Here is a 72,089-nt window from a genome sequence, read left to right on the forward strand (position 1 = left end):
CCCTTAGAGAAAAAAACAGCCCATATTAGCCAATCAGAGGTTCATCGCTTCATGGTCGATGCATCATTAAAAAAAACATAAGGGAGGCCAGATCAAATCTGGCTTCCAACCAATCACAAACTGTGATGAACAATACCCACACTAATGCAGCTGTCCCACCAGGCGCCAGCAAGCCCACACAGCAAGTATAGCCATCAAGCTAGCCAGAGAATGAATGGTGACAGGGACCTTGAGTTTCTTGTAAAAAATGACTTCACAAAACTTCCTTTTGAAGTTCAACTACAAGTCAAAAGGGACGGTAGGCCAACTCCAAAGTTCAATCTAACTAAGTGTAGAGCTAATGGAAAAGCTCGCTCTTTTTGTGAAGCTAACTATGCCAGAAACTAGTGGCTAACGGGAAGTGCCAAGCTTAACCGACTTTTCTGCTGGCCATGTCTCCTATTTGACCGGTCTACCGGCTCCCTGAACAACCCCTGGAGCACTTAACCTCTTTTTTTTTCACTGAAATGAAGGAGAAGTCGGTAGAATAAAGGTACTGTAACAGTAGGCTGATTTGTTTACATGAAAATAACAGTTAAAACACCGAATGTAATTTGTTGTTCACACTGGCTTCCTCGGTAATTTTGGTCACAGGCCGCCACTGATTGTGTGATTGGAAAAATTTCCTCAGTAAATAAATGACTAGCTAGAAAAGTTCTCAGAGAGCACAGTACCACACCAAGGCTGTTCATTCCCTCATGTGGCATTATCGGAAGTGCAGCATTTGTTTATTAGTTGTTGATGATCAGAAATCACAGCAACGTAGAATGTGGTCATTTAATATAGATGTACCCACAAATGAAATGACCTTGCACTGCGCGCAGGTGTGTGTTATGCATGGGTACGTTATGTATCGTTAGCGAATCGCGTGACCTAAATATGTAGCAGGCAGCGGGAATCGATGAGATTCAGAAACACCCCCACAAATGAATCAATTGTTTCTTGTATCATTCCCGATGGATAAGTCCGAAGCGGTCGATTGGTAGTAGGATCACAATCGTGATCGTCAGCAGGCAGCTGACGTAGTTTTCACTTGATGTCATAGTTACAGTGATGCCATGCTGTTATCTCAGAATGAGTCCAAAAATCTTTAACAAATCAGTGGATCCAGACTATGAGCCGCATCACTGCCAAAATCTAATCAATTGGTCCTTGTGTCATTTCTGACCTTCCCTGAAAATTTCATCCAAATCCAAAACAAATTTGTTTAATTCTTTTCGGACTTCACAGCATCACTCCTGACAATGGTGTTTATGTCCACCATAGGAACGTAAGCCCAATATTCTTTTTTAGCTCCATTTTTGGTCTCCTCCATCTCCAAGAAAATAAAATATGGCTATTTAAACATTATATGTGCTGCTATATTCAGCAGCTAATCTCTAGCTGTGTCAATCTTATGTGTGCTGCTGAGACAGTAGTTTTTATCTGAAAATAACTGTATTGCAACCAAAAACAATGTTTTTAAAGCAATAGAACTGAAGCAAAATGACAAACTTGTAGAGTGGGTACATATACATAACCATTTATTTACTGCTCGCTATGAAGGAAAATAATAAAAGAACAAGAACGCACCAAAAATCCTGTTACTGGGTTGTGAAATGAACTGCTGGAACTTAACAAGGGAGAAAAAATATCACAGTTTGAGTGACATCCGTCAACCTCCCCCACTGTCATCTGCTATGGATCATGGTCTTACATGAGGTCGTAACCGTCCCAGTGAATCGGACATGGGGGGAGAAAATCAGTCGAGGTCTTGCTGTAAAGGCTGACACATGGTAACGTTTGAAAATATGTCCTAGGGTGACGAGGTCGTGGAGAATTTTCCATTCCGCAAATGAGTTACTTTTTCCCTCTCCTCCCGCTGGACTGCACAGCTTCCTTTTCTCTGTGATGACTTACAGTTCAACCAAGCAGTGTTACTTATATCTGCACCTTTTTCCCCAATTTCTGGCTTGGCTGTCGGAGTACGAAATGACAGGAGTGTGGGAATAAATCTTGAGGGACCCTGCTTTACCTTACACTGTCTCTCTTGTAGTCAAGAAGGATGAAGCACTAATCCCTTTACCTTTCGCTGCATAGTCGAGCCTAAACGCCGCAACCCAGGACGCATCTGCAGATGTTGAGGATTTCACCTTCTAACTTTCCAAGCAATAGGCTTCCCTTGGCGTTTACGTAATGTCAGAACTGTATCCAAGTGCTCTTTGGCACAGCCTCCGTGGGCTGTTTTCCAAGCAAATCATCATTAGATCGCACAAAGTCACCCTGAGCACATACAAAAGCCATATGTCTGACTGAGAGAGATTTACAGTGTGTGTAAAAGCAGGACTATTCTTACCGATTCTTTTCACCTCTCCTCTCTCTCTTTTTATTGCCTTTTTCATTCAGTCTGTCTCCCTCTCACACAAGCACACATTCAGGCAGATTTATACACTTGGGCTTACTTCGGTTTATTTTCAGGGGGGTCGCGGTAGCTGGCGACATACAGAGGGTCGACTCATCCACATGCCATTTTCTCATATGGACGACCCTTGATGGGGGTTTTGACAGCTGATATACAAGACTATATCATCAACTCATCCAATCCATCTCTTCACATACAGCTGGCAGAATAACATCTGGATTACAATTTTCTGCCATAAATCAGGCATAAAATTACAATGATGACCATTAAAAATTCCAACTGCCTGTCTAATATGCTGCTGGGTCTTTACATTCCAGCAAAGCAGCTCTGCCCCATCCTGGCATGGAGTGTACAAGATGTCTGCAGCTGCCCTGTGGTACCAGGAACAATACTGGAAGGTACTATTAGGAGCTTCTGCTGATTAGACTTCTTTCATGTCACCGGTTCATGGTTTGCATCTCCTTGGATCAATGTCAGAGGGGCCAGCACCACCCCACAAGCCTTGAGATGCTCCAACCCGTCATGAGATAATTCACTTAATCTGCCCACATAATTATCACATTTAGGCTCTTTGTTGTACAATCAACCAATATCCAACCTGTCTAAGTAAGTAAAATGATTCCGTGTCATGTTGTTGACTTAGTTCTAATTTACCACTCGCCGAGGCCCAAATTAATTTGTGCTCTTGGGTTCTCTTGGCTGAACCCTGCAACAATGGTGGTCGTAGTTAATGGGATGATTTAGGATTCTATGAAATATATAAGTTTGGGGTCACTGAGAAATGTCCTTATTTTAGAAAGAATTTTTTTTCAGTGAACAGAACACTAAATAAATCAGAAATACAGTCTAGACATTGTTAATGTGATAAATGACTATTCTAGCTGGAATTTTCCAATTTTTAATGGAATATCTACATAGGGGTACCGAGGTCCATTTCCAGATACCATCACTCCAGTAAACTCATAGCTGTTTTATATAACATTACCATCAAGGACAGTTTGGAATTCAGCCCTGTATTGGCTGCCAGAATCAGGAAGTGCTATTTTTAGACTCATTCAGTAGCTTTGTTTGTTCTAATGAGAGAATGCTGAGATCTTGTGTTTCAAACAGCTTAGACTGATTACAGTACAATTACTGGTAGAACTAATATGGTCCAATCATCAAAAATAAAGAATCCACAACACAAGAATATATGAGAAGGATCTATTTGGTTGATTTTCCTCCACTTCCTCCATTAAAACTACCACTCTTCCCAATATAAATTCTCTGTTGCCTGAATTTTCCAGCTCCAGCGTGTTTCTCTGGGTTTTTATGGATCGGCTCTCAGGCTGTAAGTACTTTTTGCAATTGAAGCAAATGCCTGCGGTCCATGACCCTCTCATCACGAAGCAAACATCACGGAAGGAATTCTTAATTCTGAAGATGAAACGCGGAGACCTCAGCATAACTAATCGTGTTTTGATTAAAAAATTCATGTAATGACTCTCAAACAAAAGCTATTATGTTTAATCAAGCAGCGTTAAGACTCCAATGGTGGGTTCTCTCTGCCATTCACTGCACTGAGGAAATGAAAGGCCAGAAAAAAAAAGCAAAAAACTTCAATTATCACTAAATACTTTGCAAATGTGCAAAGTTAAAAAAAAAGAGAGAGAGAGAGAGAAAAGACAGACTTTTGTAATGTTTTTTCTCTTTCATTTAACAATACAGGTAAATATGAATAAATTTACTAAATAAAACAAAGTCAAATGTAAAATGACATTTAAAATGTGTAACTATGAATAACCATAAATTTAAAATTATTCTATTGTTTTTTAACATAACAAGACCGTTGAAATACGTTCGCAAATTAGTTAAAAACTTGCTTTTTAATTATTACACGAAACTGTTTCTATTCAAGTGAGATACATTGCCATTGAAATGTTTGGGGTCACTTAGAAATGTCCTTATTTTTTGAAAGAAAAGCTGATATTTTTCAATGAAGATAACACTAAATTAATCAGAAAGCGTGGTAAATGACAATTTTAGCTGCAAACGTCTGATTTTTTTTGGAATATCTACATAGGGGTACTGAGGGCCATTTCCAGCAACCATCACTCCTGTGTTCTAATGCTACATTGTGTTAGCTAATGGTGTTGAAAGGCTCATTGATGATTAGAAAACCCTTGTGGAGTTATGTTGGCACATGAATGAAAGTGTGAGTTTTCATGGAAAACGTGAATTTGTCTGGGTGACCCCAAACTTTTGAACCGTACAGTACAGTCAAGAACAAAAATTGACATACATTTGTGAAGATCACTGGCAGCAAAACAGCCCCAGAGTATAATACTGCCACCACCATGCTTGATGGTAGGTTTGGTGTTCTCGGGGATAAAGTCCTCTCCTTCTCTCCTCCAAATATACTTATATATAGTGCAGGTTTGTGAGCAATTATGTATGTATTTGTTAAACACTGGTGAGAAAAAATAGCAAACTGTACCAACAGTAGACACTTTATCAATAAAGTGCTCCATATTTAGTCTTTTTCTAAAATCAAGCACAATTAATGGTGATTAACAGAGAAAGATGTATTAATTGTGTAATTTTGCATGTATTTGTTAAATGCAAAATATCTTGTATAATTACAGAAGTTTTCACAATAAAAAAAATGTTGAATGAATGTGTTTTCATCAGGGCGACAACTTTTTTTGTGGATGTTTCCTTTAAATTTCTTATGAATGCACAGCTATTCAAAAAAAGTAGAAAAATACAGTTTGCAGTTGCAAAGTGTCTAAATATAATAATAAATATAAGGAATTAGATTTGTACAAAAGCCTCTATGCAAGTCACTGATGTATTTCCAAGTTTCCACTTTGTTAAAAAATAACTGGAAAGAAAGGCCAACAGGCTGGAGAGTATAAAAATCCTGATTTACAGAAACCCAGCTCTCATCAACGGACCATCTGAGTGATTTACAGTAAATACCGCAGTAACACGGCTACAGAAACCATTAAATATGTGATATCAGTCCATCACTGCTGATGTCTGGCAGGGATGAGACACGCTGAGGGCCCCTTACTCCTTTTAATGTCACATTACCTTCCACCGCTCATTTGAAGCTCTATTGAAAGTCAATCAAATATGGTGGAAACGGACAGCCTCATCAATCCTGGGAATAATCCATCAAGCTGCTTGGTTATCCTCAGCCTCTTTCTTCTTTTTGGGCAATAACCCAAGGGAGCGAGGAGGAGTTCCAAGAACTGCACTGCTGGAAAGTGGAATAATATTGTTTGTATTGGAACCGATGGACGTAAACCGTTTCACTTTTGGTTTATTGACTGCTCATTTGGAAACTGTCCAATTTTACCTTGAATGGTGTCGCTGTGTTCAGAATCGCTGAGGGATGTCATACCTTCTGCGGAGTGTTTCCACACCTATTTGATCTCTTCCTCACCACTTAGCAGGTGATGAGGATCGATCCGCTGATTCCCAACTCTAACAAATCGAAGTGGACTCAGTCTGCCAATCAATTTACTCTCATGATCTGCTTCAGGGGGCTCGAAATGGACTGAGACAGCGTTTCAGCAAGCTGATGTTACAACCTTCATTTAATCTAATTAGTGTGGGTTTTATTTGTGCAGCTCTGGCTCTTAGTTCTATCACTTATGACAACAGAATGCTCTGAAAAGTAGTAATGGAAATCTAAGAACACAGTGACCTCAATAAAAATTGGGACAATCGGACAAAACTCCAACAAATTTAAAGCCAGAAATAGTTTTCCTGTGCAGTGAGGGATTATTACTGGCACTTGATGATGTGGATACAAGTAGCTGAAATAGGTTTCATCCATAGGGTGGATGGGTTCAGCATTAGAGATAGGGTGAGGAACTCAGAGCTTGGAGTAGAGTCACTGCTACTTTCCATCAAAGGGAGGAGCTGAGGTGGTTCGGTCATCTGATTACGTTGCCTCCTAGACGTCTTCTTTTGGAGGTTTTCTGGGTACATCCAACTGAGAGGAGACTTCGGGATAGACAAAGAACTTACTCGAAGGACTACATATCTTATCTGGCCTGGGAACCATTTTGAATCCCCCATGAGGAATTGGGAAATGGAAAACCCTGCTTAGCCGAGCTGGCACCATGACCCCAACTCAAGGGGAAAAAATGGATGGATAGACCTCAGGAAGCTCACTTGTCCTTTTTATGTTCAGATGAAGTATACTCACACGCAAAAGAAACGCAAGTTCCTTTTACCCAATGAAAAATTAAATTTGGTTTCCCAAAACAAAAATGCATTTGGTACTTTGTGGTGCACGGTGTGTTCTTAACATTTTCTGTTGCGTTTTGTAAGGTTGGTGTGAAAACCCAAAACGGAAAACGAATCGTCATAATACACCAATGCATTGATGATGTGGACATGATTCACACTTTGCATGTGCAATTGAATATGCACGATTTATCGACACCTTCAGTGGGCATAAATTTCATTCAAGATCGTAGGCATTTCACTTGCTGTTTAACTATGCCACGCTTAAACCAAATTGAGAGGAACCAAGCCATCGGACGTCTGCAAGCTGGAGAGTCTGTCCGCTTCGGGGAAGGTCATCGGTGCTCTGTGTGGTGTTGTATCGACGCTGGAGACGGTAAATGGTGGTGATGTTGACATTAAAGTGACGGGCAATGTCTCGGACAGACTCTTCAGCTTGCAGACGTCTGATGGCTTGGTTCCTCTCAATTTGGTTTAAGCGTGGCATAGTTAAACAGCAAGTGAAATGCCTATGATTTTGAATGAAATTTATACCCACTGAAGGTGTCGATAAATCGTGCATATTCAATTGCACGTGCAAAGTGTGAATCATGTCCACATCATCAATGCATTGGTGTATTGCGACGATTCGTTTTCCGTTTTCACACCAACCTTACAAAATGCAACAGAAAATGTTAAGAACACACCGTGCACCACAAAGTACCAAATGCATTTTTGTTTTGGGAAACCAAATTTAATTTTTCATTGGGTAAAGGAAACTTGCGTTTCTTTTGCGTGTGAGTATATTTTCAAACTGTTAGCCGTTTTACAGTCTGACTCACTGGATGCAGGATTAGTTGCCATTGGCTGCTCATTACAGGTAGCTTTCTACCTTTCAACTTTTATTGCTGAAATTGCTAAACTGTGTAGCCGTCTTTTGAGAAGCATGCTACCTTATCAACTTTATCATGAGCTACAACTAGCTAGAGTTAATAGATGAACTAGACAGAGATACAAGGAAACTTGGATGAGATAAAAGATAAATATTCATCACAGGCTTGAATGGATGGGGTGTCAAGATAGGTTTGAGAAGGGGAGAGTGAATGATTGAATGCTGAAAAACTCCATTTTAGTTTGTTACTTTGTCAAGTCTTTCTTGTTAATTTTTTGAATTAAATAAACAACTTAATTGCTTTGTGGTCGTTCACACTGTTGTGAAAGGACTTTTGTTTCATAAGCCTTTTGCTTTAACCTTCTTTTTAGCTCTGTTTTTGGGCTCCACCACCTCCTTTAGAAAAATGTCGGACTCTTAAGCTGCTAAATGCTTCACTGTACTGGACTGTCTGATCGGCAGGTAGGTGTTTTTTTCCCCATTGCTTTTTCACTGAAAACAGCTGCTGCTGCTGGAAATGTGGCTGATGAGAGATGAGAACCAAAACACTAAATCTCGGGGCAATAAAATCAAAACAGCTCAAAGAGGCTAAAAATCTCTGTAGAGTTGAGTTGGTGATAATTCCTTGGGCTCTGTCACTAATAGTCACCATTTTCAGATGTTTGATTTATTGGTAGTATAAAAATATTCATTAATGCAGCTTTGAAGGAAAGGTCTCATAATTCCACCTCTTGGAGCTACCTTAGTCTGTCCTTCAGTTGCTCAGCTGAGGATACCATGAAATAGAATAGAAGCTCACGTACATTTGGAATAAAATGTAAGTTTAGCATTTAGTTTCCAGATCTCAATGAAATATTTCTGATAAAATGATCCATGCTACTTTGTCTTTGGACATTTTTCTCAGTATCTACCAATAAAGTGTGTTCTCCTATAGCTCTCCTCCTCTAGTAGTACTCAGACAGAAAAATAGTTTCTGTCTGAGTACTACTAATATTTGCAGTTGAAAACAAAAGTTTACAAAAGATCACGAGTTTCCAATGATCCCTATAACTGTTAACTTTCTAGAATGAAATCATTGGGTCTTTGTAACACACCAAAATAAATCATGCATTAGGATTCTTTCATAGATATGGCAATATCTGCTGGGTCAAAGATAAACATACAGCAATTTGAATGATCAGTTTTGATGATGTAGAAAGCTCATCAAACTTTCTTTGTGGCATGACCTTTTAACTTCCCATGATTACAATTGACTACAGTTGGTGACTCCTCTGAGTCAATTTAAATAGAGCCCATTTGATGCACTCATTAGACTCATCTGCGTTTAGATAAAATGGAAGTTTGATTTAATTAATCTGATTAGTTTTAATATTTACAGTTATGAGCAAAAGTTTACATAAACTTGTAAAGATCATGAGTTTCTGATAATCTCTATAACTCTCACTTTTCTAAGATGAAGTCATCAAAAAAAACATGTCTTTGTAACAAAAAAAATTAATAAAATCATTCTGGTTCTTGGGGCTGCACAGTAGGGTAGTGGTTAGCACTTTTGCCTTACATCAAGAAGATCCCTGGTTCAAATCCCAGCCTGGGATCTTTGCATGTTCTCCCTGTGCATGCGTGGGTTTTCTCCGGGCACTCTGGCTTCCTCCCGCAGTCCAAAAATATGCTGAGGTTAATTGATAACTCTAAATTGAATGTGAGTGTGATTGTTTGTCTGTATATGTAGCCCTGTGACAGACTGGCGACCTGTCCCTGCCTTCACCTGACTCAGCTGGGATAGGCTCCAGCACCCCCCGTGACCCTAGTGAGGATAAAGCGGTGTATAGAGAATGGATGGATTCTGGTTATTTCATAGTTTTATTATAGGTCTTCTGTAAATATGACAAAATCTGCTGGATCAAAGATATACATACAACATCTTGAATAATCAGTTATAGTGATGTAGAAAGCGAATCAAATGTTCTTTGCGGCATGACCTCTTGATTTGTCATGTGGCGAGTAACTACAGCTGCTTACTTCTTTGAGCCAATTTAAATACGGCTCATTTGATGCACTCCTTGGACTCACCTGTATTTAGAATAAAATGGAAGTTTAGCATTCAGCTTCCAGATCTCTATTAAATATTTAAGTTAAAATGAACCATGCCTTACTCCCATGTGGTTTTGGTGCAGGTGTGCTCTAGAGTCACAGTGACACCATGATGGATGGAGGCTCTTGGTCCAGCAGCGGGAGCAAGAAGCCCTCCACTGACCATCCCTCTGCCACTTCTGACCTCCACCACCGTTTTCCTCCAACTTAAACAGTGTCACAAAGCCTAGACTCAGCAGCCGCCAGCCTTTAAACTGCAGCATGTAGGTGACGGAGACTTCCAGAGACGAGGAGGGAAGCTCTGCGGCCAAAGCTAATACCACAGGTAGTGTTTCAAGAGCTGTGCGGAGGAGAAATTCAACGTCAACATAAATGAGCCCGAATTTCCAGCACATGATATCATGCGAGGATATAAATCAGGACTTGATATCAGAAAGATATTCAGCATCCAGTTGCACAGAATGACGCAGATGGAAGGTTTTTTAAACTATCCCTCAGGCGTTCCTCCTATCAACTTCTGTTTTTTATGTCTCTTTCCTTTGAGTCTGTATATGTGTCTGTGCATGTTTTTGTGTTGTTTTTTTTTCCAGTAGGTGTTCACTGCATGTGTGAGTCAGCGGTAATGAGAGGGTTTTCAAGTTTACTTTAGCACCCAGCTGGCTTTTTAACACTCTTACAGTGAAGATGTGGTAGACGCAGCAGTTCAACAACTTTTACACTTGACAGAACAGCTTGTGGATAAATTCAGTGTACATCTTAACTAAATACATTTATGTTCCGCTCTCTGTTTAATCATCGTCTTCAGGTTAAGTTTCCCTAAAACATCTGCCAAACATCAAAATCTAATCAACACATCGATGTAGTCTGTGTTTTGCTCTTTTGTCTTTGTAACCACGGCCTTGTAAACAGGACTGGGTTGCAAAGTGCCACAAAGCCCCTGAACTCCAGAGGCCCTGAAGGCTGCTTGCTTACTGTGTGCCAACAGGTTTGTTTAATTTAATTCAATTTGCAATTTGATTGGGAATTAATGTCGTGAATGCAAAATCAGCGGATGTGACAAAGTGTTTAACAGCTAGCTCTGTCCTACAACGACAGACTGCAGCCCCTGCAGAGACAGCAAACTATAAAGCAGAAATCATGACTGATTAGTTTATCCCTAACAATGCTGCCAGCCTCACAAGATGTAAATAATGCAAGTATGCTCTGCCTTTGGATAATCCTCTGCTGTATCTACCAACTGTTCTGTTATGGCTCTCTTATATCTTGTAGCTTACAGGAATAGATAACTATCTGCCCAAGAACTATTCTTATTTACAGTTGTGAACAAAGTTTATAAAGACCATGTTCATCCCGGTAGTCTTGGGTTTCCATCTCCCCCTATAACTATAACACATGGATTTTGGCTGTGATGAGAAAAACATGTTTGGGGAAGAGAAGGAGAGGACTTTATCCCCAAGAACACTAAACTTATCGTCAAGGATGGTGATGGCAGTATCATGCTCTGGGGCTGTTTTGCTACCCGTGATCTTAACACATTTATTGTAAACTTTTGTTCTTGACTGCATATTGAAGTGATTTACTTTTTTTGTACTTGTCAGTCACTGATTGAGTACTGGATCATGACCATGGTCCACCAAATAATCTGTGATGAATCTAACAAGACCTGCTGGAACCAAAAAAAAAAAAAAAGAGAGGACAGCTAGATTTAGACTGACTTTATTAATCCCTGGATGGAAATTCAGTTGTTACAGCAGCATGGATATAGCCTAGCCGCGCTAGACAACCCACGGCAACGAATTTAATTCTCTGCCAGGGTGGGTCCAGTTACCCTCCACAAGGCTCGAGGCTGGATTCTCCTAAAACTGGCCGGACCAATCACCATGAAGTGTAGAGTCAGAAGGCGGGCGTAACTAAGTGACGACAGAGGCGCGACGATTCTGACAGAAACAACTGGCGCACAATAAACAGTTATCTTTCGACTCAGCTTTGGCCACAGCCCTTAAAGATTTGAAGCTACAATTCAACTTGAAAGATAAACAAAGGATGGCACTTAAGTGTTTCATTGAGAAGAAAGACGTATTGGGACTTATGCCGACGGGATATGGCAAATCCTTAATATACCAGTTGGCTCCGCTGGTTGGGAAGCTAATGGGACTTAGCCACAATCCGCCGGCGCTCTAGGAACGACGTAAGCCTATTCGTTGCGCTGATTGGTTGTATACCTACCCAACTGCTGCAGAGTGATTTGAAAGACAACCTTTTAGCCCGCCTCCCTCCCTGTCGAACGGCCCTAGACCCTTGCGCTTTCAGAACATGGGTCTAGCGTGGCTAGGCTAGCATGGATAGTCAATAAAGGGGCAAACAGTAAGACAACACAAGATATTAGAATGTAAAGTGCTGGTACAATAAAAAGATTAAAAAAATAGAAAAAGTATACTGAAAAAATCTACAGAATATACAAGAGTGATATAGAAATGTGCAAATGAACAGAATGCGCAAAGGACAAAAGTCGGTGCACATGGGTTTACACCTATAATGAATGACGTTTAGGATGGGAAGTGCTGCTAAGATTTGCTAAGCTAGCAATTTCTTGCATGAGTTTAGCTTAAGAGTTGGGTAGCTTTTCTCCTCTCCATCCTGAAAGTACTTAACTGCTGCTGTTTTTGTTCCATTTATCCAGGGAGGGGTCATGGTTGCAACAGGCATTCCAGACATCTCTTTCCCCAGCAACATTTTCTAAAACCTCCTGGGCAATCTAAAGGCATTCCAAGGCCAGAACATGTGTAATCCCTTCAGTGAGTTCTGGACTCCCCCAGGGTCTGTTCGGAGTTGGGTGTGCCCAAAAACTTCCAAAGAAAGGTGCCCAGGAGGTTCTGTAATCAGATGCCCGAACCACCTCAGCTGGCTCCTTTTAACGTAAAGTAACGCTGACCTTTCTATAAACTTCTTCTGGATGTCCCAGCTGAGCCCAGCCATCCTACTGAGGAAACTTTTTTTTACTCGCTTCTGTAAGCATTCTTTTTTTCACTATCCAGAGCTTGTAACCATAGGTAAGGGCTGGAATGTAGATTCTCTTCACCATAAAGGTTCATCTCACACTCTATTTTCCTGTCATTTGTGAACAGGGTCTTAAACTCCTTTGCCTTATGTGGCAACTTGCCTCTAACCCAGAAAAGCAATCCACTGGTTCCCAGGAGAGAACCATGTGCCGGCTGCTTCACACAAACTCAACTTGAATTCACTGATGACACCAGAATTCATAGATGTTGCACTTTCCTTTAAAGCTCTGGATTATATTTATTGCTAATTTAAAAAAGTCTGATTCAAACGGAAACATAATTTTGACCAAATACTGCATTTGGCGTTGTGGGGAAAGAGCAGTATATCCCAGAGACGGCAGCCACTTTTCGGACCCTCACATCTCCCACTTAGCCAAAAAAATATAATCTGAATAATTATATGAGTCTGTGTTACGTTGAACTCCATTTCAGGAATCAGAGTCGGCTGTGACACTTTGGCAGGGAATGGTGAAATCAGTTTGGGCATCTGGGCATCCAACACCTTCAATACATTAATTGGGAATATATATGTATATATTTTTCCCCAGAAAATACTGCAAAATACATGCTTTATTTTGTCTTTTTAATGTTTAATAAAATATAGTTACATGTGCACAAACAATAAATGAACTAATATATAATGGCCATAAATGACAGTAGAAGGTTTGATGATAACTGGATTTTCACAGACTATCTGTGCTTAAATTCTTGCCGAATACACATTCATTCGACATTTTTGTTGTGAAAACCTTTATAATTACATCTATGTAATTGTTTCCGATTTTAGAAATGCATTTACAGTTTTAAACTTGAAATTGACACTGAGTTTAAAGGAAATGCAAATTTATTTATGCAATTTTTTTATGTAAAAAAAACCCGTTGTAGAAAAATATGAATGAATGGTTATTTACAGTTACAGGATAGGTAAATTCACAGCCTCTTTTGTTATTTTATTAGTGTTTCGTGTATTTCAAATAATACAGAGGAAATTGTGAAGGAAAAGTGTGGAAATTACAGATTTTTTTTTGCAGTGTAACATGCCAGTCTATGGAGAAACTCCACATATTGTGCATCCTGTGCAGGTCAATATCAGAATAAGGTCATAATAAGGGCAGAAAGAGAGCTCATCACTCAGCTCAGGGCCTTAAACACTTCAGTTCGTTACATTTCTTCCTCTCATTTTGTGTTACTGTGTACAGTATTTTTCAGTTTCATTATGACTCACTAAGTATATCCCAGCAACACTAACCTAATAATCTTACACTCATAAGCATAAGAATGTGTTTGGCTGCATGCACTACAGTATCATATTCTTAGTCAGGACCCTCTACTGAAGCCTCCTCCATCCTCCTCTGTCTCCTCCAGAAGACTCCTCCTGTTGAGTCTCAGCGTTGCGCGCTGCAGCGACTCTTTCACTCCATTCCTTTCTGGAGCTCCTCAGCGCACACTGGCACTTAGGGGTTAGACCCAAACTTCTTCTTCTTTTTTTTTCTCCTCAGGATTTTGCATTTCAGTCTGTGTTTGTGGTCTGCTTTCTCCGCTTTTTCACAATTTGTAAGAGCAAATTTAAGTCCCATCGTCACTTTTCGTTCTGTTTGTACACCAACTTTGCGGTTTCTTGCTTTATCCCATGTTAAAATGGAATATGAGAAGCTCCCCAGAGAGAGGCTATCAAGGTTTTGAGGTAAGAGTGTGCATTTTTTATAACAATAACTTGAGCTGAAGTTTATAAAATATTTAGAAAGCACTTTGGCTGAAACCCCCATTTTGAGCGCAACGTGCGTAATTTACCGGAGCTCATCCATTCAAGCGGCGATGGAGGCAGAGCCACTCAGGAAACTTGAGCCAAAGTCGGGTCAGCTTTTACAGTAAATGAAATTTACCTCTAACCAATTATATCTGACATCTTAAAACGATTTATTCCTTCTTCCTCTCTCTTTTTTCTTTCGCAGAAGTGTATTTTGATGCGTAAAACGTGGAATCTATGAACTAAATAAGAGGGAGAAGAACGGTATCAGTGTTGGTAACATGCTGCGATTGTAGTTACGTCACAAGCAGCTGCCGTGACTGCAAATGAAGATGGACCCACCGGCCCTGTGCGTCCTCCAGACCCTGCTGGTGCTGACACTGTTGCCTCCCGTCGCTCCGGCCCCCTGCCCCCGTCCCTGCTCCTGCCCTCAGCCCACCGAGCTCCACTGCACCTTCCGCTCCCTCCCCGCCATCCCTGCTGCTGTACCCAGACATGTGGAGCGCATGAACCTGGGGTCAGTCCGTTTTGGGATCCTCACCATTGACTTAATGCAGCTGAAGGGCTTTAATTTTTGGGGTTTAATGTTTTTAATTGCCACTATGGTTTTGGTGTTTCAGGTTCAACAGCATTCATGAGATCACAGACAAAACACTGGCTGGTCTGAGTAAACTGGAGCTGCTGATGGTGCACGGAAATGACATCCACATCCTGCCTGATGGGGCATTCAGAGACCTCACTTCACTTCAGGTACACACTGAGTGAATGTATGAATGAAAATACTGAAAGACGGGTGAAGGTATCTCAGATCTGAGTATGACTTGCAAAGGTAATTTCAGGAGTGATGGTTGCTGGAAATGGGCCTTTGTACCCTTGATATTCCATTAAAAAATCAGCTATTTCCACATTAACAATGTCTAGACTGTACTTCTGAGTCATTTAAGGTCTGATTCTTTTTTGTCTAAGTGAGGACATTTCTGAGTGACCCCAAACTTTTCAACAATAGTTTGGATTTGCATTACATTACATGCAATATCCCTGTGGCATCTCCAGTGTATACATATACCTACAGTACATATTCCAAAAACATGTTCAAGACCTTTATCCCCCTATAGATTTAATTCTGTGTCCTTCAACTTAACAGTTTCTAAGAAAAAAATAGCCCAGTTTTTGTTTTGTTTCTTCCTTGTTTTTGCTCATGCATTCTTTTACTTCACCTTTTTTCATTTTTATAGTTAAAAAAGCTGAAAATAAACCTTAAACCCTGAACTCAATTCTAAAAGGGACAAAATATTCTTCAATTATAATGTGAATGAAATGGGAATCGAAAAAGGAACATTTATAAAGATCCCTGGCCTTGACACAACTTTAATAACTTTAATAACAGCTTTAGCACTGTACTGAATGTAATAGATAAATAGTACACCAAATTACTTGACACAATATTATCCATCAAACTAGGTTTTCACTTGAAACTTTAATGTTTTCTATGTCTTATACATGAGTTTTCCCTTCACTGCTCCTCCATACAAAGTTTGATTTGAATGACATATGGCTGCGTCATTTCATTAAACAGCAATTTTCTGTCACTGAATATTTTTTTGTGTCTCAGGTAAATTGAAGGTCTTAAATTTCAAATGAATGTCTGTGCACCATGAAAAATTAATGTTTAGGCTAAGCGAACAAATAAATGCAACAAATTGCATAGATTTCTTTTCATTTTGAGAACTTCTTCTGAGATTGTGTTGAACCAACAAACTGAACTGAGTTAGGGGAATTTAATTTACCGCCACAATCAAAGGTATTACAGAAAGTTATTAGTTTATTGGTGGCATAAAAACAAGATTTATGGTGAAGAAAAATAAAGTTTCCAAACTAATTTCATGAAGTTACCTCAAACTGAATTCAGTTTCAAAGCGATTAATGCATAAATTTGAGTTTAAATTGCATAGAATATTAAGCTGAGACAATTACCAAAATAAGGGCTGCACAGTGGGGTAGTGGTTAGCACTTTCGCCTTGCAGCAAGAACATCACTGGTTTACGTCCTGGCCTGGGCCTGGGATCTTTCTGCATAGAGTTTGCATGTTCTCCCTGTGCATGTGTGGGTTTTCTCCGGGTACTTCCTCCCGCAGTCCAAAAATATGCTGAGGTTAACTGATTACTCTAAATTGCCCGTAGGTGTGAATGTGTGTGTGATTGTTCGTCTATGTATGGAACCCTGCGACAGACTGGTGACCTCTCCATGGTGTCTCCTGCCTTCCCCTGAGTCAGCTGGGATAGACTCCAGCACCCCCCGCAACCCTAGTGAGGATAAAGCGGTGTATAGAGAATGGATGGATGAATTACCAAAATTATTATCTTATCACAACCCATCAAAATCATGTTTGGAACTTCGAGGTTTATCGAAATCAGTAAATTAAAATATTTGTTTTTCAGCCATGCATGCATCTTAAATTACTTTATAGAGTGTGATTGGGTGTGTTAGGGTTTATCATGTTGTGATTTCTTTTTGTCTCTAATTGGGTTAGATGTTGAAGCTGAGCTACAACAAGCTGAAGGAGATCAACAGACACACCCTCCAGGGTCTGTGGTCTTTGGCCAGGTTACATCTGGATCACAACCGACTGGAGTTCATCCACCCCGACTCCTTCCATGGCCTCACCTCCCTGCGGCTGTTGCAGCTCGAGGGCAACCGGCTTCAGCAGCTGCACCCGGCCACCTTCACCACCTTCACACTCATGGGCCACTTCCACGTCTCCACGCTGAAGCACCTCTACCTGTCAGACAATGGACTGACATCTCTGCCCTCCAGACTGGTGGCCACCATGCCTCAGCTGGAGAACCTGTACCTCCATGGAAACCCGTGGACCTGTGACTGCAACATGAGGTGGCTCCATTACTGGGACAAAACATCTCCAGGTCAGACTATTAAAGTTCATGAACGGACTTCAGACGCTAGAACATTCATAGCAAAGAATTCAAGAATCTTTGGGTTTTAATTGACAACAGTTTCTTCTTTCTTTTGCTCTAGGGGTCTTGAAATGCAAGAAGGACCGAGCCCTTCCTGGTGGCCAGCTGTGTCCTGTGTGCTCTTCTCCCAGACATCTACAGCAAAAAGAAGTCCATGTTTTGGAGAACCTGGTGTGCAGCGGCCCCATCATCAGCTCTCCTCACAGAACAGCACCACCTGAGAGTGTTGAGAGTGAGGTTTTGCCTCGAGAAGACTTCAAGGAACCTTTTGGCAATGTCTCCTTGGCCTTATCTGATGAACATGGAAACCAGGTGGATCTGGAGTGCAGCATCGGTGAGCCAAGAGAGCTTAGCAAGATCAGCTGGGAGCAGGTCAACCAGCTCCATTTGGCCTCCAACATCACATTGTCAGTGGATCTTGACTGTGCTGTTGACAGGGAGAAATATGAGCAACTGTGGAGGCTAATCGCATACTACAGCAGCGTCCCAGCCCACTTACAAAGAGGAATTATGCTTAGTAAAGATCCTCACCCGACCTATGTGTACAGACAGGACTCTGAGAGGGACGCGCTCTACTACACCGGTGTTAAAGTGAACATGATGGCCCAACCAGCGTGGCTGATGCAGACATCTGTAGACATTCAGCTGAACAGACTTCAGTCATCAGCCAAGATGGTAAAACTGATTCTGAGCACAGACTTCTCAGAGACAGTGGAGACAGAGCTGGTGCAGAGGCAGAGGAGGACGTGGGTCATGATCGAGTCAACAAACACGACTCACAAAGTATTGAGTGCTATCCTGGGGAAACCAAGCCAAATGTACTGTAACATGCACAGTTCTGGCCAACCGGTTATACAGTGGATGCTGCCAGGCGGCTCCAAAGTGACGGCACCGTACAGCCGTCCAGACAACAGCATGTCTGTGTCCAGTGACGGAAGGCTGGTTATTAAAGCTGTCCACCACACAGATGCAGGGATTTACTACTGCATCACAAGGGTTCACGGAGACTTTGCTGTCTTGCCCTTCCATCTGACGGTGCAGGAATCCTCCAGTCCTCCCCCAGGGGAGGACACATCAATTGCACCCATTGAGGGATTTGCAGGCAACTCTGTTTCCCTGCCTTGTGTGGCATCTGGCTCCCCTGATGCTGAAATTAACTGGATCCTACCCAACAGTAACACAGTTAGTTTTCAAGCCAACTCTTCCAGAGCTTTGGTCTATTCAAATGGCACGCTACATATCCCACAGACTCAGTTATTAGACAGTGGCTATTATAAATGCATTGCTATTAATCAGCATGGTGTGGATACACTGGCTACTAAAATCACTGTTGTCAGGCGGACAGGGCTCATAAGACCTTTGAGGAGGTTTCCAGCAAGACCTCAATCAGCCTCAGGGGTCAACACACAGATTAAAGTTCCTACAGAGGATACAGAGGAGGCATCAGGGGACATAGAGGTGACTCAGGAAGTTCCTCCAGTGAGCCGCCTGGATCCTGTAAGAAGGAGAATCCCGATAGGTGTGGCTCCTGGCAGGAGGGGCATGCATCCATCCAGGAGCATGTGGCGAAGGCCGCCGGTGCTTCGGAAACCTACAGGATCACATGTTGAGGACAGGAAGGTTGCAGTTGACAACAGAAGGAGGATTAATATGTCAAAAAGCAAAATAGACCCAGAGAAATGGGCTGATATTTTGGCTAAGATTAGAGACAGAAATACTCCGAATACCGTGACACCACTCCCAGTTCAGTACACAACAGAGACTCAAGCGACACAGCAGACAACTCTGTCACAAGAAACTATTGAAGGGTCATCAGATGGTGTGCAGGAAAAAGGAGGGCAGGATTACTATACAACAGCACATGCTCCTATGCAGCATACACAAATCCAAGCTAATAAACATACTACACAAGGGAAAGACACACATGTGACGCCTATGACTTCAATCAGTCAGTACACACACAGCATACACGCCACAACAGAGCCCTACACAACACAGAACACATTCAGTGTACAGCACACAGCCCATGATACAAACTTGGACTTGCACACAAGTTCAAACAGTGTATTTTTCCTCCCACAGACCACATCTGTTCCCCTACACGCTGTCACTTTCTGGCAGGCGAGCCCAAACATTGCAGGCAGCGGCGGTACATTTTCTCTACAAGAGAACCGTAGCACAAAGACAGATGTTGACAGAGACAAAACAGCTGATTGGTCCAAGGCATCGGAGAGTAGTGAGAATGCAGATAGACTGAACTCCGCTGCCAGCTCAAATAATGACAGAGAAACCTTTATGAGGGGAAGTCAAATTATCTCTTCAGTCAACCCAAATGAATCTGTCACAAGCCAAGAAGAAAATGGAAAATATCTTAGTGAGACTACAACAGCATCACAGTTCAATACTCAGTCGAAGGAGACAACAATTAGTGAATTGCAGCCTAAAGATATGCTCACGACAGCATCCCCTGCAACTAGACTTGTGCCCAATACTGTGGGAGGGTCTGACAGGGAATCCCGCCTCCGACAACCCAACTCCAAGAGAAGGAATGGTGGTCGGAAGAGAAGGCCAAACAGAAGGAAACAAAAGCTGAATAAACTTAACCACTTTACTGCCACCACACCTTCAAATGCTCCCCCAACCACAGTGAAGACCACCACCTCCACACAGCAAAAAATACAACCATCAGAAGTTACAAGAGTCGATTTCAGCACCGCTGTTCTGTTCTCTGGCAGCCAAGCAGTGTCGTCAGGCAGTCTGAGTCATAAAGACAGCACAGCCTCCAGGCATGACCATGAGGCAGCCACCAAACCCAACTCACTACCAGCTTCTCCATCCGAAACGAAGGACAGCCATCTACCCGCAGCCAAACCACAACTTGAGAGCACATCAGCGGCACCATCATTTCCAGCAGCCTCTCCAGGAATGGGTCACGGAAAGACAAGTTCTCAAACAGCCCTTTCAGAAAGTGCATCTCCTCCAGAGCGCTTCGACATGCTCACATCCACCGTGCAGCAGAGGTTTGGAGGTCTTCCACCTGTCAAACCAGAAGAGACACATTTTGGATCACAATCTGACAATGCTTTTGGTGGGTTTCACATTATAACACAAGTGCAAACACATGCTGAGGAGCAGCAATCAAGCCATCAATACACACCTACTGAAAAAGATGGAAAGACGCCTTTGAACGAGTCTGGGATAGATTTCTCACCACTGCCATCTCCATCAGCTGCTTCTTTCCCTGAGAACACAATCACGACAACTTCTGCATACACTACAAGTGAATTAATTCTGATTCCAAGCACGTTGGATTATTCTGCGATGGAAAAGATTACAACAAAACCACCTACAATACCTGAAAAGTTGTATCATGACTCCAGTCAAAATGAAACCACAAGCGGTGACTATGAGGTAGAGGTTGATGCTCTTGCCACAGATGCCACAAAAACAACACCTCCCTCTGCTGTGTCATCAAGTCCCGATGTTTTAATGCCACCTCGAGTCTTACCACATGTCACACGACTTGGAACATCTTCGACACAACCCAAAACAAACCTATCACTAAGAGCCACCACCCAGGAGGCTCCCGGGATTATAGTCACCCGCAGTCAAGACCAAGTAAAGCCCACCACCACGTCAGAGCCCAGGCGAACATCCGACCTCCCTCCTACAATCCAGTCACCTGACCACGAACGAACCAGCCAAAGTCTAACTTTCCCAGCTACAGAACTTCCCAGCAGGTATGTAGTTGAGCAGACACCCACCCCTGCCCCAACAGTCTCTACATCGAATCCATCCAGAGACAGATTGCTAACAAGGACTCAGGATGCATCCAGGGAGGACCAGCTACATGGAAGAGAATCTATTCCAAGAGTGAAGCCAAGGATAACCAAGAACAATTTCCAGACTTTCACAGTGAAAGCTGAAACAGATTCTCAGCTTCCCTGTGAGGCACAAGGCGAGCCAACACCCTTCCTGTCATGGACTAAAGTCGCTACTGGTGTGTATGACTCAACCTCATAACTCAGCTTTAGGTACATATAGAAAGTCAGGTACAAAGAATCACATTCAGAATAGAGCTATTTATTAGTTTCTGAGAACCCTGAAATATTTTTGACAGCAGATTAAAACAGCATACAGCTGACACCTGCAGGCTTCCACATCTGTTCTATTTTGGAGAAGCAATACACTACTGTTCAAAAGTTTGGGGTCGCTGAGAAATGTCGTTATTGTTGAAAGAGAAGCAGTTCTTTTCAATGAAGAAAACATTAAATTTATCAGAAATACTTTCTAGTTAATGTGGTAAATGACTATTCTAGTTGGAAACAGCTGATCTTTAATGGATTATCTACTTACAGGCACAGAGGCCCATTTCCAACAACCATCACTTCTGTGTTCTAATGCTACATTGTGTGTTGAAAGGCTACCTGATGATTAGAAAACCCTTGTGCAATTTTGTTGGCACGTGAATAAAAGTGTGAGTCTTCATGGAAAACATGAAATTGTCTGGGCGATCCCAAACTTTTCAACAGCAGCACATAGTATAAATAACTAACATTATGTCAGTACAACTTAAACAGATGTTGGGATGGAAACAGTCATACATAGAATATATCAAATAGTGGATTACCTGCCAAATGTGCAACATACATACACAAGTAATCTTCAAGATCAGTGAAGATGATGAGTACAACTTTTCATTTATTTTTCAGCCTGATTTAGTATTAATTGAAGGGATGACTTGAAGTCTAGTGTATAGCTTATGCAGCTTTAAAAAACATCCACAGTCAGTGAGAAGAACAATAAGAAATACAGACAATTTATTATTGTATGGTACGAAGGGGATAATCTACATAAAGCACTTTAGCATTTGTTATCGCTGTACAAGAGTAGATGATAAATTTAAAACTTGGCAGCAGTCAGAATCCTTCTGCCAGACTGAAGCTTAAAATGGAATTATTTCCAAAAACTCTTTATTATAATAACTGGCAACATTTTTGGACATTTTCTACTTTAAGGGGAAAATACAGTTGTGGAAAATCACAACTGTGCCAGCTGAACTATGGTTAAAGACACACAATTGAAGGCAGGAAAAGCTGATTGTCAGTTTTTTAAAAAAATTATCCCAAATTGAAGGCGTGACAGAGCATTCATTTTGGCACACTGCTTTCTGTAAAGGCACTGGACGTAAATTGTGACCTGTTAAATTGTTTGAATGGAAAATTCCAGCAGAACAATTCTCATATTTAAGCCTCTGAGCCGGAAGCTGTTTTAACTACTGATGTGGAATGTGCCGTGCTGTTAAGAAAATTAACCAAATCCAAGCTTAAATCATGATATTTCACTGAAATTACTTGATTCTATATTCGGCATTTAAAACTAAGCTGTTTGTCAGAGAAGCCATGACTCAGTCTGATGCAACCAGTAGAGAGACTAGTGAGATATTAAACTATATTTGATTAATAAAATAAATGTAGCACTGATCAAAAAGAGCATACAGAGGAGCAAATTGCTGGTTGATACATTCAACACGAGGAAATATCTTTCTGCAGTTAATGTGGAGAGTAATGTAAAAAAAAAAAAATACTCCCTGGTAAATAATTTAAAAAAAAGAATTTTTTCCTTTGCTATGATTCATGTCATTATAAATATGCTACACTGCACAAGAGACATCTTTGAGTTCTCTCTGCTCCAAGCCATGACTGTGCTGTTCCCATAAACGTATAAGACTTTATATTGCAGTGAAAAATGAGGCCATGGTGAATAAAAAGCCCAGAACCTACCAGGAGTTCAGCAGGTTGATGGAAACATTGCATTTGCATTGCTTTTGTCCGCGTTTAAATAGAATCAGGTTCCCTGTTGAAAGCTGTGTTGGGAGCACACTCCCTGATAAACAAGCAAGTAATGAAAAATAGCAAAGCCTTCTGAATGTGTATTAATTCTGGATGCGGAATGTGTTTTGGCAGTTAGAATTAAATACTCTCCTGAACATTTTTGATGGCATTCACACATCAGTGTTGTGTACACCCTATGAATACTGCATCCATTTCACCTGTAACATGCTATTTATGCTCTTTTCTACTATCAGTCGTCACCTTACCTTTAAATTGTGTTTAAGAAAAGACAGCTAAATTTGACCTGTGTTTCTTCATTTGTGCAGGGGCAAGTATTACTCAGAACACCAGGGTCCAGAGGTTTGAGGTCCACCCAAATGGTACACTGATCATCAGGAACACACAGCTCGTGGATGCGGGTCAGTACCTGTGCACAGTCCAGAACCAGTACGGCACAGACAAGATGGCGGTCAACCTTGTGGTCCTGTCTCAGCACCCTCGGATCCTCCAGCATCGGCACCGAGATGTCACGGTGCATCTTGGTGGCAAAGTCGATATGGATTGCAAAGTTGAAGGACACCCTGTGCCCAGAGTAACATGGGTGCTTCCTAACCTCGTCCATATGGATGCCGCTGTTGGTTTTCCCTCTCAGCAGCATGTGGTTGTCATGAACAACGGAACCCTTCGAATCAGCCAAGCCAGTTACACCGACAGAGGTATTTACAAGTGCATCGGCAGCAGTGCAGCTGGAGCTGACACTGTCTCAGTACGTCTTTACGTCTCAGCGTTGCCACCGGTGATTCAACAGACACTGCATGAGAACATATCGCTCCCAGAAGGTGACACCACCTACATCCACTGCACTGCCACGGGTGCCCCTCAGCCGGTCATTCGCTGGATCACACCTGATGGCGTACAGCTCACTGCTTCCCAGTTAGTTACTGGACAGAACCTCATTGTTTTCCCCAATGGGACCCTCTACATACGTGGATTGGGCCCCAGAAATGCTGGAAGATACGAGTGCTCAGCAAGTAACACAGTGGCATCCAGCAGGAGAACTGTGATCCTAAGCATAAGGAGGAATCCGTCTTCTGCCAAGGCCAGTATCACGTCCTCGTCTCCCCAGAGAACAGATGTGATCTATGGGAGTAAGCTGCTTCTCAACTGTGTGGCAACAGGAGAGCCAGAGCCCCGAATCATCTGGAGGACGCCTTTGAAGAAGCTGGTGGATGCTCAGTACAGGTGAGAAAATGGTGAAATGAACTAATTCTTGTTTTATAAATGTAGTAATTTGTACTTTCGCCATACAGTATAAAAGTCCTGGGTTGGAATATGATGGTCGTTGTTTTGTAGAGTTTGTAGGTTCTTCCTGTGCCTGGGTGGGTTTTCTCTGGGTATTCTCCCACAGTCTAAATATATGCATGGTAATTTATTGGGTAATTGTAAAATGGCTGTACAGGGTGACCCAAAAGTTTGGAAACAAAGTTTAACTGCAGTGTCTATTTGAGTTGGGGGTGCATGAATTCACTCTTATTTTACCCATTTTTGTTATAGCATAATAAAACAACTTAAAAGCATAGTATTTGCCGAGTGCAATAACTGGGAAGAAAATTAATAGAACATAAGGTCCAGGTATGCTGGAGCATAACTTCAAAATGCAGGCCATCAGTGTCAGATTTCAAAACTCTTAATGGTAAAGTATCTGACAGTTTTAATTTTTTAAACATCCAAAAGTACTATGAGGCAACATTGACTGGCCAGTTTGAGGAACCTTCATAAGCATGAATGAAGATACATTCCAGAAGATACCAGTGTAACCAGATGGTGGAAACGTTCACAACTTTGTAGAAAAAACAAACATGAACATGTCGAAATATGTTTGTTTTACACTAATCTGTAACTCTTCTGAATATATCTGTGGTACTGATTTATTGAAATAACATTATATTATTTGGATTATACTTTTCATTTGTTTCCAAACTTTTGGGTCACCCTGTAGGTTTGAATGTGGTTGTCTTATCTGTTTGTGTTGGCTTTATGTTGACCAATTCAAGGTGTACTCCTCCTCTCACCCAATATAAGATGGGTACACACGTGGACAAAATTGTTGGTACCCCTCAGTTAAAGAAGGAAAAACCCACAATTCTCACTGAAATCACTTGAAACTCACAAAAGTAACAATAAATAAAAATGTATTGAAAATTAAATAATCAAAATCAGCCATCACTTTTGAATTGTTGATTAACATAATTATTTTAAAAAACAAACTAATGAAATAGGGCTGGACAAAAATGATGGTACCCATAACTTAATATTTTGTTGCACAACCTTTTGAGGCAATCACTGCAATTAAACGATTTCTGTATTTGTCAATGAGCGTTCTGCAGCTGTCAACAGGTATTTTGGCCCACTCCTCATGAGCAAACAGCTCCAGTTGTCTCAGGTTTGATGGGTGTCTTCTCCAAATGGCATGTTTCAGCTCCTTCCACATATGTTCAATGGGATTCAGATCTGGGCTCATAGAAGGCCACTTTAGAATAGTCCAACGCTTTTCTCTCAGCCATTCTTGGCTGTTTTTGGCTGTGTGTTTTGGATCGTTGTCCTGTTGGAAGACCCATGACCTGCGACTGAGACCAAGCTTTCTGACACTAGGCAGCACATTTCTCTCCAGAATGCCTTGATAGTCTTCAGATTTCATCGTACCTTGCACACTTTCAAGACACCCTGTGCCAGATGCAGCAAAGCAGCCCCAAAACATTACTGAGCCTCCTCCATGTTTCACCGTAGGGACAGTGTTCTTTTCTTCGTATGCTTGGTTTTTGAGTCTATGAACATAGAGTTGATGTGCCTTACCAAAAAGCTCCAGTTTGGTCTCATCTGTCCAAAGGACATTCTCCCAGAAGCTTTGTGGCTTGTCAACATGCATTTTTGCAAATTCCAGTCTGGCTTTTTTATGAGTTTTTTTCAGCAGTGGTGTCCTCCTTGGTCGTCTCCCATGAAGTCCACTTTGGCTCAAACAACGACGAATGGTGCGATCTGACACTGATGTACCTTGGCCTTGGAGTTCACCTTTAATTTCTTTGGAGGTTGCTCTGGGCTCTTTGGATACAATTCCAACGATCCGTCTCTTCAATTTGTCATCAATTTTCCTCTTGCGGCCACGTCCAGGGAGGTTGGCTACTGTCCCGTGGGTCTTGAACTTCTGAATAATATGAGCCACTGTTGTCACAGGAACTTCAAGCTGTTTAGAGATGGTCTTATAGCCTTTACCTTTAAGATGTTTGTCTATAATTTTTTTTCGGATGTCCTGGGACAATTCTCTCCTTCGCTTTCTGTTGTCCATGTTCAGTGTGGTACACACCTTTTCACCAAACAGCAGGGTGACTACTTGTCTCCCTTTAAATAGGCAGACTGACTGATTATGAGTTTGGAAACACCTGTGATGTCAATTAAATGACACACCTGAGTTAATCATGTCACTCTGGTCAAATAGTTTTCAATCTTTTATAGAGGTACCATCATTTTTGTCCAGGCCTGTTTCATTAGTTTGTTTTTTTAAATAATTATGTTAATCAACAATTCAAAAGTAATGGCTGTTTTTGATTATTTAATTTTCAATAAATTTTTATTTATTGTTACTTTTGTGAGTTTCAAGTGATTTCAGTGAGAATTGTGGGTTTTTCCTTCTTTAACTGAGGGGTACCAACAATTTTGTCCACGTGTGTATATAAATCCCAACTGTCCTCAATCAGCATAAATGATGTTCCTTGAATGTTGTTGTTTCTTATGTTTTTTTTTTTCTTCCAGTTTTGACCCCAGGATCAAGGTTTTCCCCAATGGCTCGATAACCGTTCATCCTGTGACCAACAAGGATAGCGGTGACTACCTGTGCGTTGCACGCAACAAGATGGGTGACGACTACGTTCCACTTCGTGTCAATGTGTTGACCAGACCAGCCAAGATCGAACAGAAGCAGCAGCGGTCCAGGCAGGAGGTGGTGTATGGTGGGGACCTGAAGGTGGACTGTGTGGCTTCTGGGCTCCCCAACCCCGAGATCAGCTGGGCACTGCCGGATGGCACCATGGTCAACCCTGTCAAACAGAGAAATGGTGTCAGCGTGGGGCGCAGTCGTAGGTATGAAGTCATAGCAATGTTGACTTACAAATGCTTCACCCACTGAAGCTATAACCAAAAGGCAGCGCTCCTTGATGTGCCTTGTTTTGTCCTACCTGGATACCAATTTTTCTGTAGAAATTTTTGTTAGTCATGACAATGAATTCATGAAGAGCATGTGTGGAAATTTCTGAATTTGTTGTCAGTGTGGCTTTTCCATTCATTTTGGAGACCAGCCACCCAGCAGTGAAGTCGTTGCGAGTGAAAATTCCAAATGTCTTTACTGGAGTCTTCATCCAGAACTTTTCAGGGTACAGTTCAGCAAAACAACATTGATCCGATGATAAATTTCTGTTCTTCTGAATGACCTTATCTCTTGAAAATGTAATTCAAAAGAATGACTCATTCTCTAATTTTCACCCGTATTCTTTCTGGAAAAAAACAGGTCGTTAGCTTTGTTAGTTTGTCTTATTTAACAAAGGTCTGCAATTAATCCATAAAGACATTGAAAGATTCATTGCAAATTCTCATATGCCATTACCTCATCAAATCAAAACTGGCTTCACTTACTGGAAACTACTCCCTTAGCGGCACATCATGTTAAGATTAATGACTCTTCACCTCCATTGAAACTACTTTAAGAAACCATTTTGCCATTTGTTGTTCCAATACAAAAGCTGCTACAACACATAGAACATGCTGTAAATAGCATTTGTCAGAGTAATGAGGTTGGGCATACGTGTTTCTTTCTGACTCATTTTAGCTGAGTGATCACAGAACAAAAGGCCCATAGAGAAACAAATACCAGTACCTTTCTTGACTTCTGTGTCAACCTTGAAGATTAGTACAGACCCTACAGAACGTCATGACCTGCTTTTACATTTTATTATTTTCATCTGCAATTGCTTTGTTTATTCTTTCTTTCAGAAGAAATTAGACATATCTGTGATGTCTAAATAAAAACAAATCACAATTGCCAATGCTGCATAAATTTCCACTTAACAAAGTTCAGGTCACACAATTGAAATCCTACTTATTCGCATTCATCCCTTTGTTGTTTTTCCAGTAGAACTTCCTAATACCGATCCACCCCAAGCCCTCATTATGACCACATAGCTGCATATTTGGTTATAAAATACACTGGATTGGTGTGTAAACTGCCACTTGGAGGTCGAGCAGGGACAGTTTGTGGTTTCAACAGTTAAAACAAACTAATTCAGTCTGACCTGCTGATCTTACTTGACTTATAATTACCGTTAGCTAGATCTCTGTCCTCTCCAGTACAACTCTACCTCCAAGAGAGATGCATATATTTGGTCATTTCTAATAGCAGTCCATATAGTTGATACCTGGTTGGACCCCATTAGAATGACAGTACTTGAACTGTCTAGCTAGCATGAACACAGATGTAATTTGAACTTTTTGCTAGTTTTTCATAGTAACTTATTATTCTCTACGTGTTTCTTTCTGACTCATTTTAGCTGAGTGATCACAGAACAAAAGGCCCATAGAGAAATAAATACCAGTACCTTTCTTGACATCTGTGTCAACCTTGAAGATTAGTACAGACCCCAGTTTTTCATAGTAACTTATTATTCTCTGCAGAAATCCTTTGAAGATGCTGTTTCATCAAAGCATAACAATCAGTATCCCATTTTCTGCTTGAATTTTATGCAGGTATGTGGTGTTTGACAATGGAACACTTTACTTCAACGATGTCGGCATGCCAGAAGAAGGTGACTACACTTGTTACGCGGAGAACCAACTTGGCAAAGATGAAATGAAGGTCAGAGTAAAAGTAAAGGCCGTAACTTCCCCACCACAAATCCAAGGTAAAGACCAGCGGACCGTCAGGGTTTTCTATGGTGAGACAGTTACACTCAGATGTAACACCAAAGGTGAACCACTGCCTGTCATCACATGGATTTCTCCTACAAATAAAGTGATCTCACCTGCATTAGACAAATACCAAATTCTGGATGATGGGACACTGGTTGTTCAGAAGGCCCAACGTTTTGATGGAGGTAACTACACTTGCATGGCTAGGAGCAGAGCAGGACAAGACCATAAAGTCACCAGGCTGGAGGTCTTAGTGACACCTCCAGTGATCAATGGCTTAAGAGGAACCGGCAATGCCATCAAGGTGACCGCAGTCCAGGATCAGCTAAAGCTTTTGAATTGCATGGCAAAGGGAACCCCCACCCCTCGCATCATGTGGGTTCTTCCAGGAAATGTAATCCTTCCTGCACCTTACTACAGCAATAGGATGGCAGTTCATTTGAATGGTACCTTGGAAATCCGGTCACCCAAGACGACAGACTCAGGGCAACTGGCTTGTATCGCTCGTAATGAAGGAGGGGAAGTCAGGCTGGTGGTTAATTTCGATGTGAAAGAGGTTGTCAAGAGGCCACAAATTAGAGGTTCCGAAACAGACAGCCTGTCACTGACTGTGGGGAATGCCATAACTTTGAATTGCTCCTTAGAGGACTCGACACTACCTCACATCACTTGGATCTTACCCAGCGGTACTCCTTTACGCAGCGGTGCTCGGTTCTCGAAGTTTTTCCACCGTCCTGATGGCTCTTTGATCATCAGTAACCCTTCTATTGCTGAGGTTGGTATGTACCGCTGTCTGGGGCGTAATTCTGGAGGACTTGTGGAGCGTACAATCACACTGTCCCCAGGGAGAAAGGCAGAGATCAACAACAGATACAACTCTCCTGTCAGCGTCATGAATGGGGAAAAACTGTTGCTTCACTGTGAAGCCAGTGGTGAACCCCTTAGACTAGCATGGACTCTACCCAGTGGGGTTGTCCTCAACAGGCCACAGAGAGCTGGACGATATGCAATACTACCCAATGGGACCCTTGCCATCCATCAGGTATCAGTGTATGATAGGGGGGTCTATGTTTGCCGAGCTGCTAATGAGTATGGCAGCTCTCTTCTTTCTGTATCGGTAACTGTGATTGCATACCCACCTCAAATTACGAGCGGTCCTCCCTCAGTGACTTACGCGAAACGTGGCGTTGCTGTTCAGTTAAACTGTGTAGCAACTGGGATCCCTAAAGTGGAGGTAGCATGGGAAACACCTGATAAAGCCCGCTTAACTGTTAGTGGGCAGCCACGCCTCTTTGGAAATAAATACATCCATCCACAAGGTTCCCTCATCATCCAGAATCCGACACAAAGAGATGCTGGCATCTATCGATGCACAGCCAGGAATGCCATTGGCATAGACTCTAAAGCTACATTTCTCAATGTGTTCTAAAAAATTTCACTGTTCATTATGGTCCTTTGCCATACTGTATGCCCAAGCAACTGCCTGATTAAAAGCAACTCATGTTTTTAATTTCAAAATGAAGTAGAAAACTGCTGTCACAAAGATGAAATAATGAGTTGATTAAAACTTACAGTGGTGCTTTGAGAGTGCGCTGTTTAAAAGCCAATCTGATGATATTTCGTGTGCCAGGGTTTACTATTTTTTTTAAATCAATTTGTATATAATTATACAAAAATTTCAACCATTTTGCTATTTGAGCAGTTAGATTTTTTGGCTGTAGTTGCCAAAGAATTGCTAATTGTGTGCTGGAGGTCTCTGGCACCTCATCACTCTAGGTCATGGCACTAGTAAATAATTGCACCAAATGCAATAACAAAGCCATATTTAAATAATATATATGGACACATTTCTAAACGTCTTTATCTTTGAAGCGACTCAGGGAAACAGGACACAAAAATTAGTGTCTCTATATTCCTGCTATTGTAGAAAAATACCTACAACCAATCAAGTTACTCTTCTATGCATCACCTTATGGAACCCTGTGAGTTCTCTGTACAACAAATAGCCAATGATGGAGTTGATTTAATTTTAGCGAAACTTAAACTATCAAGTGAGTACTGGCCTCCCTCAGAACTGTGCAATGCTTTAAACTTTTAAGCTTAAAAATATTCTTCAGAAACGTAAAGGTTCCAGAGGTAAAAATACACTACTGGGCAATCATTCTGATTTTTTGGCAGGCTAATGAGTGCAGCTGTTTAAACATATGGTGCCGCAGGAGCAAAGTGCAGTCATTCAGAGTTCATGTGTGAATGTATTTCTTTGTCACGGTGCATAGACCACGCCGATTGTCACACAGACCCCACATTTCAGCACATAGGCCACACCCCTTTAGCAAGATGCCATATAACAAAGGATATATGGTGTGGAGAGGTAGACAGACATCCAAGTTTGTAATTTAGCAACATTGGTGCAATCTAAGGAAGCTTTAGAGGTGTTACAAAATGCTGGAAAATATGTGCAGGAAAAATGGGTATGGCCTACACGGTGGGGACAGTTTCCTTGTACGTCTCACAGTTTGAGAGTTAGGACCAAAATGTCAAATAAATTCATTCATTCATTCATTCATTCATGCATTCAGCCTTTATTTACACTCAGAGTCCCTTCAGGTATAAGTTTTCAAAGCAGCCTTTAAGAGCAGCTGGAGTTTTTTTTAAAAAACGATATGAACTTAAACATCTGCTCAGCGAATAAAAAATGCGTCACGCTTTCAATTGTTCTGCAGGTTTTTCCAAGTTGCAGGAGGAGAGTGAATAAAACTGAATTTTCCAACAATAGCCGGCAGTGCGATTCAATGTTTTGTTCCATCAGTTCCCACATTAAAACCACCAGCCACACGATGGTGCTATTTACACCAAAAAGTACGCATTTCCTAATTGATTACGGTTCAGTTTCAATTTAAATGGTGTTCTGTAGCTTTTTTATAGCATCCTGCTAATAGCTAAAGTGCATCACCTGTGTGCTGTAAACCTAATAATTTCACAATTTTCATATTCCTCAGCATCTTTGCCTCTCAGCTGTGTATATGTCTTTGCTTTGGTGACAGATTATGTCAAACAATTAAATGATCTGCATAGCTTCTCATTTTCTAACAAGGAAATATTGTTTAATTTAATAGCAGTATTGATGGAAAGTATGTATGATGTTGCTAAGATGTCTTTTGGATGATTTTCTCTTATTTTCTTACTCCTAATTGGATCTGTTGGAATCGTTTGCCTTTCATAAAAGTCCATATTTCTGTGTGTTTCCATAACAAGAGTCAGTTGTTTCTGTAATTGAATATTTCTGGCTCACAGCAGCATGTGGCTTCTTTAAATCTGCTCCTACAAAGAGCTGACACAGGTCCTCGTTTGTAAATTATTTGTCTTTGACAGACTGTGATGCATAATAGTTTTCCATATTTTAATAAAAGATTTCCTCCTGTTTCTAAGCCGAGAGTGGAAACAAAAAAGCTGATTTATTTTGCTGAGGTAGGAGAGGGAAAGTTTGAAGAAAATGATGACTGAAGAGAGTTTTCGACTGTGAATGAATTCCACACTATTTGAGAAAAAGATCCTGGAAATGCACACAAGTTTGCGACTTTATATGATTTTCTGTCATGAGATTATCCAAAAGCTGAGTGTAGTTTTAGTTCAGTTGGCCTTAGAGAGCAGAGCACAGATAAAAATCTTTGCATTTTGGATGAAGGAAGTAGGTCACCATCACTCTTTGACAAGAAACTTGGAGTCAGCGCTCTGGGAACACAGCCGCAGTCTCATCTTCCTGAGAGAAGAAACATCTGGAGCCACTAGGAAATCCCCCATTAGTTCAGCAGATTCAGTCTGAAAGAGTCACACTTTGAGAACTCTCAGCGTCTATGACTCCCTCTGTTCAGCCTGGCAGTCATCACAGTGCCGGGGTTAACCAGTGTTACTCTATGCTGCCTCATCAAACTTCCACCCAAATGTTCTCCAGCTTTCTTCTTGCGGATGAAGTCAACATTTTCCACCCTGACAACTGATTATGCTGCAGTGATGCATGTTTTTCCCCATGAGGCTGGAGACGCCTGAATCAGATCGCTCACACTGCTTTGCCGTGACCTCTTTGTGTGTCTGTTTGTGACCCAGAACTTCCTCGAGTATAGACACATCTTGTGCCCACCTGTTCTCGCTCACGTGCGGCCGTAGTTTCCTCTGAAAATCAGGTAAAGGCTGTATCACACGCTCTATTACTGTCCTCTGCCAATCTGTGATGTCTCAAGAAGGTTTGCTAAAGAAAGCGACATCATGGAAAAATGAAAAAGAAGTCCCTACTTCAGGGATTAGTTGTAATCAAGGCTTCTGCTCGATGCATCAAAATAAAGAGAAGCTCGGCAAGCAAACCTACTGTGATCTGTGAATGAGTGGAGATACACATGTGGTGCTGCAGCTGATTGATCAATCAAAGACTGTACGAGGGAGCTTATGCTGTGGAGAGTTTGTGTCGTACTGCAATGCGATCAATACGTCTGAACATCAAGGCTCTTCATGTCTGAGCAACAGAGAAAACTGAATTTAAAAGGACTGCTCCATCCGAAGACGCCTTTCTTGCAGTGCATGAGAGCACAGTTACGATGTGGAGATTCCTCGGTAATGAAAGCAGTGCTGAGCTGAACCCCTTTCTTCCTCTGAGGCTGCTGTGATGTCAACAACATTTTCATCGGGCTCAGATTTACCACTTTTAACAGCCCGAGAGCGTGCATTTGCGATATGACTTGTTTTTGACAGTGAGCTGTCTTCACAGTAAATCACGGCATCGTCAGTCTCTGTAAATAAGCCACTAAATTGAAAAAAGGTGACACAAAATCCTGTGGTTTTGATGGTATTTAGTGGTAGGTTTAGCAAATCTGCTCGAATTTCCAAGCAGCGTTCTGCACTCGTACTTTCACTTCACCAAATATTCCGTGTTTCATCTTCCCAGTATTCAGTATTTTAATCCGAGTAACCAAAATGAGCACACACACCTCTTATGTGTATGAAGACAGCGTTCATTCAATGCTGAAATGGAGGATTTTAACACTAAAATGCACAATTATATCCCAGAAAAAAAAATTAAAAGATATCAATCAAAGAATTCGTTGATGACAGCCTCAATCCTATTCAGCATGAAAGAAACCAGTGTTTTACAAGTGTTGGTTGTGATTTGGTTGGATATGATGCTAGAAAATAACTTTCTTGAGTTTCCAAAGTTTCACCATGCAATTTTTATCAAAAAGCAACCGAGATGTTGCAAGTAGCATACTGTTCTTGACATCACTTTAAGAGGATGGTCACTGCAGTGCTGCTTCTATACTTCCTGATTACTGTTGCAACTGTGTTTTGACTGATTTTTAGATGGTCTTCTGATTGACTAATTTTACACTAATCTTCCTGAATCCTTTTCCATATTTTCGAGTCAGGTTTTTTTCCATATGGAGCCATGTCCACAGCCTATGGGTCCAAAACTGAGAATATTTTGTTGTCATTTACGGTTCACTTTATAACAATGCTCACATTAACATACTTAACATACATTACTTTTCAAAAGTTTGGAGTCACTTAGAAATGTCCTTATTTTTGAAAGAAAAGCAGTGCTTTCAATGAAGATAACATTAAATTAATCAAAAATACAGTCGAGACATTGTTAACGTGGTAAATGACTATTCTAGCTGGAAACGGCTGATTTTAAATGGAGTATGTACACAGGGGTACAGAGGAACATTTCCAGCAACCATCACTCCTTTGTTCTAAGGTAGTGTCTACAGATATGGACCCGTACCCGTAGCCTGTGGCCTACGGATAAGGCACTTTCCATTTGCCAGACAGATACGGACCCGTACGCGAGTCTCGTGAGTCAAGAAGCTGCTAACCACTGCAAACTGTTGAAAGGTAAGCAAAGGTTAAGGTTAGAGTTAGTGTTAGGGTCAGATTTAGGGTCTGTACCTGTAGTACCGATGCTACGGGTCCGTACCGCTGGCATCTACCGGGAGTCACGTGACCAGATCTCACGTATCTGATTGGCAAATGGCAAGTGCCGTATCCGTAGTCCACAGGCTACGGGTACGGGTCCGTACCTCTAGCAACAACCTTGTTCTAATGCTACATTGTGTTAGCTAATGGTGAGAAGAAAAGAAGAAAAGCTCTCAAAGCGTCGGCCGGATAAAACAACAACAGACAGTGCAATTTGTGGCCCCTGTGCCTGTGATAGACCGGCAGCGGCTACAGCAAACATTTCTGTTATTGTTTTACTCTGTCCGGCCGACGCTTCGAGAGCTTTTCTTCTCTTTTCTCTGAGCGCATCTTTGCAATGTGTTTCTTCTTGCGTGTTTGTGTGCTGTATCGTGACGTGATGGCTTTGACGAGGCCCTAGTGTGGATTGGAAGAGTGCTACATTTACTACCTCAGCATTGTTACTTTGGTTGCTTCTTTGTTGGGCGCTCGATTGCACAGGTGGGCTGGTCTGGTTCAAACAGTCCCGGGCCGAATTTGACTCCCAATCCGGCCCTGGCTCAGAGAAACATAAAACCAGTCAAAATAGAAAATGCAGTCTGGTACAAATGAAAACTGATTTGGAATTGAATGCTAAAGCAACCTTCAGATGCATATTTTAAATAAATTTCCATGTGACATTGCCAAAGGATTACTTTAGTTCTACAGGTTTGAATATGAAGGAAACATTTGTCATGAATCCACATTTTCATTTTTGACTGTAATTTAATGCTTTTAAACTGATGTTTTTCAAAAAAAAAACCTTTTTGTAAGATAAGAGGCAGAAACATTTTTGAGAAGAATCGCTCTCCGAGAAACTTGAGCTCCTTTGTTCTGATAGTGGAGGAAACAGACAAGAATCAAACTGTTCATGATATTTGAGCTTTATGGTAGTATGTCTATCTGGGACACTTTTTTTCCTTTCTTTAAATAATGCTGTTTATTAGACCTTTTGAATTCCAACCTCACAAAGTATGTTAATGGTTTTGCCGTGACGGTGTCCAAAAATGGACCGTATTTCACTGTCTGCTTTGTTTCAGTTGTATAAAAGATCTACCAAAAGATTGTCTCAGGTTGCAGCAGCTGTGCAGTTAAACCTTAGACCTTTGGATTATCTCCCACCTTGGGGAATTAGTGTCTAAATCTACAGGCAGATGTGAACATGGCTGTAGGCAATGCGTCACTGAATTGTACTGAATTTATTCTGCTTGGGTTAGATAGGATGCTTGGAACTCATGTCTAATTTACTAGTTCTGGACTGCAGCAGCATCACCAACTGTGAAATGCTCTCTTTTACGAGCCCTCTTGAAAAATGTATTCTAGCAATTCAAGAGGCAACAAATTGACCCCAAATGATCCCGAATATGCATCTGTCCATTGAATTGCTCACTTGTCTAATTGCGAGAGTCTGGTTTGGTTTGTGGCCCAGTTTTCGATAGGCAGACTGCCACTTGGAGGACCAACTCCACCCAGCTTCTCCTCCCAGTAAAGTGGCCTCGACACAAGCGCACCCAATATTCGCCTCCACAGCTGACTGTCATTACTCCCGCAATCCTCAATTAGCCCGATCGGAGAAATTGTGTGTCATTAGAAACTGTTTGAACCGCTGATCAAATTAACCAAGCGGCTATGAGCATGAATCAAAATAGTCAGGCGACGGCTACCACACATGTTGAGTGAAGGAGGCGGTTCAAAGCAGTTAACCCAAAGCATATGGCGGTGCTTAGGATTCCCTGACAGTTATCCCATTTCCCTCTCGCGCACACTGCGAGTATCTTAAGGCAATCACAGCACGGCTTAAACAACAGCTGGGGCTGACTGGCATGAACTTACACCTGCACGCACCATTTTTTAAAATCTCCCTAGATACTCTCTAATGCACAATCATCCCAAAATCCATCAAGCAGAAAGCGTGCTCATCAGGCCACGGAAGAATTCCAGATGGGGACGTTATCAGGACTATTTGTTCATCTAAACAGATTTAAGGAAGTGGGAGAGGGCAAACACTTGTGTTGGAAATAAAGATTAAACAAGTGAAAGCAGGGTAAAAATCAGCTGCTTGAGAAATGTAGGCCAAGCAGCACTCAGAGCTCCTGGTTATTGGACCAAGCCTGGCATTTAGTTCCTTCTCCCGTAAGATTTACGTTGATGTGCCCGACAAAGGTGGACTTTTTTGGAAGCACATGTGGGCGTCAGTCCCACACTGTCTAAACAAGCAGACTGGAGCAGTATGTTAAAAATTCTTTGTGGGGTCAGACTGATGTCAGGGCTGGTTGTGCAAGCTTTCAGTGAGTTATAAGAGTTCATTCAAACAAACTGTTATAGATGCCATCTGGTGGAAATTCATTTTTACTGTGAGTTACACATCCTAACAACTTCTAGGTGTAAAATTAAACCTGTGAGAATGTGGAAACTGGGGAACCAAGAGTTGTACAGCTACAAATTTGAACAATGCTGCCACCTCCCTACACACTGCTTCCAGCTGAGTCATTCAGAAAGAGCAGTACCCTTAAAACCCATTGGGTTTACTGGTCAACCGAGGAGGTGGAGCCTCGGAGTTATGTGACGATTGTCGTTGGTTTGTTTGTCTGTCTGTTAGCAATATTACTCAAAAACAGATTAACGGATTTGGATAAAATTTTCAGGGAATGTCAGAAATGACTGAGTATTTAGATTTTTGGCAGTGATGCGGCTTATAGTCTGGACCAGGGGTCGGCAACCCGCGGCTCTGGAGCAGCATGCGGCTCTTTCAGCCCTCTGTTGTGGCTCCCTGTAAATTTGGAAAATAAATAATCAGCAGGCTATTTAATTAAAATTTCTTTTATTTTAGATTGTTAATTTTTAAAATTTAATTCTAATTTTGAAGATCATGGTGATTTTGTAACATCAAAATAAAACGTATGAATTTTTTGTCTGTCAAAATATGCGTGCCAGCCGTCAATCTCCGACACTCACCGGCCTGCGGGTATTCATTTGGAGTCCTGTTGATCTTCGGATCCCAGTGTTTGCTCTTCAATTATTCAGCAGTGGTGGGCCACCATTCCTAAATCCTAGCCGTCACTCCTTCAAATTTCTTTCTTTTTCTTATTGTCGCAAATACACCACTGCCGCACGTCTCCGCCTTCACAGCAGAGTCCTGCACTGTGTCAGGTACTCGTGAGTACTAAGGTAAACTACGGATAATTGTCTTGCTCAGTATCTACTCTTTGATATGTCAGGGTAATACGACGTTACTCGCGAGAACACGGATCGATGTCACGTCCAGCATCCAGGCAGCAGGTCAGAGAGTCAGAGGAGTGTCATCTTGGAAAATAGGGCAGCGACTTACCGGAGAAAACTTATTAGCTTAAGATAAATAGATAAATAGATTTTACAAGTTAAATAGACATTCGCAAATTATTGATTTCCAGCTAACATTACATAACATATGAGGTCCAAGAGCAAAAATGACATTAACCAAGTAAGATAAATATTAGTGGTAGGATACAATTAAAAAATGAATCTATCTAATTAGAGGCTTTTTAATTAATTAATCACGACTGATTAACAAGGACATAGAGGTAAAAAAGCGATATATGCAGTGTTGTTTTCATTTTAAATGCCACAAGGATTTTGCGGCTCCCGGTGTTTTCTTTTCTGTGAGAAACGGGTCGAAATGGCTCTTTGAGTGTTGAAGGTTGCCGACCCCTGGTCTGGATCCATGGATTTGTTAAAGATGTCTGTATCATAGCAGCACAGCGTCACTTTAATTATGACAACAAGAGAACACAATGTCAGCTGCCTGCTGATGATCACATGATTGCGATCCTACTACAAGTCGACTGCAGTGGACTTATGGGGATTTATCCATCAGAAATGGTACAAGGAACAATTGATGAAATTGTGGGGGTGTTTCCGAGTCCCATCAGTTCCCACTGCCCACAACATATTTTAGTCACATGATTCAGTATCTGTACATAACGTACACATGCATAACACACGCCTGTGCTAAGTGAAAGGTCATTTTGTTTAAATGGCCACATTCTATGGTGCCGTGATTTATGATAACCAATAACTAATCGATAAATACTGAATTTATTTTTTTTTAAAAACAGTTGCAGCATTTGAGACAATGACATATGAGGGAAAGAACAGCCTTGGCAGAGAACTGCACTCTCTGAGTGCTTTTCTAGTTTACTTTGTAGAGCTTCTTCTGCTAACTCTAAAATGCCTCAGTCTTGAGCCATCTGCAAGAGGAAACACAAGAGTCTTCATGCACTCGCAACATCTAAGGAAGTGAACAGTGGATTGATTTGTTTTGATTTTTGATGGCAGTGTAATTCAGATATTTGTCTGATTTTGTTTGTTTGACAGGCAGCTGAATGACTATGAAGTGCAGCTCATTAACACTACATAAACAAAGTCACTTTAAAGGGGAACTTCGGTTTTTTTCAACCTGGGGTCTGCTTTCATATGTCATTTCATACATGTGAGTGATGGAGAAATGAATTTTCGACATAGCTCCAGTATTTAGCCAGGCAGGTTCGCAGCTCAGCTAGCAAAAAGTATTGGGCAACTTGCCCCCCCACATCAAAGTCTGCCCTAACGTGCTTTTTTCCCCCCACACTGACAGCAGCAACGAGTGTCCCACAACATACTAGAGATGAGAAGTGAACGAAAACCTCCCCATTACTTGGCGATCGCTATTTGTTGTGGTCTGTATCCAAATGTCAGGACGCTAGAAAGCAAATCTCGTTTCGAAATCGCGCAATAGCTCGCGAAATCACGCTATAGCTCCCGCCAAAAGAGGTGTTTTGGCGGGAGCTATCGTGCGATTTCGGAGCAAGATTTGCTTTCTAGCGTCCTGAGATTCTAATGCTACATTGTGTTAGCTAATGGTGCTGTCAGGCTAAATGATGATTAAAAAACCCGTGTGAAGTTATGTTAGCACATGAGTAAAAGTGTGAGTTTTCATGGAAAGCATGAAATTGTCTTTGTGATCCAAAACTTTCGAACAGTAAGGTATGTCTGTCAGTGTAGGTAGGTTTTCTTTACTAATTTACCATGTTATTTGGTATATTTCCATTATCCTGTCACATTCCCATCAGCCTCAGCTGTACTTTTGGGCTATTCCAGAACTGAAGGACATTTTACATCCCACTCATCAAATTTCAAATAATCCAGATACAAAATATTAAAACATGCAGAAATTTACTAAATCTAGGAGAAAAGAATATTTTTAAAAATGTCAAAGAAGTCTGGAGTCCCCCCTGAAATGCTATTTTTTACATGTCCCACCCCCTGATGACCAAATTGAATCTCAAATAATACGATTAAAGCAGCAGTAAGAGCTAATTAAATATCTAGCTTCTACTCCTGAGAAAAAACTAACATTAGCATAGACTGGCAACTCTGTTACTGTGATCAGAGTAGGGTTAGCAAGCAACAAGTAAAACATGGAATAAAAATGGTACCACTGATGTGTAAGCTGAGCCAATCAAGCCTTTGATAGTTTATTACCTATTATTGATGAATATGTTACAGAAAATTGTGAAAGAAAGGGTCTATTTTTCAACCACTTTGAAGCCCAAATGTCCTCCAATTCTGGAATGCCCCTTACACTACACTGTTTACTGCTAATTTGCTAATGTTGCCATGATAATGCACTAAATTCAGACAGTGAAGTTGTTCAACATTATCGTGCTGACACTGTGAGCACATCAGCATGCTAACCATGCGCCATGAAGTACAAGCAGAATGTAGTCTTGTTCATTCATGTGTGACTGCAGCATGATGTTGTCCTCCTTCAGTTCTGCTCCATTAGTCTCCGTTGCACAAAATACTTATGTACTTCTGTTATCAGTCACCAGAAACCCAAGGTTTTCAACTATACTTGCAGTATCAGTAGATATTCATCTTTCAAAACGAAGCTGAAAACACTTTGTGCTTTCCACACTTTCAAAAATCAGTCTTTCTGTAGAAAACCAAGATAGAATGCATCTTTTTGCTCAATGGCAAAAGCACAAAGCTTTATGATTTAATTTTCCTTTGCCAATAGTGTAGTTCACTAATTATTTAACATGCCGTCCTTTTCTTCTCCTTGGTGCTTGAGAATTCTTAAAACCATACATCATACAAATTGCAGCCATCTAAGACAAAGGTGTAAATATTGTGTTGTTGAAACATTTAAATATGCCATGTTTACTTGACTTATATGAGGCTTAATGAACAACTGATGTATTAGTGTGTAGTTGTCTACGTAATCAGTGATTCTTCAATCTGGACAAAATGCTGAGAAACACTCAAAGAGTGATCTGTGTCTCAGAATTCAGCTCCATTTCATTTACTATATAGTAACAAGTCACGCCAGTCCTCTCAGGGCAACATCATAATCACTGACGCTAAAAATGTGTTTACATCAATACTTTTTAGCCGCAGATATTTTCTTCTTATTCATTATTGAAGCGTTTTTCTTCAGAAATACTGCAAAAGTGTGGTATCATGACATCAGCCTGTTTGACTCCAGATGTCGGCCAGCTGTGCTACAGCTTCAGACTATGGGGGCGACAGCAGAGTCCAGTTCATTTTAGTGTTAAAATTCCTAAAAGCCGAATGATCATAGAGCAGAAATGTGGTTTGTACACTATGCAGATTTTGCATGGAGAGAAAACCCACAGGAGCTACTTGCACTGTTAATTTTTCTTTTTGCTTTTTCTCCTGCTCCCTGTGCTCACATATACTATGTTTATCCAATTAAGCTGTTCTTATGTCTGCTAGCCTAGCCGTGCTAGACAACCCACGGCAACGAATTTAATTCTCTGCCAGGGTGGGTCTACCTCCATAAGGCTCGAGGCTGGATTCTCCTAAAACTGGCCGGACCAATCACCATGAAGTGTAGAGTCAGAAGGCGGGCGTAACTAAGTGACGACAGAGGCGCCACGATTCTGACAGAAACAACCGGAAACAACTAGCCTAGCCACGCTAGACAACCCACGGCAACAAATTTAATTCTCTGCCAGGGTCGACAACAAAAACGACAACAGTCGTTGAGCTCCATTAGCACCGACTCTGAATAATCTTTCTGTTAACATGTCTGTAATATACTTGAGCTTCACCCATTGACTGTATAAATAAGGCTTCACCGAACTACCGCATCCTCTGATTTCCGGCGCTCTAGGAGCCTATTCGTTGCGCTGATTTGTTGTATACCTACCCAATTGCTGCAGAGTGATTTGATAGACAACCTTTTAGCCCGCCTCCCTCCCTGTCGAGCGTGCCTAGACCCTTGTGCCGTCAGAAACATGGGTATAGCGTGGCTAGGCTATATGTCTGCTAGACAATGGTATAAATATTAAATAGCAACTGAAACGACCTCAGAAATAGTGACTCTACATGTTCCAAGCTGCTGCTCTGCACTGCTGAAATGCTGAGTTTATCGCTGCAACGTTCTCTGACAACTGCTGTGCTGTGAATTCATCTACATTTCCATTACATTCAAAGCTACTTCCAAAGTCAAAGAACGACTACACAACAAAGGGAAAAGGATTTGCTTCAGCTGCTGTAAAATATCACCATGTCCAAGTTGCACAGACCTCAACAGTAAGCCCCATGCTAGAGGTTCCAGTTAAACTATACGGCTGCACTTTAATAAGTAAACCTTTGTTTGTATTTCCCTCTGTGCTGCATTAAATAGAGACGTATAGTTGGTTAAAATCAAACGAATTCAAATGAAATGATCATTTTGCTCTTGTGAGGGGGAAACTAATCATGTAAGTTGCCCGACGAATTGGTAAAATTTGTCAATAGTGACAGCCAGAATTGTTTTAAAGTTTGGATCACTTAGATATATCCTTGTTTTTGAAATAAACACATTTTTGTCAATTAAGATGGCATTTATTTAATTAGAAATACAATCTAGACATTGTTAATGTGGTAAATGACCATTCTAGCTGAAATGGATGATTTTTAATGGAATATCTATATAAGAGTACAGAAGCCAATTTCCAGCAACCATCACTCCTGTGTTCTAATGCTACATTGTGTTAGCTAATCGTGTTGTATGGCTAATTGAGGATTAGAAAACCTTTGTGCAATTGTGTTTTCACATGAATAAAGTGTTAGGTTTCATGGAAAACATGAAATTGTCTGCGTGACCCCAAACTTTTGACTGGTAGTGTATATATAGGTATTTCTGCTCGATCTTGGAGACTACAGCTCCACTTAAAGAGTGAAAGATATGACATTAGATTGCATTATAGGAATGTAGGATCCAGGGTTTTTGCAACTGGACGGGGATATTTTGGTCTCTGCTCTTTTGATTGTGATTGTGCTTTTTATGATTATGAGTCCCCCAAGTTTAATACTAAACCGCCTCAGTAGCCCTAAGAACCATATGACCAATTTATACCTTGCTGAAATAAATTTCTAATATGCTTTTTTTTTTTTTTAAATCGTTGGTCCAGTGAGTGAGATGAAGTTTTGGTTCATGCATTTTCCAATATGTTGGTGACTCACATCCAGAATTCTTTGAAAACTAATCAGACTTCAGCAGCTTGTACCTGACATTCTGATTTAAATTGCTTCACTGTGATTGTACAATTACCAGTCACAACATTGACACCCCTGACAGATGAAGTGAATAATGACGGTTCTCTTGTTACTATGTGATGTTCTGATTGGAAGCCTTGAGTCTTGGCTTTCAGGTGGATGTTATCTTGACAACTCAATGTACATGACAAGCCATTGACCTCCAAACAAGCCAGATCCCATTTAGATGGGGCTATGCATCAAATCTGATCTACCCCACAACCCAGACACCCTTAGAAACTCCACGTCCATGACCCAAAAAGACAGCACAAAAAGAAGCTATACAACACTATGCAGTTGGTTGTAATGTTGTGGCAGATCGGTGTGTACAACTAGCAGTTTTTCCCTTTGATTATCTTGGAACTGCCACATTGGTTAATTAATATCTGTGTTTGCCGCCTGTGTTGACACACTCTGCCAATCCCTACCGTAATTACCACTAGGAGGCTGACATGAATGACTTCTCCCAGTTGACAGGTCATATTCACTCTAAATCACACTCAACACAGAGGCAGGATTAGACTCCAGTCTGCCAGCTAATCATCACAGGAGCTGATTTTACAGATTTATACATAAGACGGGAGCTCAACCTCAGCCGCTGCCTACTTGAGAGAGTAAAAACCAGCCACCATAGAACCTGGAATAAAGGCCTTGTGCTGTTTGTTAACCTGGGTTAGAAGCTGCGATTAACAGAATCATTTTATAAACCTCCACCAGGGACTGATCTTTGATTCTTTTGCCTTTCACAGCTTAATGAATAAGGCAGTCGCAGCAAACTGGCATCTTATCCCAGATCACACGTTAATCTTGAGTCAAGCAGGGAAATGCTCAGCAAAGGGCTACGACAGGCCAGGCCGTATTTTGAGGCAGTCATTGCTTCAAGGCCTTTTTCACTTACAGCCTGAGCTCACCTTCTGGCATTTGCTCAGTATTCAACTCACTGTCCTCCATCGCTGTGACACAACATTATAGGAGGAACGTCTGTGAAAATTACATGCACCGTGTGCCCATTGGATAAGGATCACACAGCATTCTGTTGACTGCAGTCAGTCATCTATTAATCTGTGATGTGCTGTCATGATGGGATAGAGTTCTGCAGGAAGAGCCACAGTGCCCCCTGCTGGGAAAACCAACACAAAGGCCTATACTAATGTAAGGCCAGTGTGTGAGTGTGTGCATGTACTAGTGTGTGGATGCAAGGAAATTAGTAAAAGCTTTGTGTGTTGATCAAAAACAAGACATGCTGAAGAAAGAACAGGATTGATGAATTAGAAATCTCATAATTTGCTGTGCAAGTTTCTTGCAAGTAATTATGTAAATTGGTTCTAATTACAAAGAGTTCTTTTGAGTTAGTTGCACTGAAATTATGAGCAGAGACAATTTCCCGGAAGAACCGAGATCACGTCAAAAGTTTGGACAGACTTTCAAGGCTTTCCCTTTATTTTTACTATTCTCTACTGAAGACATCAAAACCCTGTGATGTAACTGACGAGGACTGCCTCAGGGAAGAAGGACTGAGAGTCTGCAAAGTAGAAATTCATTAGCTTCAGCTTCAGAAATTGCCGACTAGCAGCAGATTAGAGCCCATATCAATGCCTTCCAGAGTTTTAAGTAGCAGACATGTCTCAACATCAACTTTTAAGAGGAGACTGAGTGAATCAGGCCTTCATGGAGGAAATACCGAGAGACACCAAGAAGCAAAAGAGAACTGCTTGAACCAAGAAATACAAGGAATTTAATTTAAGCTTGTTTTTTTGGTTGGATCAGTCCAGATAAGAGATTTTTGGTTCCAAATTCTGACTATGTGAGTAGCAGAGTAGGTGTATTAGTGGTGTCTGAATGTGTGGTTTCCACTGTGAAGCACTGAGGAGGAGATACTGATAGGGAAGGTTTCTTACTGTTGCCACTGTTGAGGTATATCCAGAATTCCATGCAACACTTGACCAGCATCGATAGATCCTGCAGAGATATTTGCGTCAAAGCTTAGTGAGCCAAAAGACACCTCCAGACTCTGTAGCAGGCGTTTGACCAAGAAGCAGAGTGATGGAGTGCTGCATCACATGACCTAAACCCAACTGAGGTGGTACAAAGAATATGTGCCGTAAAAATGTTGATTTTGATTTCTGGTGCCTGCTTTTAAGAATCTAAAGCTATTTTTGTCTTGTATTTGTAGATTCTCAATCGGTTGTTGCTAGAGGTACGGACCCGTACCCGTAGCCTGTGGACTACGGATACGGCACTTGCCATTTGCCAATCAGATACGCGAGATCTGGTCACGTGACTCCCGGTAGACGCTAGCGGTACGGACTCGTAGCATCAGTACTACAGGTACGGACCCGAAACCTGACCCTAACACTAACCCTAACCTTAACCTTTGCTTACCTTTCAACAGTTTTTAGTGGTTAGCAGCTTCTTGACTTGCGAGACTCACATACGGGTCCGTATCTGTCTGGCAAATGGAAAGTGCCGTATCCGTAGCCCACAGGCTACGGGTACAGGTCCGTATCTGTAGACACTACCTTCTCCATCAGCCACATCATAGTAATCCTTAGAACCTCTGTAGAAGGTAACTGGATTTCTCTTCTTGGTTCTTGAAGATGTTGGACATCCATCCAAGAGATCGAACAGACTGATAAGGAGTCCCAGATACATACTGTCACCTCCAATGCACATGGTCAATGGTAACTTAACCTCGAGATGTGAATGATTGGGAAACTGCTAGCAGGTGTGGAACAATTCAAGATGTTAACTGTGGTTAGAGGAAATTTGACGCTTTTGCATGTTAAGTTGGTTGACAATACTAAATAACTCTAATGACCATTGGAATTCATTAATTGCAAACAAACTAAATGAGCAGTTTCCATTATCTCCATTATTACCACATTACATATAGTACTGTTGCATATCCATCTGGGTATCAGGAAACCTGAGAACGCAAAAAACAGTCTCACATTTGTTTGAAAACCTTGATTTAATTGGTAACATAACATGAAGTCAAAGAGTTTGAGTCAGTGCTTGAAACAGGGAGTTAAAAATATCCTCTATTATGATACCATGACACATTCATGTAATGTGGTTTTATTCAGCTGTATGCAATTGCATAAAAGGTTCCCCACAAAACTGATTAAAGATGAATGTTTTTGCCACTGCTGTGGGTTTAAGTAGCAGTTTGGCAAACTACTCACATCGCATCGAGTTTGCAGTCAGTTTAATAAAAGCATCAGAGAGCAGCGTTAATAAGAGTGTAAACAGCGATACTACAGCCAGAGTAAAGAAGCCTTGAGTGGGAGTATTTTCTCTCTGTGTGGTACAACACCACATAAATTAGTTTTTCTAGTGTAAATAATTCTTCAATAATTTAGTATTTTTAGAAAAAGGACTAGTTTGGTGATACTTTCTATTTTTCTTAGTGTCAATAAATTATGTGTAGAAACACTGTCCTATTATTTAACCACTGAATTAAGTCACCCCCAAAAAAGTAATATTTCCTCCAGTTCAAGGAAAAATTGCAAAGTTGTGCATTCATGAGGTTTTTAAAGGTTTATATCTTTAGTTGGAGCCGAATGACTTGGATCTGGAAGCCACAGGCTGAGAAAAAAGTCAGAGAAAGTATTTAAATGGAAACTGACGTCAAGAAAAGCAAAAATAGTAGCACATCTGGCAGTGGCTTTTAGCTGGAGTTAACTTCTGACAGCACAATAGCTGTTAAATTTAAAAATCTGCTTTAATGGCACATTACCAACTAGACTGTTTCAGCACTAACAGCCCTCAGTGGTGGTTTCTAGCACTGGAATCCTCAACTCAGCTCAGCTTGTAGGTCAGTTTGTCAACAGTGGCACAAACATCAGTCTTAAAACCCCGATATGTAAATTTTTTGTGACATATACTACTTAAATTTAGATTGTGTAGATTGTTGTAAAGGAAAGCTAGGTCATTCTTATTGTGTGCCTCAACATTAGGGGTGGAATTCAGAAGTTTGGAGTCACTAAGAAATATCCTTATTTTTGAAAGAAAAGCATTTTTTTCAATAAGGACATTAATCAGAAATACAGTCTAGACATTGCTATTGTGGAAATGGGTGGTTTTTCATGGAATATCTCCATAGGGGTACAGAGGCCCATTTTCAGCAACCATCACTCCCATATTCTAATGCTACATTGTTATAGCTAATGGTGTTGAAAGGCTATTTGATGATGAGAAGAGCCTTGTGCAGTTATGTTATCATATGAATACATGAGTTAGTTTTCATGGAAAATATGAAATTGTCTGGGTGATCCAAAACGTTTGAATGGTAGCATATATAATATTTAAATTTGGATTGTGTACATTTTTGTAAAGAAAAACTCAGCTATTCTTACTGTGTGCCTCAATATTGATGGGAGTCGTATCTTTAGAGGCTACATATAGGGGCTTTAAAGATATAAAACATTAGGATATAAACGACACATCAATCAAACTCTAAAACTCCAGCCTTGAGAGTCAACCAGGCTGGTCAGACTAACATCTGCTTCACTGGATATGGAAACTAACTAATCCACAAGTTTGTATTTAAGGTACAGATGTTTCCTCTAAACCAGGAAGCGGTCCAGCATCTTCTGGATGTTCTTGAAGGCGTCTCTGCCCAGGTAGTCGGCCTGTCCAGCCTCCCACCTCCGGCGACGCTCGAGCTGCCCTGTTTCTCTGTCAGCTGCCCTCTGCCGTGATAAACAAGTGGAACAAACCAATCAGAATTTATCTCGAGGAACATGAGACTCTGTATTTGATGAATTTTACAGGTTCTAGAAGAGAGGTATCGACATTATACACAAACAGAATTTGAAGCTCAGCATGTCTAATTCCAGAATTGGCAGGCTTTCATTTTTCCTACTCATCTGTGCTTTAGTTTATGCTGTAAGTCTGACCCCTTTCGGCATGAGATGAAGTTCCAAAGACAGAGCAGCTGCTGGTTCTAGTGGTATTATTCCTACTGTAAGCTTGCATTTCACAATTAAATTTTATTGTTATTTTAATTTTAAGTTCGACATTATTTTTTCAGCAGCAAACAGACAAACATAGCTAGAGACTAGCTATGTGAATATTGTGAAGATTTTAACAGCTAAAGAGACAAAGATTATTCTCACGAGCTGGTTGAGACCAAAAACAGAGCCACAAAAGGGGAATATTGGACTTATATTCACTACAAACCCTGCCTCATTGAAATCATGTTCATATATGCTGTCAGTCAAAAATTTGGACACACATTCTCATTTAATGATGTTCTTTATTTTCATGATTATTTACATTGTAGATTCTCACTGAAAGCATTGAAACTATGAATGAACACATATGGAAACGTAAGGTTACATGTGTAACCAAGGTTCTGTGAGTGAAGAAGCTTCCCCTCCACCCAGAGATATATGGAATATATATCTCTATTGGAGTGCCTGAACCCTTGGGTCAGGTGATGTGGATAATTTCTTAAAGACACCCCACCTGTGGTCGTGGCTGACAGCCTATTTAAACCCCTGTCAGCCACTCCCCCAGTGATATTAATCTGATGGAACGAATTCCTGAGCGGCCACATGTAACCTTCTCCAAGATTGGAATCTGAAAGTAGGCATCCTTCAAATCCACTTTCACAAACCAGTCCTCTTTGTTTATGGACTGTCTCACCCGTGGGATGGTCAGCATCTTGCACGGTAAGCGTCTGAGATACTGATTCAAACCTCTCAGATCCAGAATGGGTCGCAGTTTCCCATCGCCTCTTGGGGATGAGAAAATAATGGGAGTAAAATCCAGCCTGTCTGTTGCCGCATGGTACTTCCCTGATGGCTCCCTTTTCCAGCAGGGTACCAACCTCTGTCTGAAGAACAGCCTTCCGCTCCCCGTCCACCAGCTTTGCAACGTCTGTTGGTGTCCTTGATGTAGGGGGACGCTGAGCAAACTGAATACGATACCCCTGGGTCATGGTTGAAACCACCCAGGGGCTCGCACCCAGCGACTTCCAGGCTGTCGCTCGATCTGAGTCTGGCTGAACCTCGGCTGGAAATAATATAACGTCAAGAAGAAGACGGGGGTTTCGGCTTGCCCTCAGCTGTGCCAGATTTATTCTTGGCTACTCCTCTGGCAGCACCTGTGTGCTCATGTCGTGCCTCCAGAGTAGCCCTCAGGTCACCAGGGCCCCAGCCTGACCCTCGTGGCAGCATGGGAGCTTCCGCTCTCTTACTGCCAGGTGGACCCGACCACCTAGCCCTGGGCCTAGCAGTCAGTGCACTCGAAACCTCCTTAGCACAGCGGCGGGCCTCCTGCACTTGCTGCTAAACAGTAGTGGCACCAGGGCCAAACATTGCTGTCGGCACAACAGGCAACTTCAAGAGGGATCCTTTATCCTCCGACTGAAGCTTTGACTTAGATATACAGCTGGCGCCTGGTTACCCAGAGCGATGACATGCTCTTCCCAGCGACCAGCGCCTGTTCCTTCATCAGTGCTGACACCATAGACGACACTAGCTGTATCTCTGAAACAAGACGGGCCTCTGTCCCAGAGTTCAGCTGACGAACTAACTTCCGCTGATACAGAGCCAATATGGAAGCTGTATTTGCCAGCTGTGTGTGAACAGCCATTGTCCGATGCAGTTTAGCCAGTGAAGCATCCAGTATTTTGCATTCACCCGATGGACTCGCCGACCCCAACACACAGCTGGACGGAAACAAGAGAGCAGACACAGTCTGGTCCAACTGAGGCAAGGAACCACAGCCCACCTTTTCCTTGTCCTGCATGGCAGACATACGTCGGGCAGTAGCCGAAAAACCCAGCTTAGCGGTGGTATTCTGAAATGATTTTTGCATCAGCTCCACCATATCAGGAAGGAGAGGCACCCCAAATGGCACCTCTACCTCTGTGAGATCCTCTTCATCATCAAAACGTGACGGGGGAGGGACCTGACCTGACACTGGTCCAAGCCCCAGGGCCTGAGAAGCCCTATGAACCAGACCCCTAAATTGCTGGCATTTATTTTCCTTGGTCTGTTCATCCTCCTCAGCCATTCCCTCAATCTCACCATCATCTGATATTCCTAACGCATCAATTTCACAATCTTCCTGGTTATCGGCTTCAAGACCCTCCTCGCTTCTTTCACCAGGCATGGGAGGAAAGTTTAGGTAGGGATCAATACAGGAGCCACCTTCAAGTTCCCCCAACCTAAGGCGTTTGGTCTGCTGGAGAGCAGGAGGTGGCGCAACCAAACCGCCACGCTTGGGTCTAAAAACATAGAGCTGAGCCTCCAAGGATCGTTTTGGCAGGATCGAACAATCCATACACGATGATGGATTGTTTACAGCTGTTGCCGCATGTTCCTCTCCCAGACACCGCACACACACATCATGACCATCCTCAATGGGCAGCTGAATCCCACACACCACACAGCGATGGCCCAAGGATACCATAACATAAATGTGCATATATATATATACCCGTATGTGTATATATATATTTTTAATTTATATATATATCTATATATTTATATATGTCCAAGAGAGATGGACACACAAAGAACTGCACAGAAGGAATAGCGCCTAGATCTCGCGAGAATCCCGCACGAGACCACCATGCGGAAGTGCGCCAAACTCTTTTTCCCTCTCTCCCAACTGTACTTATTAGCCTACGCTGTCCACAAACTCACGGAGCCTTCTCCCATCGCCCAATCGGGACCGGGAGAAAGGATCCTTGTGTTATCCGGCACAGAAGCCCCTCCACAGAAACCTTATGCCAACACAGAGAATGCGACAGGCAGGACGTTACAAAGAGAATGCACACAGCCACCACGAGAGACAATCACTCTCTCAAACTCACTGAAAGTAAGCGGCACAGACTGTGTGTATCAAACGCTTTTGCTCAAAGAAACTCAGCGATTACACGCCACGCTGCTCCAAGTGGAATCAGAAAAATCACTGGGGGAGTGGCTGACGGGTTTAAATAGGCTGTCAGCCACGACCACAGGTGGGGTGTCTTAAAGAAATTATCCACGTCACCTGACTCAAGGGTTCAGGCATTCCAATAGAGATATATATTCCATATATCTCTGGGTGGAGGGGAAACCTTGAACGATAGAGAACATGCAGTAAACAAAAAAGTATGAAATTAGTGAAAACATGTTTTCTATTTTAGATTCTTCAAAATAGCCACCTATTGCTTTGATTACTGCTTTGCACACTCTTGGCATTCTCTCCATGAGCTTCATGGGGTAACGTGAGCCAGTTTCATTGTAGCGCTTGATGGTTTTCACAGCGGCACTTGGGGATACATTCAAAATCTTTGCAATTTTTCAGACTGACTGGCCTTTAGTTCTTAAAGTAATCATAGACTGTCGTTTCTCTTTACTTAGCCGATTGGTTATTGCCATAATATGGACTCTAACAGTTGTCAAATAGGGCTGTGAACTGTGTATCGTTTTTTTAAATTTTACATTTACACACGTGGACAAAATTGTTGGTACCCCTCAGTTAAAGAAGGAAAAACCCACAATTCTCACTGAAATCACTTGAAACTCACAAAAGTAACAATAAATAAAAATTTATTGAAAATTAAATAATCAAAAACAGCCATTACTTTTGAATTGTTGATTAACATAATTATTTAAAAACAACAAACTAATGAAACAGGCCTGGACAAAAATGATGGTACCTCTATAAAAGATTGAAAACTATTTGACCAGAGTGACATGATTAACTCAGGTGTGTCATTTAATTGACATCACAGGTGTTTCCAAACTCATAATCAGTCAGTCTGCCTATTTAAAGGGAGACAAGTAGTCACCCTGCTGTTTGGTGAAAAGGTGTGTACCACACTGAACATGGACAACAGAAAGCGAAGGAGAGAATTGTCCCAGGACATCCGAAAAAAAATTATAGACAAACATCTTAAAGGTAAAGGCTATAAGACCATCTCTAAACAGCTTGAAGTTCCTGTGACAACAGTGGCTCATATTATTCAGAAGTTCAAGACCCACGGGACAGTAGCCAACCTCCCTGGACGTGGCCGCAAGAGGAAAATTGATGACAAATTGAAGAGACGGATCGTTGGAATTGTATCCAAAGAGCCCAGAGCAACCTCCAAAGAAATTAAAGGTGAACTCCAAGGCCAAGGTACATCAGTGTCAGATCGCACCATTCGTCGTTGTTTGAGCCAAAGTGGACTTCATGGGAGACGACCAAGGAGGACACCACTGCTGAAAAAAACTCATAAAAAAGCCAGACTGGAATTTGCAAAAATGCATGTTGACAAGCCACAAAGCTTCTGGGAGAATGTCCTTTGGACAGATGAGACCAAACTGGAGCTTTTTGGTAAGGCACATCAACTCTATGTTCATAGACTCAAAAACCAAGCATACGAAGAAAAGAACACTGTCCCTACGGTGAAACATGGAGGAGGCTCAGTAATGTTTTGGGGCTGCTTTGCTGCATCTGGCACAGGGTGTCTTGAAAGTGTGCAAGGTACGATGAAATCTGAAGACTATCAAGGCATTCTGGAGAGAAATGTGCTGCCTAGTGTCAGAAAGCTTGGTCTCAGTCACAGGTCATGGGTCTTCCAACAGGACAACCATCCAAAACACACAGCCAAAAACACCCAAGAATGGCTGAGAGAAAAGCGTTGGACTATTCTAAAGTGGCCTTCTATGAGCCCAGATCTGAATCCCATTGAACATATGTGGAAGGAGCTGAAACATGCCATTTGGAGAAGACACCCATCAAACCTGAGACAACTGGAGCTGTTTGCTCATGAGGAGTGGGCCAAAATACCTGTTGACAGCTGCAGAACGCTCATTGACAAATACAGAAATCGTTTAATTGCAGTGATTGCCTCAAAAGGTTGTGCAACAAAATATTAAGTTATGGGTACCATCATTTTTGTCCAGCCCTATTTCATTAGTTTATTTTTTTAAATAATTATGTTAATCAACAATTCAAAAGTGATGGCTGATTTTGATTATTTAATTTTCAATAAATTTTTATTTATTGTTACTTTTGTGAGTTTCAAGTGATTTCAGTGAGAATTGTGGGTTTTTCCTTCTTTAACTGAGGGGTACCAACAATTTTGTCCACATGTGTATACAGTACACAGACATACAGGGGGCAAGACACAAGAAAACAAAGGACAGAATTATCAACGCTTCAGACAGATGATTGCTGGAGTTTTGGGGCTGTTATGTATGAGGTATGACTGTATTATCGTGTGTGTGTGTGTGTGTGTGTGTGGCTGTGTCTGTGTGATAAATGTAATTAGATATACCAATATTGCTGTGAAAACATAGGATGTTGAAACATAAGAGAATAAATAAATAAATAATAGTTAAAAAAAAGGAAAAGAAAAAAACAATAATAATAATAATAAATGATAAATGAAATTGTATAAATTGTAACAATATGAAAACAACAACAATAGAGGTCATTACATGGGTAATGGTAATCAGCAGATAGGGAGGGGACAATAACAATAGCATATAATATATTAACTACAGTGGTATATAATCTAGTAACTACAATAATAATCATAATAATAGTATAATATGGTGAAAATAATAATAATAGTGATAATACCAGTAATAATAATAATAGCAATAGAGAGAATAACAGCAATAGTGGTGGTCGTAATGAGGTGGGGGGGGGGGGGGGGGGGGGTAATGGAATTTAGAAAAGCCAGGGTGTAATGTCCTTATCTTTCATTAACTGTCCATCAATATAAAGTTTATCTACCGAAATGACTGCTCTCTTACCCTCTAGGATCCTTTGTTTCCGGATGGGAAAGAGCTGTTTGCGTCGATTAATGATTTCTGGTGGATATTGATCATTGAGTCCATAGTCTGTTCCTTTAAGCTGTCTGCCTTGCCGTTGTACCAATTCTTTGTGTTTATAGTGTTCGAATTTGACAATGATAGGTCGGGGTGGGGAGGAATTGGTGTGCTTGTGGCCCAAACGGTGAACACGATGAAAAGGGATGTTTTTAACGGTGTCCGTGGGAAGTTTGAGCTGGTTGATCATGAAGTCCGTGACTGCTGTCTCCGGTTGGTCTGAGGGTGGTTCGGGAATGCCGGTGAAAATCAAATTGTCCCTCATGCTGCGTGTCTGTAAATCCAGGATAGTTTCTTTCCTGGTTTTATTTTCGGAGATGACAGAAGCGAGCTGAGTGGTGACGGAGGAGAGCTGGACGGACATAGTTGACACGGAATGGTGATTTGTTTTCTTCGGTGAGTGTGTCAATTTGCTGTTGGCTATATTCCAGACTATAGCGGAGGTGTTGGAACTCTTTGTGGAGTACTTCAATAAGTGCGACTCTGGCATCCAAACCAGTAAGTTTATTGTCTATGGAAATTAACATGTCATGTACCTCGTTATTGCTGCTGCAACAGGTTGGTTGTGGCGATGTTGTCGGTGAAGTGGAGGTAGATGAAGCAGGTAAACTCATGTTGCGTAGGCACTTTTTGGATTTCCCCATGGTGCAGAGTCTATTATAGTAGTTGTCGATGTAATCCTCAAGGTTGTCCAGGTCTGTTTTGTAATCCGGTTGAGGTGGTGCACGTGGTAGGCAGAGAGTGGAGAGTTTACAACGGAAAAGGGACGGTGACAGTTTTAAAAAATGAAAAGTTTGTTGTGGTCGTCCAGCAGCGAGCGGCCATTTTGAATCACGCACAGTCTCGCGAGCAGCTCACAAATCCATGCTGACAGATAGTTCTTGTTGAGTTACTGGAGACAACCATCGGTTTGACTTCTGCACAACACAACCCCATTAAGAAGGCAAGAAATACCACAAATTAACCTTGGCACCTGTGACGTGAAAACCATTTCAGGTGACTATCTCATGAAGCTCATCCAGACAATGCCAAGAGTGTGCAAAGCAGCAATCAAAGCAAATGGTTACTATCTTGAAGAGTCTAGAATATAAAACATGTTTTGACTTATTTCACATTTTTTTGTTGACAACATAATTCCATTTGTGTTTATTCACAGTTTTGATGCCTTCAGTGAGAATCTACAATGTAAATAGTCCTGAAAATTAAGAAAAACCAATAAATGAGAAGGCGTGTCCAAACTTTTGACTGGTAGTGTATGACTGAACTGTCAGAAATCATAGATGAGTTAGACTTTTTGTTTGTTTTAGTGAATCTGTTTGTGCCGATCTGACGACAAAGTGACCATATTTCTGGTATGTTCTTTATCAGCAGATATGTGACTTGTCAGATTTGTAAATTCCAATTCAAAACATGCATCTCCTTATCAATCTGTTAGAAAGCATAGTCCAATTACAGTTATGCTCCCTTGAAAATCTACTAGCTGTTGCAAATTGATTGCATTTTTGCTCCATAACTAATAGATGTGTAAAAAGGCAACTTCTAGCTGGTGAATTGAGTTTCAAAAGAGATATCAGCCTTCTTTGCTGCACCCGTGTCCAAAAAAACTCCCTAAAATTGCTTATTTAACATCATCTAATCACATATTCATGAGGAGAAATTCGAATCCTGGATATTTTCACCTGCCATAACAAAGACAAGACAAGATGAAGCAGTTCACGTACAGGAAGAGGATCTGTCTTTGTTGTTCCCTCAAATCCTTCAGCTCCCAAAACTGGATCCTCTTTCTTCTCAGGTGACTTCGGCTCTCCCTCCATCAGTGTGCTATCTGTGTGAGAACTCTAAAGACACAGCAGCCATGTTACTCATCAGTGCATTCCCACTGCAACTAAAGGAGACAACTAAACATGGCTCGGCTTCACCCCCTCCATGATAACTCCGCTGATGCATGTTCATACTAAAGGGACTGTGTCTGTTCAGGCTAATCTTACAAGCCTGTATAAACACTATGCATCAAGTTGAAATGAATTTAACAAATGACAGAAATCCAATGAGAAGCTCAGGGGCCTGCGGCAGATAATAAGCTGCATGTCCCCATCTTTGTTTGTTTGTTTTTTGTTTTTTTTATCCTGCTGGAGTCAAATCCAGTCAAGCAGAAATACTCATAAATTAACAGCCTCATCTGCTGGAACTAACAAGAGGCACTTGAGCTGCCTAATAGCCCACCATAATAATCACTGTGATATATTATAAACAGAAGTTAATTAATGGATTGATTAGCAAATGTTTCTAATGACTACGCATTCAGCTTCACAGATAAAGTGTGACTTTCAACACTGTGTGTTTAAAGGCCCGGTCACACCGCCCGAACTTTGCTGGAGCGTTCCTTGAACGGTGAAAAAAATTCATCACCGCTCGTAACCGTTCACCACCGTTTAACAGAAGTTGGCCCCCGTTAAAGCAACGTCGTATATGCTCGGCCACCGCTGATGTTTCTGGAGGGGCCCTCCTACCGCTCCGAACGTTTTGAGCTGCACAAAATATTGCGAGCGGTGAAGAGGTGAAGAGCTCCACCAACACCCAGTCAAAGTTTGGCACTGCTAGACGCAAGTTCATGGACACTTGGGTCCGCTAGGCCAACGCAGAAATCTTGAACACTGGACCACCGCTGCTTCGCCAGTGTTGCCCGGGCGGCGATTAAACGTTGCTCAAACTTCGGTGGAGCGGTTGTAAGCGTTTTACGAGTGGACACGGGGTTGCTGGAACGGTGTCAGGCGTTGAAACAGCGATCCATGATGGCGATGAACTTTGGTTTGGTGTTGGTATAAAGGTGTCGGAGCGGGACCAGAATTTGGCTATAAATACGGGGAGAAATGGACCAGGAGCTCATTTGGAATCGAGCTGCCGTTGAGTTTCGACCTCATCTATATCGAATTTGCTCAAAGTTACAGTAAAACTGTATCACCATGGATGCTGAGAGACTTGCTATGATTGGTGCACTAGTCCAGCAGCAGAATCAGAACCTCCTCAGATTGCAACAAGCTGTTGACAGAAGGAGAAGAGAGAGAAGAAGGAGAAACAGAGTTGTGTGGGTCAGACAGTGGATACTGAGAAGGCCTGAACATGGACTGTATGACAAGCTGATGGTGGAGCTGAGGAATGAGGATCCACGAGCCTTCCAGCACTTCATGAGGATGCCACCAGCCATGTTTGATGAACTTGTACAGAGGCTGACCCCCAGATTGACCAAGCAAGACACCAACTACCGTGCAAGCCTGGAACCTGGTCTCAAAGTGGCAATCACCCTGCGGCAATCTATCAGAACTTGTATCAAAACGATCCGTTCAGCTCCGTAGTCACAAGCGGTATGCCGCTAAACCAACTTTATACCCCCGCCGAGCCAACGCCCGCATCCGCAGAACGCCGCTAAACCAATGCTCGCGTCACCGCTAAACCAATGCTCGCTACCGCTAAACCAACGCTAAAGCAATGCTAAAGCAACGCTGGATTCAGCGGTGCACCGCCAACGCCCGTGTTTTCGATTTTTTTCCCATTTTGTGCGCGGTGACGAGTGTTGTCGAAATTCGGCCCCCCCTCTCTACCGTTCAAGGAAAGCTCCAGCGAAGTTCGGGTGGTGTGACCGGGCCTTTAAGAAGCTAGTTAAAGGACTTTTTTGTGTCCTGAAGTTAGCTTCTCCCATTTTTAGTTTTTAAGTGAAGTTCGGCAAAAAATTTTCTGGTCTTATCTATTTAAAGGTAGATCAACGTGTTTTTAAAAATGCATACATTTTTGCTATTTTTATTGTTGTAATTTTTCATGTTGTAAAAGGGTCGGTGAGTAGAACCAAGGTTGATTATTAGTTAGTATGATTGTCAACCTTTGCAAATATATTTTCTTACTTTTAATATTTGTTAGAGTTACCGATCAATCTTAACATGTTTTTGGACTGTGGGAGGAAGCTGAAGTACATGCAAACTAAACGCAGTAAGATCCCAGGAAGGCCGTTATGAGAACTCGGGATATTCTAGCTGCAAGGCGAAAGTGCTAACCACCAAGCCACTGTGAAACCTTGACAAAAACAACCCCACATTATTACACCACCTGATGAACTGCTCACATGAAGCTGGTTGGTTTCATGGATTCAAGATTTTGACTCTAAATTCTGAGCCTACCCTCCAGCTGTAGAAATTGATATTCATCAGATCAAGCTGCATTTTCCATCTTCATCTGTCCACTTTAACCTCAAAATTGAATTCTCAGCTGAAAAGTGGGACCTGATGAGGTTTCTGCTGTCGTCGCCTCAAGATTTGATATTTTGTGCATCCTGATCTTTTTACTGTACCTTTTCTATCAGCTCATACCAGTACATCCAGTCTCCTCTGACATTTCTCATCAACAAGGTGTTACTCTACAAACAGTTGAGGTGAAAATTCCACAGATAAGCAGTTTCTGAAAAATACCATTTGCCGCCAATCATCATGTCATGACCAAAATCACTGAGATCACAGTTTTCACACAACTTTTGAGTTGTGTGCTGTTTATTTCCTGTTTTATTTTGATAGTCCCCACCTTTGTCTGTCTCTTGTCATCTTTACTTCCTGCCTCTGACTGTTTCCCTCCCTTCTGATTGCCCTGATTTCTTTCACCTGAGTTTTATGAGTCACCTGTGTCCTGTCTCCCAATATAGTCCTGCATTGTACTTCATACTATTTTGTCCTCTCTCTGTCACCCTGCTGGGTCCCCTACCTACATGCTGATTTCCTGTTTTGTCTCCCGTTAATTCTTCTGTTCTCCCACCTGTTTCTAGTCCTGCTAATTTGTGAAATTTCCATCATTATGGTGCTTAATGTGAACATTAACTGAATCCCCTGACCTGAATCTGCTGCCACACATGTTTGGCTGATCTGATAACTGCATGAAAAAGCAGATGTGCAGGTGTTTCCTATTAAGGGTTCGGTGAATGGAATTCACAATCATCTTAATGCTAATTTGCACAGCTGCCTTACACAAAATGCTAATCAGGACCCTGACAAGGAAAATACTACCCACTGCCTAATAAAAACTATACCTGCTCATCTGTGTGTGGTGGGTTTGTTGGAGGTTTTTCACTGAAAACAGCTGGCTGCTGCACCTGGAAAAGATGAATAAATGGAGTTACTTTACTAAAACCATTTGAGAGTATTATCTCTTCATTTTACATTCAGATGTTGTAATGCTTGCCCTCCAAACCCTGCCCTATTTCTCAAATATTTCTTGCTTAGGTGTAAAGTAAGGAAGTTCCTGTTTATATCACAAAATACTGCGTTTTCAAGAATGTTTAATGTATTGCACTGGCACATCAAGACACCATCACAACATAATACCTAACAGTACTTCATAAAAAATGGCAGATGAATATTTTGGAGAATCAGTTTACCGTCTTTGGTTCAGACTGTGAACGAAGACTCTGAGAAGGAGGAGAAAAGTGTGCCAGCAGTGAATTGGAGCTGTCCAAGTTTTTTCTAAACGGCATCTCGGCTTCTCGTTCTTGGATCTGCGAAACAAGAGAGAATGGTAAAGGGTCGGGACGACAACCAAGACCTGTGTGTCTCGTTCGGCTGCCAGTGGGCACGTCTACGCTCCAGCCAAAACTTTGTGGCATCTTACGCGACGTATTTACAAAGCTTCGAGTAAAGAGGGGGAAGTCGTCAGTGAAAAGTGCTGCTTGGAGTGGTTTGGAAAGAAGACCGACTGAGCATCTGCCAAACACAGCAAATGGTTGACTTCCTGCACAACACACTGTTGAGTGACACTGTTGAGGATTATGTGTCAAACCTATGCCAGTTAGTCAATTACCCGTAAATATTACTGAAATTAGGAGCTATAGTTTACTTTTTGCCCTTAGTGTCCTGTTGTTCTGTAGAGTCATAGGAAAAGAATGACTTAATTTGACTTAATGTTGGCTAATATTAAGTCCATTTTGTCCAAAAACACACCAGTAAGCCACAGTGTTACTATGTGGGCAATATGTTATTTCAGGATAATGAGTACATCCAATAACTAGTACAACATTTCATCCTGTTCAACTAACTGTTTAACTCCAGTAAGTAGTTGTAGGACATTGTTTTTAAAAAAAAACTAAGATGAACGTCTTCAGTAAAAATCAGCGGACTTGGTCCCGAGACAAAGTCAGAAAGTCTTAAAAGACTTTTCATCCCATATGTTTTCAGAAACACATTTTGGTGAGCTGTTTTTGTAAAATAAATGGTCCTGTTGGAAATCAGTAAGCAGGGATTCGTCCAGTCAGGTGTAGGCAGTGTTTGCACAGTTGTAGGTAGGCATAGTCTATTTTGGTTGGAGAGAGCCTGTCAGAAAGTCAATACTAGGAAACCTTTTGGCCTTTTGGACATGTACAATTACAATCTAATGGCGCTTCCTTGGGCACCGTGATTGCATGAATGAACATTTGGACATCGGAGTTGAACTTGACCAATCAGCCCCCACCAGGCGTAAAGTAACCATGACGTCACCCGTTGGTTTCAACGCCGAGAAAATGAAGCCCGGATTTTGCTACTTCCTTGCCGCCGCTTTGGATTTTTTTGGAGCCAGTGACGTAAAAAGCGTCATCAAACAGACTGGACGGGAGAGCAACTAGGGGCAGGATTGGCTGAGGACTCTCTTATCCCGCCCACATTTTACCGCAGAGGCTTCTGTTGCTGTCTATCAAGTATAGCCACGCCCCCTGACTCAGCCAACTTTAACGATTTATTTAAAATTCAGTATTGATTTATTTTAAGATCGGCCACCTGATCTCTCATTTTGACCATGAAAACTAACGGGAAAAAAATCCTGAGCTGTAGAAAATCAGTCTATCAAATTTTATTTTTTCCAAAAATGAATTGGGGTCTATGGAGAAAAAGCTTTTTGGAGCCAACCCTCGCGGACGGCGTAATATTGCAAGTTTTTGACACTTCCGGGTTGGCTTCAATTCTGGAGCCAGATGCTACGTCCACTTTATATACAGTCTATGGCCCCCACTTTGGTGGCGCCATTGTTTGCAAAAAGATGACCTCTGTACAAATCTGTAATGTTCAACAAATATGTTTGCTTTATGTTTATTGAGAAATCTAAAGCTGCTCTGAGTGCCGGTACACACTCTGAAGAAGCAGCATGCACAAAAGAGAATATAGTCTTGTGTTACTGCCATCTGCAAGTGCATATAAATTGTGGAAAACAGTCCTTGGAGTCTTTGTTGTCTATTCACCACCTACACAGTGGCAGTAAAAGCAGTTATTGGCTACTTTCCATTCAGGTGCTCTATTGCCAGAACCCTGCCATTGTGCATGCTGGCGAACGCTCAAAATCGACTCAGTGTAGCTGTGTGTTTTTCTACAACGTCTGTCCATCACAGCCTTTCAAGTGTATTATATGTGATCACACAGAGCATGTATGAAATCGAGCGTTTTGTGCACCTGCAGAACACTGTCTGTACATGCCCACTTCCCCTCCTTCCCCTCCAGAAAGTCTGTTGTGTTGCCGTGTTCCAGCCTTCTGACATGTTTTGGACCCCTGCCTGCTTTCAGACTCTTTGCCTCCTCACCTAACTCCGTCTTCGGTCCTGTTTGCTGCTCGCTGTGTTTGGCGGCGTCTTATCAGCCCAGCCTGTCCCTCAGACTCTGCCTAAGCTTTTCCCTCCTGCCAGCCTTCGTATTTATGTCCCCTGTCAGTAAACGCGTCTTCCTACTACACTGATCTTTCTGAGTCATGGATTTGAGTCCCGTTTGCTGCATTAGCTGTCTGAACAGTTACTAATAATACTTATCACTGATGTTGTGGCTCCGGTTAACTTCCTGGTTTAATGTCACAGCAGCTCTTAGATTAAAAAAAAGAAATGAGCAAAAATGAACAGACCTGAACTAGGGGCTTTGTAATTTATTTAAATACTTTCATTCCCAGCCTGATGCAGCATCGTAACAGGAGGACATGCAGTTTTCAGATCACATGGATGTTTGTACTTGTTGTGATTTCTCCTGGTCTTGACTGGTGTGGTTCACTGGAGCAGATGATGTGGTGTGACTGAGGTATTCCCTCCACCACAGAGACACAAACCCCTCCATGGTGGGCGAGCTGCTGTCATCCCTGTGTGAGCTCCAGGGTTTTACTGCTCCCACAAAGTGGACAATCTTCGCGTTGTGGCCGAACCTGCGGGGATGAAACTGTAACTCAAGCGTGTTCGATACATCAGTCGGTGGATAGGAGATCACAAACATTTTGCAAACACTTGGGTATAACACAAACTTGTAGATGTAGTGTATAAAAAAAAGTCAGTAAAAATGATTCACCTTACAGTAGCTGTATTCCCTTTAAACAAATCAGTAGGATCTTTGCTCTTGTGTCATATTCAAAACTAAAAGTTATCTAGCAAATTTCAGGCCCAATGTAGGAACTAAATGCAACAAACTGCAACATTTGAGGGTTTTATTTTTTCAGCACATCTTAATTTTTGATGACAGACCCAATCCTTCCATTCACTGAGGATACCAGTGTTCACAGATTTTTTAGAGAAGTTCTGCCATTCTCATGAAACTATTTTATATTTCTTTGTTGGAGAGGATGCATTGCTTTACCGTTCTCTTTCTCTTTCCAGAATTGGAGGACATTTAGGCTTCAAAATGTTTCAAAGATTTTAACCTTCTCTTTTACAATTTTCCAATACATATATTTCTCAAAATAGGTAATAAACTATCAAAGGCTTGATTGGCTCAGGTTACACACCAATGTTGCAATAATAATAATAATAATAAATTGTATTTGTAAGCACCTTTCTTGACAACCAAGGTCGCTTTACAGGAACAACAAATGCAACAAAACCAATCAATTTTATTCCATGTTTTATGTTGTTTGCTAACCCTACTCTAAGTCACAGTAACAGGGTTGCTAATCCATGCTAATACTAGCTTTTTCTCAGGAGTAGAAGCTAGATATTTAGCTAGCTGCTACTGCTGACCAAGAGGACAACTTACTGATTGGAAAAAAGTCAAGAATAAAAGGAAAACGAATTGGTCTTATCCTGATAATATGTATAACAGGGTCGCATGAGGTAGAGTGAGACATTCAGTCAAGGCTGAATCCATCCATCCATCCATTCTCTATACCGGGGCGGCTGGTCAATAGAGGGCGCTAGGGCGCCGCCCCCTCTGTCTCACATCATGTAGAGTCACAGCCCTTCCTTTAATAAAACGTTTTTAAAATTACATTTACATGTATATCCTGTGTTTTTAACAAGCAAAATGGATAATAGAGCCTGTAGAGAGTTACTAAAATGTATAATTTGTAATAAAAAGTCAGATTAGAAACGTCTGACGATGTCTACAATTACTAATAGTGGAGATATATCGGCTGGGGCACACTCATCTTTCCCCATTGACTCGTTATAACTTGATCCGCAGGGCGCGGTCAGCCTGCGCTGAACTGTTGCTCATCTTCAGCAACACAGAGTTCAGGAGTTGCAATGGTGCTGTGGCTCTGTACCAGCTCTTCATGAGCAACAATCTTCAGGACACCTTCTCAGAGACTGTGTCTCTCCTGAAGATCCTCATCACGACTCCAATGACGACAGCTGAATCTGAGAGGTGCTTCTCAACACTAAAAAGAATCAAGACCTTCCTCAGGAACACGATGTGGCAGGATCGTCTTAATGCACTGGCCATGCTCTCAGGGAGACCCCAGATTGTAACCATAGAGTCATTGAGAAATTTGCATGTCTCAAAGACAGAACAGCAAAACTGGCATACAAAAAATAACACAGATGTAGAGGTGCTGGCTTTAATCTCTAAAATGTGAGGATTTACTTTTTTGTCATTTAATAATGTAAATAGAAATGTTAGTTGACACAAGTGCCACTTTAGACTGAAAGCCTGTTGATTTTCATATGTTCTGAAATCTGAGGAATTACTGTTTTTCTTTAATTTCATTGTAAATATTTAATGTTAGTTGACAGAAGCACTTTGGGCTCAAAGCCTAAGATAAGATAGGTTTTATTTGTCACATGCACAGTTATACATAGTATAATGCCTAATGGTTTCAGTATTTTTTTTTCAGGCAAAGTGACAAATTTTTATTACTGTGATCTTAAATATGCAGATTTGCTGTTTTCTCATTGTCATGTAAGGTTGTTAATGTAAAAGTTAGCTCACAGAAGCACTGTCTGCCGTTAGCCTTATAGTTAGGTTTTTTTTAACAAAATGTCCAATGTTTGTTGGTTTCACAGGTATGGATTTGTTTTTGTTTATTTGAGTATGTAAATATAAATATGTTGGTCCAAAGATTTTGCTGGACAGAAGAAGCACTTGGCACTCTTTGAAGCTGGAAAAATGAATTGTTTCTTTTTTTTTTACTTTTGAAGTAAAACATAGATTTGCATATTTATACATTCTTAATTTGTTTAATTATAGAAAAGGAGATTTTAAGGGTCTGTGTACCAATTACACCTTATCTGGAGCAACTCATATCAAAACACTGGGGAGATAAATTCAAATTCACTAGCTGGTAACATTTACGTGCATTTAATTGTCTATTTGACTCAGCAGTAGTGCTTAGCTGTACCCTCCTAGTGGTGCATAGTAATAGCACATCAAATGGCTGTGAACATAATTTACATCAATTCTTGTATTCCGGTGTTGCCGACTCTGCTATTTGGTTTGGTAAATTAAGTGCGCCCCCCAAGAGAAAAATTCACCAGCCGCCACTGCTCTATACACCGCTTTATCCTCACTAGGGTCACAGGGGGTGCTGGAGTCTATCCCAGCTGACTCAGGCGAAGGCAGGGGACACCCAGGACAGGTCACCAGTCTGTCACAGGGCTACATACACAGACATACAATCACACTCACATTCACACCTATGGGCAATTTGGAAAAACCAATTAACCTCAGCATATTTTTGAACTGTGGGAAAAATGGAAGAGAGGACATAGATTTGCTCCCAAATCTTTTACATAATTTATTTGAGCTTTTATATTACTGTTTGATGATGTCATTTCCAGCATTTCATGTGATTCACTGTCTCCTTCTTCTTCTACCAGCTAAAGAGTTTGCACTAAAAGGGTTGCTGTGGGACACACATTCCATGTATAGTAATTATTATTTAAAATATGATGTTGATTAAAAAATCCCACAATTACAAGAGATATCAATGAAAAAATAATACCAAAAATGGAGATTTAATTTCATTTTAACAGTTTTCTTTGAAATTCAATTTGGTCATCAGGGGGTGAGAAAATTTGCATTTCAGCGGGAACTCAAGACTTAACATGTAATTTTAAAGATATTTTCAAACATTCTTTTCTCTATTTTTTTTATTTTTAAAAAATTTAGTCTCAGGACAAATACATTTATACAACAACTGCATGTTTTAGTATTTTGTACATGGATTCTTTAAAATTTGATGGGAGGGACGTAAATGTCCTTGAGCTTTGGAATGGCCCTTAAAATATCCGAAAAGCGTTCGCTTTGATTTAAATTTGGCAAGAAACCTGGCCACTTCATAGTATTGCCTTTTTTCTGAAGCACAGGCATTATTTTTGGAATATATAAATGTCGTCTCCCCAACGCCTTTCCACTCAGGCAGCTCCAAATCGTCACACTCCCATGTTCACGCTCCACTGTGATAGTCCTGGGTAAGTTGTTGACAAACATGCTGGACCCCATCTGACCCAGACTGAATTTATCTTGGTTTTATCTGACCAAAGTACATGCTCCCAATACTCAGCACACTTCCGTTTTTTTCCTTAGCAAAGTTTAATCGATAAGTTTTGTACTGCAGAGCATGGAACAGTTTCTCTTCTTCACACTCCATAGACATACAGATAGAGATGTTGACAAATTCTGAACACAAGAGAAAATGTTCTGCTTGTAATTATGGACAGTTGATGAAATTTAGAATCTTTTTTACATTTAAGTGATATTGCACGGGGATGTGCTCACTTTTGCTGAACACTGTGTCCCAGCATTCTCATTGGAGGGTTGTTAATTTTGTCACACATTTGTTTTCTACTCTACTACAGTTTAATTTGGCTTAGTTGAAGCATCTGTTTTAAAGTGCATCCAGACAGAACATAGGGTGAATTATAGATAAAGCAAGATTGCATTCACAGTCAATGCAGAGATGTGAGTCGACAGAAACTTGCTCGAGGCAAGGAAAACAGTGTCAGTTTCCCCAATATACCCACTCACTGACTTTGAAAGTAAAATATACAAAATGTTTAATACATAAAATGAATTTCTTCTATTTTTGTGTGCATCTCAAAAGGAGTTATTTCAGTGGCATATTTGTATTATAACAAAAAATGTAGTGCTTTGTTTTTAGATATTGCACAATATTGAAAATTATAAAAGAGAAGGTTAATTTTTCAACAGTTTTGAAGCCCAAATGTCCTCCAATTCTGGATTGACCTAACGACTAATTCACTCTTTACAGTACTTGTATTCTGCTCTGAAAAATTTTGAAAGCCCGACACTGTTGTTAACTGAAAACCATGAATACACAACCATGTAAACACAGTTCACATGCATTTATCTTTGAATTGAGCAACAGGAAAGAGCAGCGCAGACACACTCACTGTTGGAAAGCAGGGAGGTAGCTATAGAGCGAGCTGGCACTGAGGTTGTAGACAAACGGCAGGTGTTTACTGATGTCTGCCACCGGCCAGCTATTGAAGAAAGAGTTCAGCAGACCCTGGTCTCCTCCTGATAGCAGATGACAAATATCACAAATCATGCTTTCAGGCTTTGTTCATATTATGTTGGTCAAATCCAGCTCCCAGCACAATGTAATCAAATCAACAAAACAAACCGAATGTGTAGTCTGTGATCCTGTTTTTATGAATAAAACATATATATTTAAAAAAAAAAAACTGCAATGGTCCAATTTTGATCCACAACAACCATTCTGAAGTGCTTCCTTTGAGGCCTGTTTTTAAAAGATATGTCTCCTATAAGGGCTGCCTACTTTTTAAATGTAGTTTCTGTTTTTGCATTTGTTTTTGGTAGTGTCTACAGATACGGACTCATACTCGTAGCCTGTGGCCTACGGATACGGCACTTTCCATTTGCCAGAAAGATACGGACCCGTACACGAGTCTCGCGAGTCAAGAAGCTGCTAACCACTGCAAACTGTTGAAAGGTAAGCAAAGGTTAAGGTTAGGGTTAGTGTTAGGGTCAGGTTTAGGGTCCGTACCTGTAGTACCGATGCTACGGGTCCGTACCGCTAGCGTCTACCGGGAGTCACGTGACCAGATCTCGCGTATCTGATTGGCAAATGGAAAGTGCCGTATCCGTAGTCCACAGGCTACGGGTACGGGTCCGTACCTCTAGCAACAACCTATGTTTTTTGCTTTACATTAATGAAAAATTAAACTGATCAGACATGATCATGATTAATAATCCATCATTGTTCATCACCTGCAGTTGACACTGTTTCTTTTTAGCAATCAAATCTTTCTTTTCAATGCTTTTCTCCTGTTTTTTTTGCTCATTTTGCTGTACATACACTACCGTTCAAAAGTCTGGGGTCATTTGGAATTGTCTGTATTTTTGAAAGAAAAGCAGTTTTTTTCAATGAAGATAACATTAAATTAAACAGAAATACAGTCTAGACATTGTTAATGTGGTAAATGACTATTCTAGCTGGAAACTGCTGATTTTTAATGGAATATCTCCATAGGGGAACAGAGGAACATTTCCAGCAACCATCACTCCTGTGTTCTAATGCTACATTGTGTTAGCTAATGCTGTTGAAAGGCTAATTGATGATTCGAAAACCCTTGTGCAATTATGTCAGCACATGAATAAAAGTGTGAGTTCTCATGGAAGACATGAAATTGTCTGGGTGACTCCAAACTTTCGAATGGTAGTGTATTTGGGTCCTGCATACCAACAGACTGAATAAAGTCAGTGTGTAACAGTCTTTTTGTGAAGCACGTCTGTTTTAAAATGTGCTCTACAAATTTACTTGACTTCACTGTGAGTGAAACCTTTCTCCCCTTTTTTCTTTTGCACGATTCAACTGAGTTGAGTCATCTGTATTCACACCAAGGACTGAACCCAAACATGTAGCCGTGTGTTACCGTCAAAGCTGCCGTGCTGCAGGGCATGATCCAGGAGCCTGGTGTGGGTGAGGAGGGACGGTCTAAAGACAAACACGCCTGAGTTGAAGCAGTCGGGCCAGCTGGGATCAGGAGCTGCCGACAGCTCGTCTCTCTCGAAGAGTTCGTCCACGTTACACAGCACCTGAGAGGGAAAAGTTGATCAGAGGTAAGTATTGTTTGGCCACAATTTTGTGTATATTCTCTTGTGACCTGTTGAGACTTGGAACTCTCAGCGTTGCACAAATCTTCGATTCTCTCTACCCTGCTTCTATTGGATTCAGTCATACTTGACCAGGTCATAGGTTTCACTTTTTTCTTTGTGTGATTTTGAAGGTGTGCTTTAATTCTGGAATATTCCTCTCCTCTCCAAGCCTCTGCAGCCTGGCTGTCTTTTTGTCAGCCAAGTATTCATTGTGCTATCCGAAACAAATTTCTCTTAGCTACATATGAAAAAAGGAATTTCATGTTGTTTACCAAAAGATCATCTAGTAGAGCGCCCAGGTAGCTCTACTGGTGGGCGACCCTGAAACAGGGGCCTGGGCTCAATTCCACCTCATGGCCCTTTGCTGAACATCCATCCATCCATTCTCTATACACCGCTTTATCCTCACTAGGATCGTGGGGGGTGCTGGAGCCTATCCCAGCTGACCAGGGGACACCCTGGACAGGTCGCCAGTCTGTCGCAGCTTTGCTGAACATCTTCCACCAATTCTTCTCCCTACTTTCCTGTCTGAATCTCGACTAACCTGTCTAATAAAGCCAAGAAAAGACCTAAAAAGTAACTTTAAACAAGACCATCTTGTAGTTTGTGCTGAAGAGCCAGCAAGGCTTTATACTTTGATGCCATCCATAGAGACGGATGATATCAAGTGTTCTTCTCCATTTCTGAGCTGTCGCAGAAAATAGAATTTCATTGATAAAGCTTGTGGCAAATTGGAAGCGCACATGTCCTCACTCTGGAGGGCGGTAGGGTTAGCTGCTTCGGCATTCAGCAGGATGTGGCATGTCCCATTGTCTTCATGCAACTTGAGGCAGTAGAATCTGGCAACTTATGCAGTATAGAGCCGCTCTTTTTAGTGGAGGTGGTGACTGGACGAGCTGCGGATGAGAGGCTTCCGAGTCATGTATATCAACAAAAAAAGTCTGCAAAATTTGTCATTCTGCTATAACTTTTCCATACAACTGTATCTCTATAACCTGCTTTGAAATGACATGAGGACCCCACATTTTCATCCATAACAAATACTTGGACTCTTTCAATCAATACAGCAGGTGAGAGGTCTGTTAGTATTAACACTAGCCTGAACATCATATGTGCACACAAGCACATGTGTGTGCATCAATGCAGGTACAGCCTTGAGATGATATATTTACTCAGGCTGCTCTGCAAACACGTCTCTTCCAGCTTAAAGAGGAAAATGTTTGCACTGACTGCAAAGAAAAAGAAATAACAGCTGTAGTGGGCTCTGAAATATGTCCTCTAGCATCTGTGTTGGTGTCAGTCTCAACAATAACACGTGACATCATTGAACCATACATTGACCAACAGGTCAGACAGGAGTAGATGAACCCTAAAAAAGGCCAGCAAGGTATGTTGACTTTCTAAAAGATAATGATCTTCAGTTTGACCAGTGAGCCAGCATGGAGGTGATTTGTGCAATATCTGTATGTTTTTTCAAGGAACATTGCCTTTGAAGAGGGATCAAAGCTGCTGTGTAGTTTGAACCATGGAATCCACTCTCTTGAAGGTAAGACACTTAAATGTTTTATTGTTGTTTTGGTTTTGGTTGTACTCTTCATATATCAAATTCCAGAAAACATTCTTTCATCCCACTTTGACGAGGCATTCCATATAAAAGGGTTACAGTGTGTTTATTAGTGGTTCATAAATCTTCATTTACCATTTCATTGCATAATTCTGGATTTGGCTCAGCTCAGTGGCTACTGCAGAGCTAACAGATGCTATAAGATGGAATATGAGCACTAGAACCTTCTCAGTTTTAGACAGTGTGAGCTGTTTCAATCTTCAAGTCTGCATCGTGAAGAACTGGCAAAGGAATTTTTAAAAAACTGATTGTGAGATGTTACAAACATGGAAAAGGAATTAAGGTCAGTAAACAATTAAAAATCAGTTGAAGCACAATTAAATACAAGTCCGAAGGTATAGAACAAGCCATAGTACCACTAATCAGAGTTACATTGGCTTTATGCCTAGAATGATGCCATGGACAGTACGCTACTTGCCCAATCTAGCTTTGAAAAACAGACGGGCACTTGGGTTATCAATGGAAATCAGTGTATCTCTGACAGCTCAGATAGCGCTAAAGACATTGCATCATGTCACCCTCTATTGACAGTGTCCACGAAAAAAAAAACCTTGCTTACTCTTCGGCACAATATTGCAAGATGAAAAGCCCGATGAAAATTTGGAGCACATTTTTTGGTCAGATGAATGCATGATCCCAACAGCGAGTATGATGATCTTAAAAAGCTGTAGGAGAGATGATGTCATTGGCATCATGAATGCCTGTGGATATACCAAAATACTGACTGACAAGTTGGGCCTCGAAAAGTGCCGAAAAGTTAGCATATTAATAATAATAATGATCAATGCATACATTTATGCTATTTATCTGTCATTGCCTGCACATCCAAAACACCATCAGGGGCTTTTTTAGGTCCACACATTCTGACCCACAGCAAACATCACTCTAACCTTTGTAGAATGGTATGCCAAAAAAAAAACTAACAGCAAAAAAACAGCAAATTCTGTTGAAGGTCAAAGTCGGCTCCACCCAAGTCTAGGGTTAGCATCAAAATTTGGACACAGAGTAAAAGATTTGAAAATATAATACAGATGGAAGCTCTTCTGCCATTAGAACAATCTAAAATTATCACACAGAAATTCTACATCCTGCAGCTAAGATATGTTGCTGTATGTTCAGTGGACTCACAAGTGTGTCAGCGTCCAGGAAGACACATTTACTGTACTGGGTCAGAGTCCAACAGTGGATCTTTGTGAAGGTGATGCCGAGCTCAGGACGTCCCAGCAAAGATAGATGGAGGCGGTCCTTACTGTCCATCACATCCACCGTGATAACCTCGTCAAACATATTCTCAAGGGTAAACCTGTGGGATGATGGAGTTTTGTGACACCCAACATAAACAGCAGCAAGGTTGAAGCTTGGAAACATGATATTGGAGCTTGACATGTTAAAGAAAGCGGTTTCCTCATCTCTCACCTTGAGTGCTCGGAGACGTTTGGTGTGACCATGACGACAATGCGGCGAGTTGTCCCATGTCGACGCAAACTTCTGGCCACCACTGTGGCTCCCATGCAGTAGGAGTCTGTGGTGACCAGGGTCACAAAGGCCTCTCTACCTGAA

The 72,089-nt window shown here is 41.4% G+C and overlaps 2 protein-coding genes across 2 annotated transcripts in view; one reads left to right on the forward strand and one right to left on the reverse strand.

The window, feature by feature from the left end:
• The first annotated feature begins 13,690 nt into the window (after positions 1-13,690).
• Positions 13,691-32,636, forward strand: mxra5a (matrix-remodelling associated 5a). Its single transcript, XM_022218886.2, has 7 exons — positions 13,691-14,967; positions 15,071-15,200; positions 16,981-17,371; positions 17,484-21,422; positions 23,583-24,498; positions 27,064-27,390; positions 29,047-32,636. Exons 1-7 carry the CDS (start codon positions 14,777-14,779, stop codon positions 30,635-30,637), a joined length of 7,485 nt encoding a protein of 2,494 aa, XP_022074578.2. The 5' UTR covers positions 13,691-14,776; the 3' UTR covers positions 30,638-32,636.
• A 14,071-nt stretch (positions 32,637-46,707) lies between these two features.
• Positions 46,708-72,089, reverse strand: part of gyg2 (glycogenin 2) — a 30,045-nt gene continuing 4,663 nt past the window's right edge. The window contains exons 2-10 of the mRNA XM_051943091.1: positions 71,946-72,080; positions 71,658-71,832; positions 68,683-68,845; positions 67,177-67,303; positions 62,573-62,759; positions 59,995-60,111; positions 59,647-59,709; positions 56,303-56,419; positions 46,708-48,449 (exon numbers count right to left, since the gene is read on the reverse strand). Of these exons, the coding sequence (XP_051799051.1) occupies positions 48,324-48,449; positions 56,303-56,419; positions 59,647-59,709; positions 59,995-60,111; positions 62,573-62,759; positions 67,177-67,303; positions 68,683-68,845; positions 71,658-71,832; positions 71,946-72,080 (1,210 nt within the window). The 3' untranslated portion in view covers positions 46,708-48,323. The remainder of the gene's footprint in view (positions 48,450-56,302; positions 56,420-59,646; positions 59,710-59,994; positions 60,112-62,572; positions 62,760-67,176; positions 67,304-68,682; positions 68,846-71,657; positions 71,833-71,945; positions 72,081-72,089) is intronic.

The sequence above is a fragment of the Acanthochromis polyacanthus genome, chromosome 22, assembly GCF_021347895.1.
Source record: "Acanthochromis polyacanthus isolate Apoly-LR-REF ecotype Palm Island chromosome 22, KAUST_Apoly_ChrSc, whole genome shotgun sequence".
Taxonomy (NCBI): domain Eukaryota; kingdom Metazoa; phylum Chordata; class Actinopteri; family Pomacentridae; genus Acanthochromis; species Acanthochromis polyacanthus.

Bases quoted from the DNA above. Each gene is read 5' to 3' on its own strand.
- mxra5a (XM_022218886.2), top strand. From the start codon at position 14,777: ATGAAGATGGACCCACCGGCCCTGTGCGTCCTCCAGACCCTGCTGGTG. The intron at 14,968-15,070 runs GTCAGTCCGTTT...TTGGTGTTTCAG, and splicing joins GTGGAGCGCATGAACCTGGG to GTTCAACAGCATTCATGAGA. The intron at 15,201-16,980 runs GTACACACTGAG...TAATTGGGTTAG, and splicing joins GAGACCTCACTTCACTTCAG to ATGTTGAAGCTGAGCTACAA.